Below are 72,089 nucleotides of genomic sequence, written 5' to 3' on the forward strand. Positions count from 1 at the left end.
AAATTAAAACCTACTACATGAATTAAAAATATATATATATTTTTGTATTTTAATAATTTTTTTAATCGCTCTGTTCATTAAAGAATCCTGTAAAAATTATTTAAATATGTGCAATTTTAGTATGGTTGTAGCTTGTTGGACTTGTAAAATGTGCATTTTACAATAATCCAGTAAAAGAAAAAAATACTGTATTACACTTATCATTGAGCATTATGGGAAATATAAAATGTCAATTTAAATGTCAATGTCAATAATTTTAGTAAGTTAAATAATTGAAAAAATGTGTATTTTAATAATAAAATGAATAAAAAGATATCATAATAGTAGTAATAAAAAACTTTAGTTATTAAAAAATTAATCAATTTTTTTAAAAGAAAATATGCTTTATGTATTTTAATATAATATATAATAATAATATAATTAATAATCATAAACATGTAACAATGCAATAAAAATAAAAATGGTAATAGTCCTGAAAATAGGCTTTATTTTATTAGGTTGTTGTGGCTTTCTTTTGAATTCATGAGATTCAGCTGTATGTGTTTATATGTGAAATCCACTGCTGTGTGTGTTACAGAGTTTTCGGCTTCCCCGTCCATTACACAGATGTGTCCAACATGAGTCGTCTCGCAAGGCAAAGGCTTCTGGGAAGGTCGTGGAGTGTTCCTGTGATTCGCCACCTCTTCGCTCCGCTGAAGGAATACTTTGCCTGTTACTGAAGCTCCGCCCACCACACAACGTGATGACGTCGTTACTAGGGTTGGGCCGATAGACGATGTCATCATCCATCACCGATGACTGACAGACATCACAATGTTGAGCCAGAATCGTGATTCACCCCCCCACCCACCTTCCCCTCTGCGTGCAGTCCATTTTTTGGGACCACGAAGACGGTCCGTGTATAACAGCGCAGGCACGAGGTGAATGTTGAGACAGAGCGAATCAAGTAGGTGACACTGCTCATCCGTCCTCGCTCATCAGCAGCTGAGCATACTATAAGAGCTGCGTGGACAGAACAGAACGTGGAAAGTGAAGTATACCTGAGCCTTTAGTGGTCAGCTGCTGCAGAGCATGCCAAAATGTGTGTGCCACCCCACTGAAGTCATCGTCCATCGCAATGTTTCACTGTAGACATCATCTGATGCCAATTTGCTAGACATCGCCCAACCCTAATCGTGACGTCCCTCCTCTTCCTTTCCTGATTAACCCAATAAGCTCCACCTTCTTGAGTTCTTCATTTTTGCTCATGGCCTGTGAACGGCTGGTGCTATCCTAATATTATTATTCAACCCACTAGACAGCCACACTTCAGATATTTATTTTAAAACGTAACTGGCTCCAGATTTTTGGGGATTTCAGAATTGTTTTTGTCATGTTCCAACTGTGACAACTCTTTCTCTCTCACAGAACTGACTAAGACTAAATGTGTGTGTGTGCAATTCCTCACTTTGCAAGTGTATGTTTGTCCGAGCATGAAAATATAGAGCACAAAGCGCTGGATGACAGGTGTGAAACAGAAGCAGACGCTCTCTGAGTACATAAAGCAGGCGAATCCCATCCCTCGAACCTAAAACGTGGTACGCCATGAACTAACCAGGTATGATATGGAAACAAGTCATTTTTCTGGTCTCAGTGAACCTGAAATGCTGTGGTGAAGAGCTAAAATCATGAAATCATAGTTCATGTACAAAGAATCTCAAAGAAAATATGTCTAGGTCATATTTTACTCTGATATAAAAGTGAAAAACAAATTATATAAAAGTGTAAAAAAAAGATAAAGATCCTAAAATGGGGAAAAAGGAAATTCATTCTTTGGATGAAATTTGGTTAAGAGTGTATTTTCATGAGACTGATTACGCTGTGCTACCCATTATTTCTACTATTATACAAATAGAAGTCAGGTTGGGATAAAGTGTCAGATTTACATGGCAGAAATGCAGTTCATCACTTATTGCTTTGTCATGTTGTGCCTGGTTAGTATACGTGTCTGTAACATCTACACAAACATCATTTTCACACATGAACACATATTTCCAGTGAGAGAGAAGATGTGCTTGAAGAATCAACTATACACTGTTTACAGCTTGTGCTCTTAATATGGTACTACTAAACTACTACAACTACTCACTCTCAACTAACTCCACTGTGGTGGTCTCTCAGTCTCCCTGTCTCTCTCTCAGCAATACACACACAGCACACAGTCCCATATGATGCCTTTCTGCTGGAGCCTATCGGGCACATATGAGAGAGCTGAGAGCTGTGTAACACACTCATACACCTGAAGAGGACAGTTCACCCAAAAATTACAATTCTGTCATCATTTACTTACCCTCAAGGCATTCCTAACCTGACTTTCCAGCTGCAGTTAATTTTGGTTGTCAGTTCACATTTTAATGCTTAATCCTGTTCTCTACATACACAGTTAAGTCATTAGCAACCAAATTAAGTCCTGAAAAATTCAGCCGAATTTACAAAAATTCTATGTAGGGTTGCCAGGTCTTGTAAAACAAAGCAAGCCTGGTCCATTTTTTTTTCAGCGGGTTTCCTTGCATTGTTGGCAACACTGCTACAGAACCAAACTCAACAACTAGTTGTTCATTAAGTATTTAAACCTGTGTATTTTCTTTATGTGTAATGCAAGAAATCACAGTGAACAAGGTACAATTGGAATCATTAATTTTGCCAGATCTTCCTAGAAAAAACAGCAAATAACAACATAATGAGCTTACATACAAATGCTTGTAAATGCTTGAGTTTAATTCAAATAGACAAACTATTACTTTGTAGTATTACTTTGATGAGGGGGAATAAGTGATGACGTAGGTGTCATTTTTGGGTGGACTACTTATTTGTGAAAGAAGTTTATTTTCTTAATAAGATCATGTTGCTTGCTGTCATCTCTGATGCAACACACACCGATCTTCAGCATGTAGAAATAGAATTGCTTGCATCCGATTTTGACAGATTTTTGCTCAACACTTCAGTCCAGCTCCACCACTCTTACTGTATTTTGGGTTTGTGTGTGTTCAGTCAGGTATCAGGGATGTTGTGTTGTTTTTATCCCCTGCATGTGTTTCTACTGTTGGTGCAGAAATTCAATGGTGCCGCATTTACTCCATGGTGCAGCTTCATGGTGCTTGGTTCTCTCTCTCACTCTCTCCTGGCTTGTGTTCTGCTTCCGGTTCAGCTCGGCTACGTTCACACCGCAGTTGCGTGATTATTGGTCCAGATCTGTTTTTTAATGATTTTGATGAAGCGTCATGTTATCATCTTCCTTTTGAGGCACTATCATATGTTGAAGTGAATCACGGAAACATGCAGTGGTTCATCCAGTTGTTAACATCACTACTGATCAAACATTTGGGATCAATACGATTTTTTTTTTTTTTAAAGATTAATATGTTTAATCAACAAGGATTAATTAAATTGATTAAATGTGACAACAAAGACATTTATAACGTTACATGAGATTTAAACAGTATTTCAAGTAAATGCTGGTCTTAATAAATAATGGAACTTTTTATTCATCAAATATTTCTTGGAGGATCATGTGACACTGAAGATTGGAGTAATGCTGGAAATTCAGCTGTGAATCACAGAAATAAATAACGTTTTATTCAAATAGAAAACAGCTATTAAAATTTTAACAATATTTCACATTATTGCTGTTTTTACTGTATGTTTGATAAAGTAAATGCAGCATTAGTAAGCATAAGAGACTTTTAAAATGATTGAAGAATTTGCCCGAACACAAACTTTTAATTGCGATGATTGATTTAACCTTGGTGTAAATTTGAATATTTTTTCAGTTCTATTCTAGACTGTGAGGAGATTGTAATATTTACATAAAATATGTAGATAAATGAAATGTATTCAAATGTCTTTATAGAAAAACTGCTGTCCTAAAGTCAGGGGGACCCCACTGAAAATCTGGGATACAAAGTGTATTTTGAAAATAAGCAGATTTATTTTTAGGATTTTGAAAAAAATTTTTTTACAAAATTAATTGAAAAATATTACTGATTCTGGATCAGGCTCTTGCGATGTGAACATGGCCTTTCTCTCTCATGCTGAACAGCGTACGAATCAGCCTACATGCTAATCTACAGGCTGACTGATATTGTGTTTCTGCCATTCTGGTTTTTGACAGTCTTGACATATTGAGTGCTCCTTCGCTCAGGATTCTGGGAAAGTGGCCCATCTGTGTGATGTCATAAAACTGGTCACATGGTGCTCCCAGAATCCAGAGTCCTCTTGTGGTGCAAGTGGAGAGTTCACACTTGGGTTACGTGCAAACTGGATTACTGTAAAACTCTACTGTGTGTGCTGTTTTCTAATCCTGTTTTGCATCTGAAATAAACAGGACTCTGGTGCTCACAGAGATGTGCTTCGAAAATCGAGGATTTTTGTACGAATTTGCTAATTCAGTTGGCCCTCGCTGGAGGGAAGAGATTATACAGATCACATTTCAACCGTGAAAGAAAACTTTTCTGGTTTCTCTCTAACCAAACTAGCACATTTGACTACTTCTTATTTGGGGGTTGCACATTTCTTCGAACTTTTGACTGATGTGTTGAAAGCTGGTCAACCAACTCATTACCTGAATAATGGTTTTATTTGCAGTTTAGATTCAGATCTAAATTGTTATATCACAGTCTATGTTGAAATATGCTTATGGCCCACAGTTTATAATAAACTTCTGCTAAGAAACTGAACTTAAAAGGAAACATCCTGCTATTTAGTCATTTGATTGGAATGTTGTTTGATAGTAATTCACTTTGGGCAAACATGATGCATTATACATTATCGTATTTCAGGTGATTTTTATCTAATTTCAGAATACAGTAAGTTTTGAGATCTCTCAGATCCATTTAACAAGTTTAAATGCAAAAAAAAAGGTCAGCGTATTATGTCTAGAAATTACTTTTTTGGTCAAAAATGAAAACACTCTCCAGAAACCTCTCAGACAAACATGCACTTCCAGGACCAGCATGATGTCTTTTTGAGTTTTTTAGACAAATCTACCCTAAACTCAATATTCTTTTAATGCTAACCCAATAATATCAGATATTTCATTTCGCTCCAGTATCATTTAGAGGCAGAACATTCGGCTGATGTTGAAAAGGAACATCTAAAATGCAGGATGTTCTCCTTTTAAGGTTGGCTTGGTAGAATCCGACTCCTTTAGCAGGATCTTCATGGCACTGTGCTGGGTCGAACCGCTCGTAGCCTTAGAGTCTGTTTGTGTTTGTTTGGTGAAGGCTGGTGAATCTCGTAATGCAGCGTGAGGTTTGATTGTTTTTAGTCGAGACTTCAGTGGTAAATTAATTGTACATTGATAAGTTTTTCCTCTTTTTTTAGAAATTTATTGCGTTTTGTGTGCTGGGTGTTTTTAAAAATCATTTAAAGTAATTCTGACGTGATTATTGGCTAGTGTATGATTATATGCATGGCTGTTATAATAAAGGGGATGGGTTGAAGGCGGGGCTGTGAGCTAGTGATGGGCGTGGCCAATTAATGCAATTACCAGAGAATTCTTTTCTATTTATTGGAGAAGATGATTGACTTGTGATCCGCTCAAGAGCCGACCAGTAACCTGTTGTCAGCTTTAAAGGAGGTGGGGTCTTGCGTGAGGTTATTTTATGAATAATATTGGGAATAAGAGAAGGTTGTTTCAAAAAGGTGCTATACAATTTATTCTTAAATGATAAACTAGAAAAGAATGAAATGAAAATATATCATTGAGAAGTGATTTGGTCTAGACAATGACTGTTTTTATGTTGTGTAGTCTTGAAAAAGCATATTATTCTACTCTTTTATGAATATATTAACAGAAGACATTTTAACTTTGTACTTGATGAAAATGTCGAAGTAAAAAAGACAAATACAAATGTACAGATTCATGTGTTTTAGCTTAGACATTACTGTAGTGGGTGCCTCTCAGTAAGAAACATTCATTCATACTGTATTCGCATGTTGCCTTCAGGTCCAACGGAACGATTATAGTTACGATTCGAGCACTAACCATTGAGAAACTCTGGGTTTTCTTTCATTTTTGGGTTTTGTGTCAGTTTGCCGCTCTAATTGGTCATAATTTGGTTTTCATTGCAATAGCTGACCGGCCGCATAATTTAGTTTGGTGTGAAAGCTAGCGAATCTGAAAATACTAAAGTCACCAGTTAATGGGGGGTGGGACTACATTTCCCATCAATCACTGCAGTAGTGTCAAAAAATGCACCTAATGCACCTCTTCTGCTCTTGATTTTCTGCTGAAACGCTTCTTGTGTTTGTCAGGAAGAGAAATATGAAATACATTTTATTCCAACCACTTTGCATCGACTTTCAAATTCATAAGTAGGAGCTTCCTCAGAGGACTTGAAGGCAGCATTACTGTACACTGTTACGTAACTGCTTGGAAGTGATGGCAAAACTACATTACCCAACATTCCTTTCCACAGACTCCCTCCATGTACTCTTGCTAAGATCAGACTGTAATGTTTTTTTATGATTGTCGTTGCCTCAATATTTATTGCCCTACAGCCTTGTCCATCTGATCAGTCCACAGGTCTCTCTCTTATACTTTTTCTTCATCCACTGTAACACATTTATCCTCACCCTCTCTCTCTCTCTCGGTGTGGCTGTAGTTCTGTTGTGTTTCGACGGTCTTTGGAGTGTTATAGTAGCAGTTCATCCTTCCATAATTCTCTCTGTACGCAGTGAAAGGAAAGATGGCCGAACACTGCGGCTCCTTTCCTGTGCACTTGTGCTGGGGAACACTTGAATTAAATGTACTGTTTTTGTGCTAAAATCACTCTTGTCGTGTCTCTCTTTTAAGGTGCGAGTGAAGATCATTAACATCAACTCAATTTTGATTGAATTTGGTCAGGGCTGTAACATTTACCTATTTTGGGTAGACAATGATTTGAAATGCTTTTCGTTAAGTTGATGATAAAATGGGATGTTCCCTTAATGTTCACATAACCAAGGATAAAAAACATATCTAAAATATATTAAAGACTGGATGTTTTGAAGATTCAAAGAATCATTGAGTTGAACTTGAAAATCTGAATCGTAAAGAAATAATTTTTTACACTTTGATGAACTGGAACAAGTGATTCTTTGGGGAGGGGGTTGCTTAAGTTCTTGCTGCATTGGGATATTACTATTTAGTGCGTTGGCAGAATTTCTTTGTTGTTAGTAAGTGCTGTTACCTGTTTTCTATCCTCAAGACTAGCGTTGCGTCTATAATCACATAGTATCGAGACATGTCACTTGTATAGTTTTGAAAGGGGAAAAATCCAATGCTCAATATGGTTGCTCTATCGAACGTTGGGAGGGGTCTGAGCATAGACAGTAAAAGAAATGGACACAGCGACCCCATTGGATTCAACGGAGAAAAAGTCGATTAGAAGCACGCCCTTCTTGGGGGTCGAGCGTACTGCACAGACTCAAACTGAGCTTGATGATGTAGAGGTCACGTGAGCAACCTGTCTGACAATTGTAAGTCTTCTAATCGCTCTTCCAAGAGAAATCTGAATCTTGCAGAGATGGCGAGCGTGAACAGGAGCAAATTTTGGTAAGTATTCTGATTAATTATCCCTCTTGACTTTATGCCTCCACCTCCCCCCGATTGCCTCATAGACAGTAAAAGATTGTCTGCGAGCTTCTCCTCCTGTCCATACGGTAATTTCTCTACTGTGCAACAGAAGCCCCTTTCACACTGCACGTCGGACCCACAATATTTCTGGAACATTGCCGGGTCGCCTTATGTGTGAAAGCAACCACGTCCCGGGATTGATTACCGCATTGAACCCGGGGCGGTAACATTGCGGGGTTCGACCCGGGACGAGCGCTGTGTGAACAAAAGCCAGATCTAATGCCGTGTCGAAGTGATGACTCTTTTAACCGGCTGTTTTGAAGGAAGATCAACGTTCGCGACAAAAACATATGTGCAAACTGTAATGAAGCAGAGATCAGTTAGTTCCGCGCTGACGCAGAGATCGTTTGCTTGCTTCAGTGAAAGTATAATGTGCCTAGCGTTGTCGACTCGTACATTACACGTCACGCGCTGATGTCACGTGTCTTTACGGGATCTTCAAGGGTTGTGTGTGAAAGCAAGCACATACTGTATACTAGGTCATCACTGGCAGTGTGAAAGTTCAAAATCTAGCGACCCAGAAACAATTGCAGGAACACTTTACCTGTGTATTTGCCGGAATGGCAGTGTGAAAGGGGCTAGAGAGTCGCCGGTTATGACGCAATCATTAGCCTATTTTTACAAAAACTGCTTCTACGGCGCCATAACGTAAGATACAAGGTAATGGAGCCTTTTACATTTTCGTGTTTCTTTAGAAATAATTAATGGACAAATGGAGTCTTTAAACGCCTCAGATGTAAAGTTATTCGCTGTCAAAGTGACACCAAAATGAATAGACAATGGCGGCGCCCAGGGGTGCTTAAAAAAAATATGAATCCCTGCCTCCTTGGGAAAAATGCAATGCTCAATATGGTCGTTCTATCGAACGGAGCCCCGTCTTCTGAGAAAATGAGCCAATCTTTAAAGTCAGCATGTCACTGAAGCTGCTATTGCGATTGAGAGTGAGGAGTCACGTGCCAATTTGGGTTGATTTGGGAGGGGTCTGAGCCGGTCTGCCATGACTGTATCGCTATCGGAGACGCTATCGGTTTCCAGGTGCAACGCCTTCAGAACTTCACAGAGGCGCGACTTAACATTTCAGAGCTCTTTAATTTTTGCGTATTTATTATTTTGGCGGGACAGAGACGGATCTACAAATACAAGAAAGAAAAAGAAGAAAGTAAAGCAATGCAAAAAGATAAGGCAGAAGAAAAGGGACCTTACAGGAACAAGCTCACATCAAGTGCAAAACAGCTGTATTTTTTTTATATTTAGGGAAGGTCTGCGAATTTTCATGGCAACATTCCGGCGTCTGCCTTTTGCTGAGTGTTGAACGTTGTCTTCTGTACTAAATAATTCACTTTAAAACACACAGTACTACCAAAACACATTCTACCTGTATTACCATAGTAACACTAACACACATAGCTTTACTTAATGATGACATCATAAACTTGGCCAGGTGCCACAGCAGATTCCGCCATAATCGCTGCTTGAGTTGCATATGTATGTGGGGGGCGCACCAGACTGTGTAAACATTCGGGGCTTAGCCCAAACCTAGGGGGTCCCGTGGCATACTCCCCAGGGAGATTTTTTTCCCATTTACGTCAGCTAAATACACTATTTTTCAGGATGTTTGAGATAATAGAATGCCTTAAAATGTATACACTATCTGGGAAAATTATGATAGTTACTCATAAAAAAATAAAAAAATATTCACCCATAGAGCTCACAACCTATTTGGCATTTAATTGTTCTCCAGCTGTAGTGAATCCAAATCTCTCTCCGGCCGGTGAGGTTTAATGTTAGTGTTCCTTTGAAAAATTTTGTTATATCCATAATGTTAAATTTAGCCGGTTAGCCAGGGAGCTCGCTATGACACCAGTGAAATAAAAAATCCCGCCAGCTCCTGATGACAATAACGAAGAAGAAGATTTATATTCTTCTTCGTTAGTTTTTATTGGCAGTTGGCAAACAAGCTGAGTGATGTTCGATACATTACCGTCCGCCACCACGCACGGTAATGGAGCTTTGTTTGCCGCTCCAGTCTGAAAGAAGTTTGAAGTTATTTTTTAAAAAAACTAAACGATTCGGGGCTTTTGACAAAACATAAAAAATATTTTACCTTAATAAAAAAAAATCGGTTCTCATTTTGGATTTTGGTGGTGAGTTGCCCTAAAGAAGAAACCGACCATGCATGCACGAGTGCCGATTTCGGACACCGATACAGTGTGAAAACCAAAAATGCCTATCATAACAATGTTATTATAACATACTATCTCACAACTGCCTCAAAATAATTCGCAGGCCTACTGTGGGAGGATAAACCGCGGAAATGTGGCGTGTCTTGAGTTTCGTTTCTCACGAACTCATTCCATAAATTGTCTGTGTTCCATATTCACGTCTGTCCGAGGATCACAGCCATCGTCAGAATGTGGATTCTGCTGCTTATTTTGATTATTTATTATATATATATATATATTATGAAACTTTATATCGTAGTATGGGCTACTGAAAATGGATTTGAAATATCCCTTCATATATTTACACGGCGCTGTCTAGGAAGTAAAAATGTAGGGTTAGAGGTATTTCTCACAAATTAAAAACTATTTCTGATTATTGTCATTTTTAGTTACTTTATTTCAAAATTGTGGCTTTTTTTCAAAGCTCTGATCGCAATCAATTAGTTTTCTTTTTTATTTTGTATACTCTTTAGAAACGAGAGAGCAGTAACGTTAGGCTATGTGTAAACTTTTAAAACATTAACATATGCGTGTTTCATATGCGATTCTTTCTCATTCGCAGGAAAATCTGTTGGCGAGTGTCGTTTGGTTCTTCATGTGTTGACCACAGCCGTGTGTCAGCTGAATCTGGTGCTGTTACACCTGCGTCGTGCTGGTCAACACTTGGCTACAGCTTGGCGTATTCATTTGACCAGTGATTGCATGAATGAAAATTTGTTATGGCATAGTTCTCAGCCCGAGTATATTTCTAATAGTAGTAGAAAAGCCATTGTTTATTTCCTGGAAGGAGTGTGTTTGCTCTGGGAGTCTCTCTCTCTGTTTCTAGCGGTCGTGTCGACTCTGTGTGTCGCTGTCAGACACGTCCTGCAGGCGGCGCTGTTTCTCATTGCGTCCACGGTGCGCTGGCCGCAGAAGATGCTGCTTTCTAAAGAGGATTTGGATGAATGGGAGAAAGAACAGAAGAAAGACAGAAAGGAATTACAGGAACAAAGAAAACAGGTGGACGAATACATAAACGCTGTTGAGTTCATCCCTTCACTTCACAAGACAAAAAGTGGTTGATTATTACTACCTCTGAAAACAGAACATAGTTGACAATTCCTTAAAGGAACAGTTCACCACAAAAAGTAGCTTCTGAAGCCACGTGAGCTTCACACACTGAGTTGAACTTGAGAAAATCATTCTGTTTTGTGAATTAATCAAATAGTTTTGTAATCTGGATCAACCAAATAATTGGGGAAAAAATCTTTATTTTTGAGAACTAATACTTGAAAAGTGCTATATATGATTGAACCATTCTGCTAATAATTTCCTTGCATGTGAATTAGTCACTGCATTAGACCACACTCTTTCTGAAACTGCACTTTTAAATGAACACAAAAAGTACTCTGCTGGTACTTATACCATGGCACTTTTTATTTTTTGTGTTAATGTACACTTATCTTAACATATCTGTGTTTATAAGAATTATGCCTGAAGGCTTTCTGTTCTCATCTTGTAAAACTATTATTTTCATGTTTCTTTAAATAAAGCAGTAATCAACATATTACAATATCATACAAAAATATATTTTTTGATAACATTTACGCAATTAGAAAATTATTTAAATAATCATATCTTTGTGATTTTTGCTGTTACCAGTACCATTAAAGGGTTAGTTCACCCAAAAATGAAAATTATGTCAATTAGTTCATAAAGTCGTAGTTTTTGCTATTTTTGGACCAAAATGTATTTTCGATGCTTCAACAAATTGTAACTGACCCTCTGATGTCACATGGACTACTTTGATGATGTTTTTCTTACCTTTCTGGACATGGACAGTATACCGTACATACATTTTCAATGGAGGGACTGAGAGCTCTCGGACTAAATCTTAAATATCTTAAACTGTGTTCTGAAGATAAACGGAGGTCTCACGGGTTTGGAACGACATGAGGGTGAGTTATTAATGACTTAATTTTTGGGTGAACTAACCCTTTAATATCTGTATGATTTTCACATAATCTATGAAATTAAATCATCTATACTGCAATAACAGTTGAAAATAAATTATGTTCTACATGTAGAGCAGCTACTGCAGGTTTTTTCTGTGTTTGACACTAAAAACTCATACAGTACCTATACATATTAGCAATTCTACAATAAAAGAATCAAGAGTTGCTGTTGTCCGATTCTTCTCATCACAGTCTGGCGTCTACACTGATCTGACGGGTCCATCCATTACCTGTAAAGAAGAAGAAAATGTACAGCACATTACTCTACACAATGGAGCATGAATACCCTTTAATTTGCAATAGAAAGCAGTAGATGAGAACAAGAAACAATTTATAATCTTACTCAGCATGTCCCATATTTTCTTCACTGCAGATTTATTGACTCTAAACTCATTCTGGTCATCACTGAAAAACAAAGACGTTATAATTATCTTAATTTCTGTGCTCTTAAATCCATTCCAGTTTCAAATGTTATATCTTAGATGTGTGTTGAAGCTGTTTACACTTTAGTTTTGGTCACAGCATCCATCCTGAGCAAAGCTGAGAGAACATTCTTCTGTAGGTCAGACGATAAACACTCATACGACTGAACTTCACCTGAAAGAGAGACATACTGACAATGATAATCTGTTTCTAACTGATTACATGAATCTGTTACATAATTCACAAGATTATTTCACAGATATTGCTGGAAATGACCCAGACCTGAAATAAGGAGCTTCATGATGAAACTGCGGCTGTTGGTTGAAAACGTCTTCTCTCTCAGTGTCTGTGAACTCTCTTCACACAGGTACCTAAACACCACCTAAACACACACAGCTTCATTTATATTAAAGGAGTAGTTTAGCCAAAAATGAACATTTCGAAAAATGTCAGGCCATCCAAGCTGTATGCAAATGTGTTTCTTCATGGGAACAGATTTGGAGAAATGCAGCATTACATCACTTGCTCACCAATGGATCTTGTGCAGTGAATGGGTGCCGTCAGAATGAGAGTCTAAACAGCTGATGAAAACATCACAATAATCCACAAGCAACCCACACCACTCCAGTCCATCAGTTAATGTCTTAAAAAAGAAGAGTCCACTACCCATAACATTGTTTTCTCCAGTGAAAAAAGTCGTCTTGTCTGAATCAGGAGAGAAATATGGACATGTCAAGCAATGTTTACGAGTGAAAACAGATCTGAACGAAAAGTGTTGGTGGATTTTGATGTGGGAGAACAACAGGGTATGTACATTTTCACTGGAGAACACATTAATATGGATTATGCAATCATATTTCGCTAAAAGCAAAGATTTTAAGTCAAAAATGCTTTAATAATAGATTTGTTTTTTATAAACATTACTGATGGACTGGAGTGATTGTGGATTATTATGATGTTTTCATCAGCTTAGACTCTCTTTCTGACGGCACCAATTCATTGCAGAAGATCCACTGGTGAACAAGTGATGCTGCATTTCTCCAAATCCGATAAAGAAGCAAAATCATCTACATCTTGGATGGCCTGAGGGTGAGAACATTTTCAGCAACTTCCATTATTGTGTGAATTATTCCTTTAATTCTGGTGCATTCAAACATTCACTGAAGATGGTGAACTGCCTGAACAATTGTGTAAACACCAACAATCACCTGGTAGCTCTCAATGAAGGGCTGCAGAATGGCTCTGAGGAAGATGATGGTTTCTTGGCCATTGTCTCTCACATGGATCTCTTCATCAGAGCGGCCGATTACACCAGACTCCTGTAGCAATGAACAGCCCTCCTCAAAGTCCTGGGGGGGAATGGATGTTTAGATGGATGTCATATGTTTAACAGCTTTATTTAAACAGTGTGACTCACCTGAACAGCTTGACCAGGAATTACAACAAACTCATTGGAAAAGAGCTCCAGCAGGAACGCAAAATTATGAAAGATATCATCTAGAAAGTAAACAACATAGTCACACTGGTTCAAATGTTTGACAATAATAATTAATTCACCCTCATGTCATTCCAAACCTGTTTGACTTCTTTCTTCTGCAAGAACAAAACTTAAGCACACTCTTTTTACATTTAAAGTGAATGGGGACTGAGGCTGTTGAGTAAAAAAAAAATGACACAAAAGTACCAAAAGAACAATAGCAAATATTATTTTTGTGCTTTATCCTAACTGCTCTTGAGTCGAACAACCGCTTTGTGTAAGGATCAAACAGACATTTAAGTAATTTATTCACTGAAAATTCTTCTGTTTCAAGTTTGACCATGCATATGCAACATGATTATTGTGCTTTAAAATCAATAAGACTTTCCATGTTTGAAAAATTACTTCTTTGAAATTCCTCAAAATATCCCACAAAAGAAAAAAATCAGCATCTGGGATATAGTTTGGGCCATATGAAACCCATTTAATTTTATTTCCCCAAAATAAAATATATTTTATCATATAGATCCATTTTATTATATTCCCCAAATTTTATTTCAGCTTTCTGGATTATGTTTTAATAGTTTATATACATTTTCATCATAAAAAAGAATGTTTAATTGAATTTACAGAACAGTTTGAATCTTTATGGTTTGTTTTTTTAATGATTTAATACAACTGTATTATAAAATTCTGCATTATACGATAAATTCCATTTTTGTCTCTGGATTCCAGGATTCTGTCCACATTGCAGATATTATAGGGCCCTACGTAGTTGACTTCCTGTTATACCACTCACCTGTCCTATGGCTTGCAGCTGTTGTCATAGCCACTGCCACCATAGCTGGTCTTGTGAATACATGTACTGCTTGATTCCTGTAGGAGGCGCACATGAGCACAGCAGCAGCTTGTCTGAACACGCCCTCCTCTTGAGTGACAGGCCCCGGCCCTTCCTCCTCCATTAAATAGACACGCCCCCTCTCACAGCGTATGACTGAGTGATGCAGGCTCAAGCTCGATGACATCACCTCAGAATCTGAAACATTCTCTTAAAATAAAAAAAGAGAACTTTTAAATGATAAACACTTTAAAAGTAGAGTTTTTTTTATTTTCTAATGAAAATATGAGTGGTGTCCCATGGAAAGCTCATGAATATTCTAAGGGGGGGGGGGGGGTGTAATATTGGGAAAATAGAGAAATAGTTTATTGATCAAGTTTTTTGTACTTTCTCTGGTATTTAAGTGCGTCAATCAGAAATAACTGCATTTACATGGTCCAAACACACCGTATAAATGCAAATGTGAGATATAATTTGGATTTTAAACATACTAATCCCATGCATTTTTTTTATGATCTTCAGTTTTGGCTAGTATTTTAACGTCTTGCCTTATAAAGGTCTATTGTAAGTACATCAGTACAAATAGGATTTTTTATATTCAAACGGACAAATATAAAACAAATACTTCCTATGCCAGCTGACAGCAAGCAAAAAAAGCAGTCTATATAAAACACTGAACCCACAAGCTGATTGTATTTTTATAGTACTGTGCAATGTGATCCCACTTTTACTTATAGAGCATCATCTTTCCACACGTCCTTACCGGGCCATCTGAGGTGAGCTCCACACCGCAGGGCAAGTCTCCTCAGCCACAGGGTTTTATGGGTCAGCAGGTCCAAATCAATGCCCTGGAGGTTCTGAAGGAGAACCACGGCCATCAGGTTCCAGGCACTCAGGACCACATTTCTCTCCTGCAAACGGACGATCATGTGGGCTAGACCAGATACAAACTCCTGCATCTCCTTACTGGGCTTCATAGGCAGGTCTCTGTTATAGAGACAGAAGCAAAACGAGTGTGCATACCATTACTTCAGCGGTATGGAGTATGTATACTTTGTGCAGTATGCGTCTGTTTGCATGGAATACCAAGATGCAAAAAACAAGCAAGATTTTTTTGCATCATGGTTTTTAACTTTCCCCACCACTGATGATATTTTCTATCATTTATTGCACAACACTTCTCCACTATTGACGAGTTATTCTGCCAATCCTTGTTTTCAAAAATCTAATTTTATCTGGCTATACAATATTTCATACAACAGAATAATGTGTCATGAAAGATTTGTGAATATGATCAAAAATGCTATTTAAAATAACAAACATGAAAAGAGTAAAAATCTATTTTGACTCATTATTTGATCAGGCTGGAAAAATCTTTGAAAAACAGCATAAACATAAAGCATAATAAAGCTTCAAAAACACTTACAAATTAAACAAATTTATAAGTTAAAATTTTGTTGTTTTTATTTAGTAATATTTAAATACATAAATACTTTAATACTTATATTGAACTATCTGATTCATAATTAATACCCTAGCTTTGCTGCAATTTCACCTAGTATTTTATTTTTAAATAGACAAGTGTGTGAGTGTTATTTTAATATCACAGAGATACTATTATAATTTGTATTCATATTTTCAATTAGTTTTAGTTTTCATTTTTATGTTTTCTGTTTTCATAGTTGTTTTTAAAGGGGACCTATTATGCAAAAACACTTTCATTAGTTGTTAAAAAAAACAGTTGTATGGCCGCAGAGTGTGCAAACAACCAGCCTATAAAGGTAAAAATCCACCCACTCATTCTTTTAGAATCCCAATAAATCATAAAGGTTCCAGATTTCCCCCCTTATTGACATCCATAGACCACTGAGGACACGGCAGTTAAATTTAATTTTCGAAGGAAATGTCCCAGAAAATAAACCCTGAAAAGTCCTATATGTTTTTGCCTATGATTTTACACCTGCCTCACAAACTAGGGTCAATTCAGCGCTTGGGTTGTGTAAAGCTTGCATCTGAAAGAGGGATCGACACCGATGCTTTGTGCACAAACGTCCAGACAAAGTAAGCATCATGCCTCATATTTTGTTTTCCAAAAGAGCTTCTTGGCACTCTGTAAGGCTAATGTTGCTAAAAGCTACCACTTGTTTTAATTGATGCTGCCTTCATGTGCTACCAGAATGATCGTAAATAGGAATGTGGTAGTTAAAAATTGCATATGGAAGGATATGTAAAGGCGACTTCTTAAATTTTTTGACCTCATATGTCGTTATTTTTATCATGCCATGCTCTCCGCTTTATACATAAAAGTGCATTTATTGCACAGTACAGTAAGATTGTGATATTGTCCTGTTTTGGCAGAGCATGAGCACTTGAACTTCCGCCTTCTTCTGAAAAGGGAGGCGGGAGCACCAGCTCATTTGCATTTAAAGTGACAAACACAAAAACGGCAAAAATGTTTTTGCTCATACCCTAAAAGTGAGCAATTAAAAATGATCTCTGGGGTATTTAACTTGTAAAAAGGGGCATAATAGGTCACCTTTGTTTTGCCATTTTTATTACTTTTACATTTTACATTTTAAAATGTTGATTTAGATTTTATTAAGTTTTGTTTCAGTTTTAGCAATTTTATTACATCCAGTTAAATTTCATACAAATGAGAAGAGTTGTCTAGGCAAGTAGTTGAAATAAAATATGCTTAAGTTTGTATATTTTATTTAAATTAAAATGTATTTCATTTCAAGTAATGAAAGTAATTTATATGTTTTTAGGTTTAGTTTAGTTTACTAACCCTAGAGTGTTTATTACCTGGGCACCAGATTATACTGTCCGAGGTTTATTTTTCCCTTCACCAGGTCTCTGACTGACACAGGGTTGCCAAAGAACACATGCATGCAGCCATAATTCTCCTTTAGCACAGTCCTGGCCTTCAGCAAAGCCTGCAGATGCACAGCAAGAGCTCAGAACCAAGTTCATTCCTGTATTTTGAAATGCATTATACTTTGACTCTCTTTGTGTTTTTCACAGACTGTACCCCTGTGGTCTCTTTTGGCTTAGGCACACCCAGCAGCTCATGAGCGAGAAGCGACTCCTCCAACACGCGCTCGTAACTGATGCTGATGGGCACCAGACTGATGTCAAACACCTCTCCTTTAAAAAAAGGCTCTAGGACCATATGCAGCATTCCTGTGAGGATCCAAACACAGCTTGAGAACATGTAGAACCCCGCATTTCCAGATCACCCTCTTAAACACAAGCTTACCTAGTTTTGGTGTGAGAGATTTCAGCGTTCTGCTCCGTAATCCTTCAATATAAAACTCTAATGGAGCATAACCTGTCTGTGGAAAAACAACTACTGTGAATGTCAACATTAATTATATTCTGGGGTCTAAAACATTTGCAGTACAATATACAACAGCTATTTCCAAATACGTATTCAGGAGTATTTACATAATGTGCACTGATTAATTGTACAAATCAGGACTAGGATCATGCAATATTGTTGATGCACCACTACAACTGAAATTAATATTCCACAAGTGTATTTATAATATACAGTATGAAAATTGATATTAATTTTGAGACTTGTTAAAAATTACATTCAACAGTGTAAAGTTTTAAGTTATAAAATATATAATATTAAATATATTCAATTAATAATGTATTTTTATGTTTAAAAGTGATACTAAATGCATTTCTAATTCTACTAAAAAAGTCTATTGCAAATACATGCTGAACTTTCTATTCATCAACGAATCTTGAAAACAATGTTTCAAGGTTTTCATAAAAATATGAAGCAGCACAACTGTTTTCAACATTGATAATAAGAATAAATCAGAATATAAGATTGATTTCTGAAGGATCATGTGACACTGAAGACTGCAGTAATGATGCTGAAAATGTAACTTTGATCACAGCAATAAGTTACATTTCAAATATAGTCAAATATTGCATTTTAAATTGTAATAATATTGCACAATATTAGTGTTTATCCTGTATTTGTTAACAAAAAATGCAGCCTTTGTAAGCATACCAGACATCTTTTAGTATACAGTGGTAGTGTACAGTAATTTCTAGAATAATAATTTCTAATAATAAAGTACAGACTATTTTCTCACCCGCACAATGGTTCTGACGTACTCAGACAGCACCGCCCAGTACAGCTTGTCTGAGCCAATGGCACGACGGATAAAGAACGCACCTGACCGCCGAAAGACCTCACCGAACAGCTTCATCCCCATCAGAGCTGTTAGAGAAATAAACATGGACAGATTCGGGAAGTTGTGATGAGAGAAATCATTTACTCCCACAGCTGGAATAAAGTTATTAAATCCACCTTTAATTATATGTTTGTGATTTAGTGGCTTTTCAAATATTTGTCGAATTGCCGCTCAATACTTGGTGCATCCTTAAAACTAAAAAGTACATTCAGAATATGACCTGACCACCTACAATTACATTCTAAATCAGTAGATACTTGCGAATTCCAGCTGCAATGACGGGGATAGAGAGGTCATAAGTGAACATGATGTAAGACAGAACAAGGAAGTCCATGTAGCTCCTGTGATTGGGCAACAGGATGACGGGATACTCCTGAATGGCTTGCTGGAGCTGAATGATGACAGAATTCAGTCAACCATTCCTTTTAAAAGAGAATACATTTTTAAAAGGACAGAAACTCTAACCCGTGTGAGTCCATCCTCATTGACGCGTATAGAGCTGAAGACGCTCTGAAAAACTTTGTTCATTGCGAAGCCCAGCAGACGAATGAATCCCAACTGAAGGTTTTGACTCATCTCATCCAGCAGGGCAGAGGCTTCCTGTAAAAGCACTTCACGTGGTTCGTCACTCTCAAGCGTGATCTGTGTGTGAGCGAGAAGCGGTGAGAAAAACCTTTTCTGTATGACATCTTCCTTTAATAACCATGGCTCTCTGTCTCTCACCTCCTGTATGATGTAGCTCAGGTTCTGTGATTCAAGCACCATCCTCTTGAGAGTGCTAGCTGAAATGGGCGTGGCTCCACGGTACGGCTGAGGGTTGAAGCTCCGGAAGGCGTAACCTAAGTCACTGCTCCGCCTCCTCTCATCCAGCATGTCAAAGAAGCCATCGGCTTCAGCTCCCAGCGAATCAGTGCTCTAATACACATGTTCAGTAAAGCCAAAATCTAGTAGTTCATGCATAAACAGTCTCAAACCAGCAAGCACAATATTTTGATTGCTTTTAAGTTTACATATCTTAACAACTAAAAATGCATATTAATAATTATATCTTATTTTTATGCAACCAAAATAAAACCTTGTGAAATTACGTGATTATGTCAAAGCGACAATATAACACTTTAATACATACGGGGTAACAATGGAACATAAAGGTCAAAGTTATGTTCCAGTAATGTTAATAGAACATTAATTTATGTTATCTGGTCTTTATTACACAGCGCTGTGGAACACTAGATTCTGATTGGTCAGTCGCAACATTCCTCGATTACAACAGGTAAAAGCTGATAACACAAGCTCATCCGCAGTGGTGGACGAAGTACATAAATGAAGTACTTGAGTAAAGGTACAGATCCGTATAATAAAATATTACTCCAGTAAAAGTACTCACAAAAGTACTTGATTTTTTATGTATTTATGTAAAACTATAGATATTTTAATGTTTATTTTGCACTTTTATGTAGGCTATTTTTTATCATTTAATTTTATATATATATATTATAATCCTACTATAATCCTAATCTTTTCCCCCCAAAAAAACAATAAGTAAATAATGAATATTATAAGGAAAATATCATTCGATTTTTATAATGATATTTTTCTTCTCAAACCTTGTCTGATGCCCCCAGAGGCCATCACTTCCCACTTTGATAATTAGTGTAGCTACCATTTTCTGATGTAATATATCTAGGTGGTTGAATAAAAATATTTGGATTTTATTTAAAAAAAAAAAAAAATAATTAAGGACTTCAATTTAGCACCAGCAAGCTCGTATAGATAGACAGTTATCATCAGCTAACAATTTTGACTTATTTTCAGCATGGTTATGAATAAAAATGTATATGGCTAGCCAGATACACAGTAACTTAGTCTATGTGTGCTTACAAACAATATAAAAACAGACGTCACATATTATGTCAGCCTTGATGGTTTAAAACAGAAATATTTCCAATATTGCAATTTAACAAACCCCGGAGGGAGGCCTACTTGCAAATTATATTTGTATTTGTCAACTTCTCAAAATCAGAAATAACAAATTTATCTTGTTTCTAATTATAATAAAAACTTTAACTATATAATAAATTCAGAAAGATGAATTATTATGAAAAAGCTCAAAACGAGTTTCTAAAGTTTACTGTTTATTTACCGTAACGTCTTTTTTCAATAAAGGAACAAAAAGTGGTAGAAAAGCGAAACAAAAAGTGAAACAAAACCTTTTTTCTCACCGTGTTCATACTGCAAAGGTACTTTAAATTAGTTAGTTTTTCTAAACACCAAAGCGGTGTAACGTTACACTTCAAAGCATTTTTCGTTTATTATAACATAAGTGTTTACAATGTATAAAAAAAGTTCAGGCGCGTCGCGTTGTGTCGCTCTACACTCTTCATTACTAATGCGCATACGTAAAAAACAAATAAATAAAAAAGACAACTAAACAACTGACAGATCATGTTCATACCAGTCGCTCCATGTCCCATACAGAAGCAGCAGGTGTTTTCTCCTGCTCTGAGGTGACTGACTGCGAACCTGCCGACACTCGGACCGATGCTCGTGCACCAATGAGCGCGCGCACCGCGGGAACGCCTCCCGTCGAGTGACCTGTTACCCCCAATGATCTCCAACTTTAAACAATGTGTCATAGATAATCACATTTAACAGAGTTGAATAAAATGCCAAATATTACAGTAAAAAAATGTTTTTATTAAAATTACAATTAATAAAATTATTGGACCATTGGTGAGCTTTAAAACTATTTCTTTTGGCAGAGCATAGATTACGTTTTAAGTCATTCTCAAATTATGGTGAAGAATTTTAGCACCTGTATCGACTGAAAAGTGATAAACATTTTCCACTATGTACAAATTAAATAACTGAAGCGTTAAATGAGAATGACAGTATATTTAATGTTATGTTTTATTGAAGAGCAAAAGTGATGCATTTCCAACTAAGATTCTGATCTACTGCTCTTTCACTGAAAGATTATAAAAAAAGAAATCAGAAACCTCCATCAATACACTCATATCATTCTTTAAAACTACTGACTGAAAATCAAAAAAAGGCACACACACACAAATAAACAACACTAGTTATATCATGGCATTATATCATAAATCATTAAAACCCACTGAAACCCTATTTAGGAATAAATGGAATAAACCCAAATAGGGAAATGATTATCAGTTCATAAGAAAATATGGCCGCATGTATTTCTTCAGTAACGTAAAGTGCAGGAATATCAGAATAAGGCAGTGATATGATAGAAGAACAGTTCCACTCATTCTTTAACAGTTCCACTCATTCTCTACTATAGGAGAGGAAGAATTGTATAAACTTGTTAAATCATCTAAACTTACAACATGTATGTTAGACCCTATACCATCTAAGCTCTTAAAAGAGGTGCTTCCAGAAGTCATAGGTCCTCTTCTGACTATTATTAATTCCTCATTGTTATTAGGACATGTCCCCAAAACCTTCAAACTGGCTGTTATTAAGCCTCTCATAAAAAAGCCACAACTTGACCCCAGAGAACTAGTTAATTATAGACCAATCTCGAATCTCCCTTTTCTGTCCAAGATACTAGAAAAGGTGGTATCCTCACAATTATATTGCTTCTTAGAGAAAAATGGTATATGTGAGGATTTCCAGTCAGGATTTAGACCGTATCATAGTACTGAAACTGCTCTCCTTAGAGTTACAAATGATCTGCTCTTATCATCTGATCGTGGGTGTATCTCTCTATTAGTTTTATTGGATCTTAGTGCTGCGTTTGACACAATTGACCACAACATTCTTTTGCATAGACTTGAACACTTTGTTGGCATCAGTGGAAGTGCATTAGCATGGTTTAAATCGTACTTATATGACCGCCATCAGTTCGTAGCAGTGAATGAAGATGTATCATATCGATCACAAGTACAGTATGGAGTACCTCAAGGCTCAGTTCTAGGGCCGCTACTCTTCACGCTTTATATGTTACCCTTGGGAGATATCATCAGGAAACATGGTGTTAGCTTTCACTGTTATGCTGATGATACGCAGCTCTATATTTCCTCGCAGCCCGGTGAAACAGACCAATTTGAAAAACTAATGGAATGCATAGTCGATATAAAAAATTGGATGACGAGTAATTTCTTACTGCTAAATTCAGAAAAAACAGAGGTGTTAATCATAGGGCCTAAAAACTCTGCTTGTAATAACCTAGAACACTGTCTAAGACTTGATGGTTGCTCTGTCAATTCTTCGTCATCAGTTAGGAACCTAGGTGTGCTACTTGATCGCAATCTTTCCTTAGAAAGCCACGTTTCTAGCATTTGTAAAACTGCATTTTTCCATCTCAAAAATATATCTAAATTACGGCCTATGCTCTCAATGTCAAATGCAGAAATGTTAATCCATGCATTTGACTTCAAGGTTAGACTACTGTAATGCTTTATTGGGTGGTTGTTCTGCACGCTTGGTAAACAAACTACAGCTAGTCCAAAATGCAGCAGCAAGAGTTCTTACTAGAACCAGGAAGTATGACCATATTAGCCCGGTCCTGTCCACACTGCACTGGCTCCCTATCAAACATCGTATAGATTTTAAAATATTGCTTATTACTTATAAAGCCCTGAATGGTTTAGCACCTCAGTATTTGAATGAGCTCCTTTTACATTATACTCCTCTACGTCCGCTACGTTCTCAAAACTCAGGCAATTTGATAATACCTAGAATATCAAAATCAACTGCGGGCGGCAGATCCTTTTCCTATTTGGCGCCTAAACTCTGGAATAACCTACCTAACATTGTTCGGGAGGCAGACACACTCTTGCAGTTTAAATCTAGATTAAAGACCCATCTCTTTAACCTGGCATACACATAACATACTAATATGCTTTTAATATCCAAATCCGTTAAAGGATTTTTAGGCTGCATTAATTAGGTAAACTGGAACCGGAACACTTCACATAACACCGTACTTTCTACATCATTAGAAGAATGGCATCTACGCTAATATTTGTCTGTTTCTCTCTTGTTCCGAGGTCACCGTGGCCACCAGATCCAGTCTGTGTCCAGATCAGAGGGTCACTGCAGTCACCCGGATCCAGTACGTATCCAGACCAGATGGTGGATCAGCACCTAGAAAGGACCTCTACATCTCTGAAAGACAGCGGAGACCAGGACAACTAGAGCCCAGATACAGATCCCCTGTAAAGACCTTGTCTCAGAGGAGCACCAGGACAAGACCACAGGAAACAGATGATTCTTCTGCACAATCTGACTTTGCTGCAGCCTGGAATTGAACTACTGGTTTCGTCTGGTCAGAGGAGAACTGGCCCCCCAACTGAGCCTGGTTTCTCCCAAGGTTTTTTTCTCCATTCTGTCACCGATGGAGTTTCGGTTCCTTGCCGCTGTCGCCTCTGGCTTGCTTAGTTGGGGTCACTTCATCTACAGCGATATCGTTGACTTGATTGCAAATTAAAACAGACACTATTTCAACTAAACAGAGATGACATCAATGAATTCAATGATGAACTGCCTTTAACTATCATTTTGCATTATTGAGACACTGTTTTCCAAATGAATGTTGTTCAGTGCTTTGGCGCAATGTATTTTGTTTAAAGCACTATATAAATAAAGGTGATTGATTGATTGAGAAGTAATACTTAGTACTCCAACAAAAATTTCCTTGAGAATGAATGAGTACATCTCTGAAAAATATATTTCTTGGTCATATTTTGCATAAAGAAAATGAATTATATTTATGCAAATGTAAACTTAATTTATGCTAATTGTAATAAAAATAACAAATAAATGTGTTTGATGGTCAATTTTTTTTTTAAATATTGAATCTGGGGTGAAATATGGCCTGGACATTTAAAATTATGTGAAATGTAACATTCAGTTTCAGGACTCTTTTGATAATTTATGGAAATCTATATCAACAAACTCACTGTCCTGATATGATGGATTGTTCTTGCAGTAAATTAATATATTAACAGATGCTTTTCACAACAAAAGCTTGTGATCGCCACAAGCAAAACTGAAAACTGAAAAATATATCCAAGATCTGAGCTAATTTTTACAAATCAACTAACAATATACTCTAAATCACAAGTGACATGTGAAGACTTCTTTGAAAGAAAGTGCAATTTTTTCTGAAGTCCAGATGCACACATGTTTATTATGTGTGATTTTCATATAATCGCACAGATTTAATTCTGTGTTCAGTTTATGCAAGCGTCTGTCCGTCCACACGTGATGTTGTGTGTGGATCAGCGCAGCTGTTCAGTGACTGGTGTTCACTATCTGTCCATCCAAGAGGGGGAGCTGTTCTCTCCAGAAGGTGAACTGGCTGAAGGTGTCACTGCAGGGGAAATCACAAGAACCTCTGCGCTTCAGGAGCGGGAAAACATGATCCACCACCTCACCTAGACGAACGTACCTGCACAGGTAAAGCACAGCTGACACACTCATTCATATCAAGTGTTTACGAACACACAATCAGTAGCAGTGGTAACTGCAAGAGTAACTAACTTAAAGTAGCAACACAACAGACTTGACTACATTTATCAGTAGCATGACGACAGTTCAGCTCTTTTCTAAACAATATAATCTTTTCAGGAATGCTAGTGGTTCAGTGAGTGCTACTTATGATATAACAGACTAGATAGATAGATAGATGTTAGGCTGTGTTTACACTTGTAGTATGGCACTTCCAAATATAGCTCTTGAGCGTACAGCCACCTCTCTGTGCGCCCAGAACATGTTTTTAGCGTACCAGTACTTTCATTTGGACATCTGCTTTAATAGAGGTTTTAATCATTTGCCTGCGCTGCCGCTTTTCACAACGCCCTTCACAATGCACGCTTCCTAATTCTTCCTAGTTCGGAGTATGGAGCGTGAATCATTTGAGTCAGTTCGGGAGTTCGGAGCGGGTTCGCGAATCATTTGAGTCAGTTTGGGGATCGCGAATCATTTGAGTCAGTTTGGGAGTTCGTAGCGGGTTCGCGAATCATTTGAGTCAGTTTGGGGATCGCGAATCATTTGAGTCAGTTTGGGAGTTCGGAGCGGGTTCGCGAATCATTTGAGTCAGTTTGGGGATCGCGAATCATTTGAGTCAGTTTGGGAGTTCGTAGCGGGTTCGCGAATCATTTGAGTCAGTTTGGGGATCGCGAATCATTTGAGTCAGTTTGGGAGTTCGGAGCGGGTTCGCGAATCATTTGAGTCAGTTTGGGGATCGCGAATCATTTGAGTCAGTTTGGGAGTTCGTAGCGGGTTCGCGAATCATTTGAGTCAATTTGGGGATCGCAAATCATCTGAATCAGTTCGGGAGTTCGGAGCGGCTTCGCGGATCATTTGAATCAATTCGAGAGTTCGTAGTGGGTTCACGAATCATTTGAGTTAATTTGGGGATCGCGAATCATTTGAATCAGTTCGGGAGTTTGAATGCAGTAGCTCTTTCTAAGGGTATTTTTTCAAAATCCTTTTGCACATTTAATTTATTTAGGTCGCCTGTTGACTGCTGTATATAAAACCCCTTCAATATAGTTGTTGTTACCTCAGGGGATGAGGGGAGTCATCAAAAAAAAAAAAAAAAAAAAAAACAGAAAATATATATATATATTTTGGCTATAATAGAGAACACCGGCACCTCTTTTGGGCCACTTAAAGCACTGGAACTAAACATTAAAATCATGTGTGTGCATTCTGGGCTAAATGCGTTCGCTGTATGTATGGTCATATGGTGGTATTTTTATTTAACAAATTTTATTTACAAAGAAAATGCACCAGAGTTTGATCTAATAGAACCAAATCTGTAAAATGTAAACAGGCTCCTAGTGAGAATTTTTTTCTGGAAACTTCATTTAAATGAACCATTTCAAAAACTGTGCCCCTGATTCATTAACTGTCTTCAGATTTTCTGGCAATGCAATTTGTGCAAGATTCTCTTTATTTACAATCAGACAGAAATCAGAATTGGATTAGTATTTCTCCAAAATAAAAGTTTGAGGGTTTAAAATGTTAAAAGGAATTAAAATGAAGAATCATTAGTACTATAACTTAATGCTATAATTTTCAAATATTCTTTTTTTTCTTTTATATTTTAAGTATTATATTTATGTCTTCATTTTTATAGTTATAGTATATACTAATGATAATAATTTCAAAATAAACTAAATATTTTGAAAATAAAAACAAAGAAGAATAGAAAAAACAAACATGTTTTCTTGCATGTCATACAAATATCACAAGAGAACAGTGAATTTGTGATTCAGTGTCATTAAATTATTTAAACATTAGCTTATATCTCAGGGTATTTCAAGTAAATATTTTATTTCTAAGGGGTTTGACTGAAAAATAAACATTTTGAGAGCCCCAATGCTTAGTATATAGTATATATTAAAAGCTTACTAACAAAATTAACAGCTAACAATTTTAATTCTTCTTTTTTTCAGAAAGGTAGCTTGTGTGTAGTTGAACTAGACATTATGAGTAGCTTGCAGCTGGACAAACTACAGTTTCAGAGGCGCTTCCCCAACACTGGTCACTCAGTAGTTCATACTCACGATGAGATGTTGGTCTTTGCATGTTCCTGGATCAGTTCTCCTTTAGGATTGACAGTGAAGATTCTGTTTAAGGGAACACCAACTTCCTTATAGGAAAACACATCCTACAGACGCAACAGACAGGGTGATTACAAAGCTACACATCGCACAGATCACCTCCAGGCATCTTTATTAGGCCAATATTCTACAGCATTTCTTGCAATCTCATCGTCTCTCTGGGTTCACTCACAGTGTTTCTGTTCCCAAACGCTGCGTAGAAGGGTTCAGTGTTTGGGAAGAACAGATTCTTAATGTCTGTCAAACACGCCACCTTAAACTTCTCCGGCCTCTTCTCGATTACCTCCCTGAAAAACAGAAAGAGATGGCGTGTATCTACTTGTTTTACTATATTTACACTTTATAACGTCAGTCAAAGTTGTTATGCATTAAATCCTTTATTTGGGTCCAAATACTAGGGTAACTTTAGAGTTTTTAACATAAAGAATAAAATCAATTCTGTATATCCATGCAGAACATATCTATAGAATCTCAAAAATAAATCATGTAACTCAAATTCTTTTAAATCAGTTTGTGCTATTTTATTTTGAATTGATTACATGAAAATGGAATCTGGGTTAATATAAAATCAATAGAAGGCCACAAGATGCCTTCAGATAAGTAGTGCTGTCAAACGATTAATGGCATCCAAAATAAAAAATGTATTTACATAATTTATTTGTGTGTACTGTGTATATTTATTATGTGTATATATAAATAAAAAACACATGCATTTAAATATTTAAGTAAAATGTTATGTTTAATTGATTAATCATTTGACTGCACTAATAGTTAATTAAATCTGTGTGTGTGAGTGCGCACTGCAAGTAGTAAATAAACATTTTACAAGAAACTTCTATTTCAGTCTTCCTGCTTCAAAAATTCACATTTAATTCAATGTGTCACTTGATATTTTCTTGTGATTATTTGTGAAATTTATTTGTAATTTATTTAGTATAAAGAAAATCCTACAGCTACAATCCTTTTTTTTTCTCAGCGTGTTTGTGTGAGAGTAATCACCTGTGCAGTGCTGATAGCAGGCTGCTGGGACTCAGTAAAACGGGTCCCTGGGGTAACATGGTTCCTCTCTCATTTACCCAGTGCAGGTAACCCCGCGTCATGTCAGCCATACCGATCGCCCTCGCCGAGCAATACAGAAACTTATAACCATTCCTATGAAACATACACAGGTGCATTTCACTCCTCATCCTACTGACCTATCAGAGAATCAGAGAAAGCGTGTGTGGCCTCTTACTGGCTGATGCTGTGATACAGACTTGCGATGCCCTGATGGGTCCAGTCTTTACCCAGCGTGGGCAGAATGTGCCCTAGCTTATCTGACCTGTGAAAGAAGATCAACAACGTTACACGAAAAGATAAATTATTGCTTAAGGTTACGATTATGTTTGCGATGATGTACCTGGTGATTGTGCCGTCGATGTCTGATATGATGATTTTATCATCCCAGTTCCACAGGTAGATGATTCCTTCACAGCGACACGTGCCCTGATACTGAGTCGTCACACTAAACACCGCATCATTAGGACCGTCCTTTAGCTGCAGACTGACCTACAGCAGACACACAATCAGAGACACTTCTCTCACAGGTAGTTTTGGAAACTCTGAATCATTCTAGTGAACTGGTGGACTACAAGCATCTTTTGCAGCTATATACACTGCCATTCAAAATTCTCTAATGTGTACCAAAGTTGCATTTATTTGATCAAAAATACAGTAATATTCTGAAATATTATTACCATTTCAAATAACTATTTTCTATTTGAATATATTTTAAAAAGTAATTTATTCCTGTGATGCAATGCTGAATTTTCAGCATCATTACTCCAGTCTTCAGTGTCACATAATCCTTCAGAAATCATTCTAATATACTGAATATTTGCTGTTCAAGAAACTATCTTAGTACTATCTTACTGTGACTGTTGAAAACAGTTGTGCTGCTTAGTATTTTTGTGCACACAAATTCAGGATTCTTTGATGAATATAAAACTAAAAAGACCAGAATTTATTTAAAATAGAAATCTTTAGTAATATTATAAATGTTTTTACTGTCACCAGTGCTTTAAGTGGCCCAAAAGAGGTGCCGGTACTCTATTATAGCCAAAAAATATTATTACTATTATTACTATATTGAAGGGGTTTTATATACAGCAGTCAACAGGTGACCTTAATAATAAATCCTTTTATTAGTTTGTGGATTTGCTTGAGCTAGAAAGAACTACTGAACATAAATAAAATGTGCAAAAGGATTTTGAAAAAATACCCTTAGAAAGAGCTACTGCATTCAAATTGACTCAAATTATTCGCGAAACCCGCTCTGAACTCCCGAACTGATTCAAATGATTCGCGATCCCGCTCCGAACTCCCGAACTGATTTAAATGATTCGCGATCCCCAAATTGACTCAATGATTCGCGAACCCGCTCCGAACATAGACAGTAAAAGAAATGGACACAGCGACCCCATTGGAACTCAATTGAGACAAGTGAAGACCATTTTTAGCATTTTTTAGCACTTCCGTTTCTGACGCGCAGACTCAAACAAAGCTTGACGACGTCAGCAACCTGTCTGACAGATGTAAATGTTCTAGTAGCTGTGCGTGCAAACTGCCATCGTTAATCTTGCAGAGATGGCGAGCTTGAGCGGGGAGTTCTTTGTCGTGAGTGAGCAGGAGTAAGTATTCTGATTAATTATTTTGTATAGTATTTTAAAATGTAACGCCAGTACGCCATATTAAGTTAATTGCCTGCGAGCTTCTCCTCCTGTCTGTACGGTAATGCGACAGAGAAAATAGTGGTTATGACGCAATCGTTAGCCTATTTTTTACAAAAACTGTTTATACAGGGCCATAATGTAACATAGAAGGTAATGGAGCCCTTTATACATTGTCGTGTATCTTTAGAAATAAATAATGGACAAACCGAGTCTTTAAACGCCTCAGATGTAAAGTTATTCGCTGTCAAAGGGACGCCAAAATGAATGGGAGTCAATGGGAATGCTAACGCAAGTGAAGTTCTGCTACAAGATGGCAGCCCCCACCCGACTTCAACTTCCGGTCGACTTCCTTGCCCCCTGGCTCCGAACTCCCGAACTGACTTAAATGATTCGCGATCCCGCTCCGAACTCCAAAACTTACTCAAATGATTCGCGATCCCCAAACTGACTCAAATGATTCGCGAACCCGCTACGAACTCCCGAACTGACTCAAATGATTCGCGAACCCTCTCTGAACTCCCGAACTGACTCAAATGATTCACGCTTCATACTCTAAACTAGGAAGAATTAGAAAGCGTGCATTGTGAAGGGCGTTCTGAAAAGCGGCAGCGCAGACAAAGGATTAAAACCTCTATTAAAACAGATGTCCAAATGAATGTACCAAACGCTAAAAGCACGTTCTGGGTGCAAGGAGAAGTGGCAGTATGCTCAAGAGCTATATTTGGAAGTGCCGGTATTTTTACAGTCTATGGTACCGGTGTGTACCGGCCCACTTAAAGCGCTGACTGTCACTTCTGATTTTGACTTTAATGCATCCTTGCCTCTTCTCGTACGTATTTTTGTACAATCTGAATCATTCTAGTGAGCTGGTTCATTTGAATGAGTCACTGATTCAAGTTCTGTATGGGATTCCAGAGCATTTGTTTTATAATTAAATATTTTGCTAAATATTACTTTTTGGTGCTTTAATTAAATTAGGTTTTACTAGTATTCAGTCTGGCATCAAATCTGTTCCAGGTTTATCTAATAAATTAAGATTAAGATCGTAAATGTTTCTTAATTAAATTCAATATTCTTACCAGTTGTTCTGAAGAGAGGCGAAGTGTTTTCTGATAGGACACGCCCCCTCCTGCAGGGGCGGGGTCTGTGTGAACAGGGACAGGGCTTTGTTTTGCAGTTAAGTCTTCATCGCTGGAGGAGGATTCGTCTTTCCGCCTGTAAACACATTTTTGATCAGGCAAATGAATGATTACAGACTGCAATAATTCAGATGACATTATTCTGTCAGATATGAACCTGTTCTTGATGGTCTCATCTCCTGCAGGACATGATGAACCGCCTGAGACTAAATCCTGCAAACACAAAGGACTCACCTATAGGGACTTCACATAAAGTCACAAACCCTTGAAACAAAGCCCATGGTGATGAGGTGTACATGTTTGAGTACCGGTTTAGAGCTGTTTGTTCTTCCTCGCCATGAAAACCACCATCTTCCTTGATTTCTGGGCATTTTCTCCTTCATAAGTCTCTCTATGGTGGCCTGTGAGGGACATGCGCACAGGCGTAATGCTCAACAACTGCTGGGCTCTCATGCAGGGAAAAGGATTGATAGAAACTAGTGCAACGAACTGAAGAAGTAAAGAAACGAGGTACGTGACAGAAGACAAACTCCAGCATAGAACACACATGACTGAGCCTTGCAAACTAAAACACACACACACACACACACACACACACAGGGAGGTGATACACAGGACAAGAAAACACATGGGAAAACTTTATCCCAGAGTCATCTTACATATGTGAAGATGTCAAACTACAAACGTCTTGTGTTATTTGATCAAAAACACAATATGAACAGTAAAATCATTAAATACTACAGTTTGTGTTTCCTATTTGAATATATTTTAAAGTGTAATTTATTCCTGTAATCAAAGTTGAATTTTCAGCATCATTACTACTGTCTTCAGTGTCACATGATTTTTTAGAAATCATTCTAATATGCTGATTTAGTGCTCAAGAAACATTTATTATTATTATCAATTTTGAGAACAGTTGTGCTACTTCATATATTTGTGTATAATATATTGACATTTTTTTTTAGATTATTCGATGAATAGAAAGTTAAATCAAAAGAGCATTTATTTGTAAATAGAAATCTTTTGTAACATTATTATAAATATCTTTACTGTGACTTTTGATCATTTTAAAGGGATACTCCACCATGTTTTCATATTAAACTATGTTTTTCCCTTACCTAAGACGAGTTGATACATACCTCTCTTGTCTCAGTGCGGTGACACTTTGAAAGCACTTAGCTTAGCCCATTCATTCAATATGGGCCAAGCAGAGAAGCTACCAAACACCTCCACGTTTTCCCTATTTAAATACAGTTACTCGCGTAGTGTAACTCGACCTAGGATGGTAACACAAAACAAAACGTTGCGCTTTTCTAAGCGTGTAAAATGGATAACTATATTGTATGGCGGAATACCATGGCAAGTGCTTGTAAGCACTTCGTCTTGGCGCAGTAATATCTTCACTCGTGAAAAATCCTCTCACCGTCCCATGCTCCCTCTAGTGAAGATATTACTGCGCCAAGACGAAGTTTTGTATAGTTAAATATGAAAACACGGTGGCGTATCCCTTTAATGCATCTTACCAAAATAAAAGTATTTGCTTTAAAAAAAAGAAATCTCACCGACCCCCAAAATGTGAGTGACTCGAATCAGTGAAATAAAATTAATATGAAAGCACTGATTTGTAAGTGTGTGTGTGTGTGTGTGTGTGTACCTTAGACAATGGTTTCTGGAAGGCTTGCATAGCCAACATAGTTTATACTTTTTAGCAAGTTTGCTCTAAATTCTTTACTGATGTACGAATAACTATAGCAATATTATTTCAAAATATTCACTTATTGGACTGAAGCAAAATCTTACTGATTTACATTACATACTATAAAAATGTAATCTTAATATTTGATCATGTAAGTATCAGCATCTGCACCAAGCATATTTTTCCTCAGTGGTGCTCAGAATATAGCCTAATTTATTTAATTTACTCCTCAAGTATGAGCTTCATATTCTTACGATATCATACTATGTAATCCATGAAAGCCTGATGTATCAAATATGATATTTCTACAAATATTTTGTCAGAAGGTTCAAGATACTCAAATAAACATGCCTCAAAAGCCTGATATATAAATTTGATAACCACATTTTACTATGATTTTTCAAAAAAATTATGTATGTATATTCAAGTTAACCTAAGTTGCTTCAGTAAGAGTTTGTCTTGAAATTCAATTCAATTTTCAATTCAAGTTTATTTGCATAGCGCTTTTTACAATACAAATCGATACAAAATCAAAAAGGACCTAGGACAGATCCTCATGGCACACCATATTTTACTGATAATAAATGAGATGACTCCCAATTTAAATAAACAAAATGGTAGCGATTGGACAGGTAGGATCTAAACCATCTTAGAGCCTGCCCTTGAATACCTGTATAGTTTTGTAATCGATCTATGAGTATGTCATGATTTATGGCGTCGAATGCAGCACTAAGATCGATTAAAACTAGAAATGAGATGCAGCCTTGATCTGATGCAAGAAGCAAGTCATTTGTAATTTTAACAAATGCAGTTTCTGTGCTATGGTGAGGCCTGAAACCTGACTGAAATTCTTCATACAGACCAAATATTAATGTTAATCTTAGATTTACCTCATAAAATAATTCAATTCTGAAAATGAGATTTTTCATACTATTATTTCCTTGTTCATGCTTTACAGAGTTAGGGCAGCTTTAAAGAGAGGTGACATTATGATAACACACCTTTTAGGGAAGTAAAGTGCCGCCACTTCTGGCTCCAGATCTTTTATATCATCCAAGTACACGCCATCAGAACCCAGATGCCGGCTTTTCTTATCTGCAAGAGAACACATGCATCACTATGAATTACATAATGCACAAAAACAAGCTGAATTTTTAACCAAAAAAACAATGCACAATAACCTTTTCTTTTAGAAGGGGAATCAGTCTTGTTTTGTGGGCGGGGTCCAGCCTTTGCTCCGCCCTCCTCAACCTCTGACATCACCCAAGCCGCTGGTGTCACATCCTGCTCTTTGGCTCTGTTTGATTGGCCATCAGAATCTAATGTCCGGTTTCTGTTATGGCCATGGGTTGCCATCTCAGGGATGACTCTGAAATGTGTGTTGTCAGAGACCGGGATTGACAGTGGACATGCAGGCATGACATCTGGTTTCGTTGACAGAAACGATGGCTGTAAATACATAATTTTGTTAGGGAGTAAGTATGAGTTTAATATATGAGGGGTATTTCGAATCACATGGATGTTATAGTTAATGTTAGATGGATTAATGTGTCAGTGAGTTGTTTTTTAGGATAACTCTGACCGTGGCAGCTTGCGGTAACTCCCCCCAGGACCACAACATTGCCGAATCCTCCAGCTGATCTTTACTAAGAAGCTCAGAGTCACTTTTAGGTGTGCACGGACGAGACACATTAGGACTGGAGAGAAAAAACAGGTTCCTTTATTGCACAAACTAGATATTTATATGCAAAACTCATTAATACTGTGCTAATAAAGCTAAAACAAATTGCAGGGAGAGCACTGACAGAAATTTTTTGGCAATATTTTAGCAGAAAAAGTGTTGAATAGTGGTGCGTGTGAGCAAGTCTGTGTATTTGTACACCACCTGTGAACAGGACTCCACTCTCCATCTGAACGAGCATGAATTGTGTTTTGTGTGTTTTCAGTGGATGAACCTCCATTCATCAGGTCTCTACACACATAGATACATAAGAAGATACCTATGTTGAGCAATATAGTTCAAAAATGTTTTTAAAAGAAGTCTTTTGTGCTCACCTAGGCTGCATTTATTTGATCAAAATACAATTTTAAATAACTGTTTTCTATATGAATATATTTTAAAATGTAATTTATGTGATCAAAGCTGAATTTTTAAGCATCATAACTCCAGTCGTCAGTGTCACATGATCTTTCAGAAATAATATTAGAGTCATTTATGACAAAACACTATCAGCTATTTTGATATGTATGTATTTGCTCTGAAATGGCTTAAACAGAGATCAGCTGACCTGTTCTGATCGGGCTCGTCGCTGTCATTGATGTCGATGTTGAACAGTTCTTCCTCTGAGAACTCCACACTCTTCTCCACCTTCACATCCTCCACTCTGCACTTCCTTCTCCTCTTCCTCCTCTTCTTCATCACTGCATTCTCGCGGCTGGAGCCCATCAGTAGCCCCCCGTCAGACGGAATGGGAGAAGTGGCCAGGTAAGATGGAATCACTTCCTGTAAGGAATCACAAAGGGAAAGTAAAAAAAAAAAGTGAACATGAGACTTACAGTTTGTACTATCATTAGACATTAGTACGACGTTTGTTTAGGCTCTAAATGGGGTCAGGTAATTTTATTGAGTAAATATAAAATGTGGTGTAGTAAGCTGCAGTGTTAAATTACAACAAAACTGAGGAAAATAAGACTCTGTGGGAATAAAAAGAGGATGTTCATTCACTCAGCTGATCTTAGCACCACAAAGTCTGATTCTTATAAACAAAACATCTTCTTTCTTTTCTTTTCTTTTCTCAAAGAATGTCAGATTCACAGAGGCCTCAATTTACTTCCTGTATTCCTTTCAATATGATCCCATTCAGAAAACGAATCTGTTTAAGTATACTATTCTGTTCCAAAATGCTGTTCTATGTTCTAACATCACTGTACTGTTCTAGAATATGGCACTGTTCTTTTTAGAATTTAAGAGCTTAGAATGTTTTGAAAACATTATAAATTCTAAAAGTATTACATTGTGTTCAGAATCTGTTTCAGAAAACTGGATCAAGATGACAGCAGGATCAGAGTAGGCTTTGAGCATTTGAAAATACTTCAGACTTCCATGCAGCTTTACATTTATTTAATCGAGATCTGTTATGTTTATATCCTTTACAGTTCAAATATCTTTGCGCTATGTCAATTCATAGGTCAGAGGTCACCAAACTTGAGCTTGCGTTCTCTGGTCTCCAGTGCTTAATATGAATAGAAGTGAATGGAGCACATTTTTAGTGTGACCAGAGTTTTGGAAAGGAAACTAGCATGAAAATTGGTCATAATGTGAGGGATTGCATGTTCTGCACCGGATCGGCTTCTGTCTCCTTGACAAAGAAAGCTTCTCCGTTCTCGCCCAGCTTCATGTGCAAATCCACAGGTTCCCCATTGATCTCAATGTCTACCTGATCGACAGAGAGAGAGAGAGAAGAGAAGTCAATACATTCTAGATCAACCGGATGTCATAGAGAGGTCAGAAGTCATATCACTCACCACTTTCTCTCGTGATCTCAGGACACCCATTTTTCCGAAGCGTACGTGAAATGGAGAGCAGATTAGAGCTCCATCTGGCTGCCGGACAACAATGACATCTATGCAGCCGGACAGAGTGGCAGGATTCAGACCTCTGTAGAGCTCCTTCACCTGCACAAACACCTGCCCCGCTAGCTGACCCACGTAATTCATGGTCTGAGACTAAATGGAGAACAGAGGAGAGACGTCATTTATGGAGTATGGTCAGTATGAACTCTATGGAACATTTTTGGAGTAATTTAGCAGTCCATCACTTGCTCACCAATGTGAATGGGTGCCGTCAGAATGACACTTGTATTTTGGCAATGGTTTGAACTTTTGACGTTTCTTAACGATGGATTTGTTCATTTCAAACACTCAGCTTTTCACTTTTTGAGACATTAACTGATGGACTGGAGCGGTGTGGATTGGTTGTGGATTACTGTGATGTTTTCATCAGCTGTTTGGACTCTCATTCTGACGGCACCCATTCACTGCAGAGCATCCATTGGTAAGAAAATTATGTAATGCTAAATTTCTCCAAATCTTTTCCTATGAAGAAACAAACTCATCTATGTGCATCTCGGATGGCCTGAGGGTGAGGAAATTGTCATTTTGGGGTGATCTATTGCTTTCAGAGAGAACAGCATATCATAGAAACTAGAAAGTGGATGTTTTTGACAAGAAAAAGCACACAACCAACCAAAACATCCTAGCAGCCACATAACAAAACTCTTAAAGGCACTCGCTACACTTCAGCTTTGTGGTTGCAACTTTTGTATGGGCATCACTTACAATTCCTACAGAAAATCTCGCTATTTTTTCAATTACATTTGGTAAATTAGCCAATAGTGGTGCAGAAATTACACACTTTGCTTTGAAATAATCGAGTATATTAAGCATTGTATAATGAAGGACATTAAATTCTAATTCATAACAACGGCAAATTAATTATTGATTTTCTGTCATAATCTCTAGCGAAGGTCATGACAGTATATCAGACTACAAGCAGGAATTCTGTCACGTTACTTCTACACTTGATCAAACAGACATGATGCTTTTATCAAATACTGTCTGGGCAATATGAAACATTCAGTCCTCAGCTGAAGGTTAATGATCTGACCATAACATACATGTTTATAGACTCTATTTAAGACCACCCGTCTGTCAAACACCTCAGGATCAGATTTCAGAATCTGTCCTGTACTTACATACACAATGTCAATGTGCTCATGTGATATTATCACTGCTGTACACCTCCTAGTGTCATATTCCTCCATAAGTTAATAATGTCAGCCCCAGACATGCTAACTGAGTTAAGAGAACAGATGAATCCAGAAATATCCAGAGAGGAGGGCTACGAAGCCATCGGTTTCTTATTGAAGCATTAAGCTTTAAGTGGAGTCAATGCAAAAATGACAGAGAAAGAGACAATCTGTCAGAATATATTTGAGTTATTTGTATTCAGTAATTAAAATGTAATCGTTAACAACATAAAATTATATTATAACTATATTATTTTAAAATTAGCATAATAATATTAAGCGTACATAATAATATAAAATTATAATATAATATGCATTAATTAATAATTATAATATATAATCTGATATATAAAAGTATAATTTATAATATTTTTTATTATTTATTTATATTAATTTCTTATTTCATATTAATAAATAAATTATAAAATGTTATATTGTAGCATACTAATTTTTTTTTTCGACATTAAATAATCGGATACTTAGAAAAAGACTAAAAGATTAAGGACAGATATGAACACTTATGATATGAACAGGACAAAATATCAGCTTTGAAAGTGACTCATCAACAGCTGTCATTATATGAGTTATGCAATCAGAATAAATACGAAAACATTTTTTACACATGTCATTTAAGAATATCAACAACACAATTTCATTTCACATCCCAAACCATCATCAATAGCTTGCTGTAGTGGTTTATACTAACGTTAGGTAGATGTATGTTCGTAAATAAAGTCTCTCTCACCTCTAGCTTCGCTCAGCTAATGGTGTTGAGGAGTGAAGGACAAACAGAAATATTCATACATTCATACTCTCGCTGTCATATTTTGCGTCTCGTCAGCGGACGATGTGACGTCACGTACACCAAAAAAAAAAAAAACATCAAAGAAATTAGCCGCTCTTGCGGGTACCCGCTGCTGAGTGAAAGCTGTGAATTGATTCTGCTGTCCAATCAGCGCACAGCTTTCATGACACATAGTTGCGGCTGTGAGACGACTGTGCTGACCAATCAGCGCGCAGTTCTCATCGTCCCGAGTGGCTCTAGTAAGGTGATCCTCTTGTCCAATCAGTGAGCCGCTTTCACTGACGTTCAGTGTCTGCTGTTTTTAACATTTTACATGTAGAAAGTTTAAATGCATAGGCAAGTTGAAATACATAAATATTATAAGCTTCATAAAATGTAAAGTAATGGGAAACATAAGGGCAGTTAATAAAATGACTTTCAAATCAACAAAAAGACACTGATAATATAAACAATAAACCAAATAAATAAAAACCTACAATATTAAGGTTTTTTTTTTGTCTTACATTTTAATTATGCAGTTAAATAAAATAATAAGAAAAAATACTGAATGAAAAAGTCATTGGAAAATAAGTAGGTTGTTGTTTATAAAATATTTTTATTTAGATTCTGAAATTTGAAATTGTTTGTTTAAAACCTTATTTCGGATATTAAGCTTAAGCAAATTGTAAAAGATGATGAAGAAGTGATGGGAAAGTGATGGGCCAGATAAAAGGCTTTCAGACAACAAAAAGATGGATAATATTGGTAATGTAAAAAATAAACCTAATACATAAAAACAATAAAAATATATAATAAACCTAACTGATGGAGATAAATAGATAGCTAAGTGGATTAATGAAGAAGGTGTTTGTTTATCTATTTATTATCGGCTTTTAATTTGAAAGCAAACTGTATTTTCGTCGCCGGATGCGTGTCTTTTATTTCTCTTAGTCCGTTTCCGGCGCGGCGGTGGTGTTGTCGTTGAAGCGCTATGGTATTTCGGCGCGGCCTCGATCTTTTCCCGTGAGTTTTTGTGTCGTTCTGCGGGTTTCATGTTCCGCGCAGCCGAGATCAAGAGCTTCGGTAAAGCGGGAACCGGCTGGTATGTGTCTCATGTGTTATCCCGTCTGTTTATTCAGAGCTGATTATTATTTGATGTGTGGATATCCGACCCGATCATACTCGCGATAAACTACCGTTACCGTTGTATTATCATGTAAGTTAGATTTTAATATTTTACTACGGTTTTCTTTAAAACCAAATAGCACAATACATGATTATGATAATAATACATTACCACAACTAACGTTTTCATGGCAATACCATCACTGGACCTTTACTTTTATTTACTCCGGTGTATTATTCAAAGACAGCGCTTGAAACCATCGGTCAACTGATTATCCAGATTAATTATAAACCAATAAATACTATTATTAACGTTACCAAGATTATGTATGGACACTGCCATTGAGAAGGTCAAATCATGGTAATATCATCTGATATCATCACCACAATCTGTGGGGACCTTAAATCCTGAGAATTGCATTTATATATCGAGTTTATAAATTCCCTGTTATGTACAACTCGTAAATAACAGAGAAAACTGTTATTTCTGGGCATTTAATTTAATTGTATTAATTTAAAAATGTACTTTAAATATTGGAATAGCAGTAGTGTAACAATTAACTAAATATGAAATAATAGAAAAGACTTTTATCTATTATTGTAGAATAATATAAAAAAAATATAGAAATTAACAAACCAAATATTTTTTTTAAATCATGATTTTTATAAGCAAAATTGATATTTTCTTTAGCTCTAAAAATATTTCATTTACAGGAAATGACCCTATTGGTACAATCTCTATAAAATTATATTTAATAATCCTACTCATAAATAAATGTATGTATGTTTTCTCATTTGCTCTAATTTCGAATTTCATTAATTCTGATCAGACATTTTCGGGTGGATCTTGGACAAGCTGGTCAATGACCTGATGTTGGTCCTTAAAATTAATAAAGTAAATTAATTGATAATAACAGAACAATTCTGCAAATCAAAGTATTAAAATAAATAAAAGAGAAATGATAGAAATCAGTAAACCATTATGTGACATGGCAATTAATTAGAAAAAATCATGGATATTTTTTTAAGCAGATATACGATATGTTTCTGTTTATATGTTTAGTTCTAAAATGTTTAATTGACTAGTAATTGCCCTGTTAGTACAACCTCTATTAAATTATATTATAAAATTCTATATTCAGTCATTATGAACAAATTCTTTTTTTTTTTTTTTTACCTTATCTCACTCATTCTTATCTGTCCCGTTAATGATGCATAAATTAATATAAATTATTGCATAACTGATACAAAAAAATCTTAAAAATAAATAATAGATAAATCATTAAATTTAACAAAAATTAATAATAGATAATTAATAAATCATTATGTGGCAATTGTTACATGGCAATTTTTGGCTTTTTTTTTTTGTCTTGATTGTACATGACTAGAATTTGCTCTGATAGTACAATCTCTATACATTTATAAGCAAAACATTTTCTTTCTCATTTGCTCTTTCATTTTCTTTTTCACCTCATTCCTCTCATTCTGATCAGGCACTTTCGGCGGACGATGGACGAGCTGGTCCATGACCTGGTGTCGGCTCTGGAGGAGAGTTCAGAACAAGCCCGTGGAGGGTTTGGAGACGGTGGAGATCATGCCCTGGCCGTCGGGTGCCTGCTGAAGCGCCAGGCCCGCAAGCGTCGTGGCCGTAAACGCCGATCTGATAACCCTCACCTGCCGTGGGACACCTGCCACCTGAGTGAAGGCTCTGAGTCCAGCGTAGAGGAGCAGAAAGACTACCGTTCATCCACGGCAGCAGGGGGCGCTAACACACGCGACAACAACAGTGACTCAGATGAACAGCTGGGTGCGAAGCGGCGTACACCACTCACTGCTGACTCCGGCAGGGGGAAGAGACCGCTGTGGCTGGACGACTTGAGCGGAGCGGATGTTTTGGGAACGCGCAGTTTGCGAAGGCGTCGGAAAGTCAAGCGCATGGCTGTGGACCCGCCACTAGATGTCGCCACCATGCTGGCTCCGCCTTCCAGAGCGACAACGGTGGGCGGCAGCAGGGAGACAGGGTTTAGTCCGGAGGCCAAAGGGAGTGACGCAAACAAAAACAGGGTGAAGAAAAGGAAGTTTATGGTGCAGAGACTCACACAGGACACGGCAGACGAAGGAGTGGTGGTGGAGAGCGAAGAGGCAGGACAAGCGACCAAAGAGAAGATGGACTTTGAGGAGCAGAAAGGCTCAGATGAGGAGATGAGTGACAGGTGGTTAGTGTTCTTCTCTCCTGTCTAGCCCCTCCTCTTCCCATTACTCTCTCCTTCAGAACAAGAGATTTCAAAATGCAAAAAAAAAAAGGAAAATAGGAAATTCTGTTTTGTATTAATAACTTTTTTTATGGCGATGTTCTTTTCATGACAGTTGTTTTACACCCAACCTATTTATCTAATTACCGTAATGCACAAATGCACAAAAATGCATAATGCCAAAATAAAACATGAAAAGCACAATGACAAATTATTTAGTATTTACTTAAATGGTCATGTACTTTAAATTATATTATGGTCATGTTTTAATCCCTTAAATTATGCTGATTTTAATTAAAAAACTAATATAAAAAATATTTTTCTTTAATACTTGAAATGAGTGAAATATAACAATACTAAAAATATTTTTATAGTATTGTAATAAATTTAAATATAAATAAAAGTAATATTCTTGAAAATTTAAATCAGTACTACAGTAAAATATTAGTTACAATTTATTTTCATAATTTTTTTAATATATTTGTAGTATTTTAATTAATTAGAATCACCACTGAGAGATTTACAAAAAAAAAAAAAAAAGTATTTAGATGCATTACAATGATAAAAATTTGAGGGAAAATGTGCTGAAGTGTTATGAAAAGAGTGATAATGTTAAAAGTCTTAATATTCCTAAAAGAAGAGCATTTTGTTTGTTCAAAAATGTTTGTTTTTTTCTTTTGTGACCTGGACATGTTTTGTGAAATTCCTTTTTAGTTCCCACTTATTCACTTTTATTTCACACTGAAGGCTTAAAACGCTGTGTAATGTGTGTTGTTACAGCGAGACGAGCAGCGTGAGTAACAGCAGTGATGGGGGTCTGTACACAAACGACGAGGGAAGACAAGGTGTGTGTACTCCTATATTTCAGAATCAGTATGTGTCATGTATAGAATGAGCAGCTGGTGTTTGAGAGTTGTGTGTGTGTTTCAGGTGACGATGAGCAGAGTGATTGGTTCTATGAGGGCGAGCCGGGCGGAGCTTGTGGAATCGCGGGTGTGGTGCCGTGGTGGGAGAGAGACTCTACTGAACTGGACCTCAATGACCCCGTGTTCAACAGCATCCTGACCGGAGCGTTCCCGTTAATGTCACAGGGAGCTCAAAGAGGTGAGCGTTCACACACGACCTCCACCAGAGGACAGAGCTCTACAAACCACTGTGAAGGAAACAAAGACCACCATAAACCTTCATCTCACTCTCTAAAAAAAAAATTAAGTTTGATAGTTTAACATTTAGAAATTATGAAATTAAGACCGTATTATTAGTAATGTAGTTTTACTTAATTTTTCAGAGTTTTTATTATTTTTCTTTAAAAAAATTTTTTACGATAATATTTTTTCTCATTTGGTTTCTATTTAGTAACATGCATATTTTTATTTATAATTATTATTATTATTATTATTATTAATTAAAAAAATATGTTACAGAATGATTCTTAAATAATCTAATATTTTTTTAACAGAAACTACAGTATACAGTACAGTATTTCTTATTTTTTAATTAGTAACTTTTATTTTTTATTATTCAACTATTAATGATTGTTATTATTATTATAAAATACAAATATAAACGTTACAAAATTTTCCTTTAATACTAAATTGTTCTGTTTTAGTGAAATATCACAATAGTAAATGTCTTATTTTGCTTTTAAGTAACTTTTATATTTTTTATATTTACTTCTATTATTACTACTACAAATAGTAATAATTATTATCATCATCATTATTATGAAATAGAAATATGAAAGTTACTTTAATGTTGATTTTTATTTTTATTTTATAGTGAAATAGTATTGATTCTTATATTGCTTTTCTTAAGTAACATTTTATTTAATTATTATAAAAATGTACTTATATAGAATAAGTAAATTTAAGTCTTTAATCCTTAATTGTTTATTTTACAGTGAAATAAAATAATATTATAATATATTTATTTATATTTGTTATTTGTTATTCAGTAATACTGCTAATAATAATAATTATCATTATAGTGCTATTATCATGATTATTATTATTAATATTATTATTATTATTGCTGAATAAAAGTATAAAAGTTGGCACATTTTTCTTTTTTATTTACAGTGAAATGTTACAATAGTATGTCTTAATTTGTTCTTACTTGCTTAATTCTATATATTTATTTAGTAAAAATTTTAAAAATCACTTTGCATTCACAGTTTTTATTAGGAAAAATTGAAATGCAATTTTTTTTTCCTGGTAAAGGTGTCCATGTACTAAGGAGGTTTATTACACCTGGAGAAATGTTTTCCTGTTATTTGGATCATGTGTGTTAATAGTTAGTGACTGGTTTTTGACAAACTGCTGTTTTTTCAGGGTTTCAAGTGCGGCTCGCGAGACAGGCCTGTCTTCAGCAATCACAGGTAGGAGCACTTTTCTAAAATATGAACTCATTTTTTTATATATATGTGTATGTGATTTTTTTTTATAATTCACTTTCCCAACAGGGAACCTCTCAAGGAATTTCTGATAGATTGCCCAGATTATCCCAGGATCCTCATGAGTAAGTCCTGATTGGTGCAGATCAACATAGCGATTGGCTCTGTGAGCATTAGTTTTAAGTTTTTGATGCCTGACTTATTCATTTGTTATGAAGTATATGATTTTTTTTATGCATTCAATCTTTTATATATATATATATATATATATATATATAATTATAAAAGTTTCAAATCTATAAAGTACTAAATTTGCTGTTTTATCTAAATAAAATAGATATCACCACATAACTTAACATCAGGCTTATTTTGAGTTTGTTTGTCCTTGGCAGGTCGTGGTTCAGCTCTGGGACCAGAAGAGACCAAGTGAGATGCCTATGCTTTATTTATGGCGTGTTTCAGGCCTGTATGCGTGTATTAAATCATCACGTATGTGTCTAACATGTTTGTGTATGTGCAGTTGATTTGGGATGCTCGCAGCGACAGAAGCCACAGGAAAAGCTGCTCTTTAAAGACTGCCAGCAGGTAATAATATATAAGAATCAGATAAGAATATTTATGACATTCAGAACAGAAAGAACTAGGGCAGGGATTGTTAAGTTATGTTTTATATTCTGCGCATGTGCGAAGAGCACCATTTTGGGGGTTAGCGCGGGTTTTTTGTAGTGCAGTTCAGTCTTGTATACGGAGCTGATGGAGTTGAATGTGTTTGAGCAGTAAAGAGTGTTATTGCTAAATACAGTTGTGGTTATTGAATCAACATTGGTAGCAGAGGATGGCTGCTGCTGGAAATTACAAAAATCCCCCGCCGTTTGACGAGAAGACGGCGTACGAAAGTTGGAAAAATGAGGTTGAAATTTGGAGACGTGTCACCGACTTGGACAAAAAGAAACAAGCTTTGGCAGTTACCCTGTCACTAACGGGCAGAGCAAGGGAGAGTGCACTGGAAATTTCCGCTGAGGATTTAAATGCAGACACTGGAATGCAAACACTTATAACGAAATTGGACTCTGTGTTTTTAAAAGAAGAAAAAGATCGACAATATGAGGCGTACACGGAGTTCGACCGGATCACAAGAGAAAGCGGCGTTTCTATGGTGGAATACATCGTCGAGTTCGAACATCGATACAACAGGCTACGTAAGTTCAAAATGGAGCTCCCAGATGCCGTGCTAGCCTTCAAGCTACTAGATACTGCCGGACTTACCGTTAAAGATAAACAGTTAGCGCTTACAGCTTGCCCCAGCGTTTCTTTCGTTGATATGAAATCAGCCTTGAAAAGAATTTTTGGAGATAACGTTGCTTCACCACTAGAGGGCGACAGTGCACTGCAGAGCGCAGATAGTGACACTGCCTATTACACGAGATACTCAGGTAAACGGGGAAATAAGTCAAACACCACACAACAACCCCAAACCGTGGCTCAAGGCACAAACCCCATTGATAAATATGGGAGAAGAACAAAATGTGCAATTTGCCAAAGCACTTATCACTGGGCAAAGGACTGTCCAAACAAAAAAGAACATGTAAGATTGACAAAAGATGAAGGACTTAAAGATAATGTTGAAGAATGCAACATCACTTTGTTTTCAAATGAATCCTTGTCTAACACAGAAATCTTCATGGTGGAGGCTTTAGGATCAGCTGTGATTGACACAGCTTGTACAAGAACAGTGTGTGGAGAAAAATGGCTTGATGATTATACAAGTGGGCTGCCACAGAGTGAGTTACTGAAAATAGATGACAAACAAAGTTCAAGACCTTTCAGATTTGGTGATGGCAAAGTTATTCACTCCACAAGGAAAGTCACCATTCCAGTTAAAATAGGACATACCAAGTGCAAAATAGAGACAGAAGTTGTTCCTGCAGATATACCAATGCTCTTAAGCAAGGCTTCATTGAAAAGAGCAAGTGCAGTTCTTGACATTGCAAATGACAAAGCAACCATGTTTAAACAACCTGTTAAGCTTGAACTGACATCTTCAGGACATTATTGTGTGAACTTAAGAGATGACAGTCATCTGGGTGAAAAGGAGACAAGTGAGAGCAAAACACAAAATGAAAATGAAATTCTTGCTGTGACAGAAAACATGACAACAAAAGAAAAGGAGAGAGTACTGTTGAAACTACACAGACAATTTGGACATGCTTCAGCTGATAGACTGCAAAAATTATTGGCCTGCTCAGGTAATCATGATGATGAAAGCAACACAATCCTCAAGAACATTGTTAAAAACTGTGATACATGTATCAGATACAGCAAGCCAAAACATAAGCCTGTAGTGGGTTTGCCTATGGCATCAGCCTATAATGAGACTGTGGCTGTGGACTTACATGAGCTTGAGCCAGGAGTATGGTATTTGCACGCTATTGACCACTTCACACGCTTCAGTACAGGGAGTATTGTCACCACAAAGAATCCAAAAGAGATAGTGAAGCACTTTATTCACTGCTGGATAAGTGTTCATGGTCCTCCATGCAGACTGTTTAGTGATAACGGAGGTGAATTTAACAATGATGAAATGAAGGACATGGCTGAAAAGTTTAACATTGAAGTTAAAACAACTGCAGCATACAGTCCATGGAGCAATGGCTTATTAGAAAGGCACAATCAGACCCTCACTGAAATTTTGCTGAAAGTGAAGAGGGACAACAACTGTGACTGGAAGACAGCTCTAGATTGGGCATTAATGGCAAAAAACTCTCTGCACAATGTCCATGGTTATAGTCCCTACCAGTTGGTGTTTGGGCAGAACCCAAATCTACCTTCAGTCCTCACTGATAAGCCCCCTGCTATGGAAACAAGTAAGAGTACTTGGATAGCTAAACAAATCACAACACTACATGCAATGAGAAAAGCATTCACAGAAGCTGAATGCTCAGAGAGAATCAGAAGAGCGCTTCGTAAGCAACTGCGGCCCATTCATGACAAATATGAAACGGGGGACAAAGTGTATTATAAGCGAGTAGATTGTAATGAGTGGAAAGGTCCAGGTGTGGTAATAGGCCAAGACGGTGTGGTGGTATTTGTCAGGCACGGCGGAACCTATGTTAGGGTGCATCAGTCTAGACTAAGAAAGGTGGATGATCCGCAAACAAAACTGGAGAAGACAGAAAGAGAACAAATGAAAACATATGAAAATCCTACAGTAACGCCAGCAGCAGATCTCAGTGACACTGAAAGTGAAAATGAGGAAGTGACACCAGAAAATGATGGACCTACTAATGCTGAAGATAACAGTGAACCTCATACATCAATGCTGCCAGGAGGAGATAATCTGGATCAATCCCAGATAACACAAACACACTCATCCATGAGCTGTGAAGGCCTAAGACTAAAAATTGGCCAAACGGTGAAATACATCGACAATCAAAGTGGACAAACCCACACTGGGAAAATCCTCAGCCGAGCAGGAAAGGCTACTGGAAAGCACAAGAACTGGTATAATTTGCAGTACAGTGAGCCTGAGGAAATTGCTGGGACAACTGGATCAGTTGATCTTGGACAGATGGACAGTGTTCAGGTGATTCCATTTGAACATTCTAAGCTGAGCACTGACTACAATGAGGATGATATAATGATAGTACATGATGATCTCTTCATTGCTGCAAAAAATACAGAACTCAACACCTGGAAGAGAAATGACGTCTTTGAAGAAGTGAAAGATGAAGGGCAGAAGTGCATCTCCACGAGATGGGTGTGCACACTAAAAGAAACAACTGCTGGAGTTCTGCCTAAAGCTAGACTTGTTGCGAGAGGCTTTGAAGAAACAAACACTCAAGACCTTCCCAAAGACTCACCTACTTGTAGTTCAGAGTCTCTAAAAATGATCATGGCAGTCATATGTCAGAAAAAATGGCATCTAAACTCCATGGACATTAAAGCAGCCTTTTTACAAGGTAAAGAGTTAACCAGGGACATTTACATTCGGCCACCAAAAGAAGCGCAGAGCAAAGAAATTATATGGAAGTTAAAAAAATGTGTTTATGGCTTAACAGATGCTTCTTTATTCTGGTATAATAGGGTGAAAGACACAATGCAACAACTGGGTGCTACAGTGTCAAAGGTAGATCCAGCTGTATTTTACTGGCTGGATGATTCCTGCAAAGTGATGGGAATTCTTGCATCTCACGTGGATGACTTTATTTGGGGTGGTACAGATGCATTCTCCACAGATATCATTCCTCAGTTGAAAGATGCCTTTCAAGTTGGACGGGAAGAGCATGACAGTTTCAACTATATTGGAATAGAAGTACACTCTCTGGAGAATGAAATACATGTACAACAAGGAACGTACATAAAAAATCTGCAACCCATTCCATTGGACTCTACCAGAGCAACACAACGTGAAGCTTCACTGACAGACATTGAGATGGACATGCTGAAATCAAAGATTGGACAAATATTGTGGGTTGCCAGGCAAAGCAGACCGGACATAATGTGTGACATATCCATTTTGGCATCTAACACAAAACATGCTACTGTTCAGACCCTGCATTGTGCAAATAAACTCATCAGAAAACTAAAATCAGAAGAGGTCACCTTGAGGTTCCAGTACCTAGGGAAAGACAGTTCTATTAAGTTAGTGGTGTACAGTGATTCCTCGATGGGAAACCTTTCAGATGGCGGGACACAGGGTGGACATTTCATCATTCTTATGGGAGAAAATGGAAAATTCTCACCTATATCCTGGCAGTCAAAACGCATCAGGAGGGTTGTACGGAGTACCTTAGCAGGAGAGACTTTGGCACTTGCAGATGGGATTGACAGTGCTGTTTTCCTTGCTACACTCTACTCAGAGATTACCACTGGTGACTGCTCATGCAAAAACTTACCCATTGTGTGTATAACAGACAATCATTCCCTTCTCGATGCTCTCAAATCTACAAAATCTGTCACCGAAAAGAGACTGCGCCTAGAAATCAGCAGTATGAAGGAGCTCATACACTCTGGAACTGTTCAGCAGATCTTGTGGTCAGCCACCAAAGAGCAGCTAGCTAACTGCTTAACAAAAAAAGGAGCATCAGCACTTGGCCTTTTGAAAGCTCTGAGCACAGGCGTTTGCCAACTTAAAGACTAAAATCATCTAACAATGATTTTCTTATGTTTTGTCAATGTTTAGTCATTCAAACTAAATCTCTGTTAACTAGTTTTGCATAAAAGAAAAAAAGGGGAGATTGTTAAGTTATGTTTTATATTCTGCGCATGTGCGAAGAGCACCATTTTGGGGGTTAGCGCGGGTTTTTTGTAGTGCAGTTCAGTCTTGTATACGGAGCTGATGGAGTTGAATGTGTTTGAGCAGTAAAGAGTGTTATTGCTAAATACAGTTGTGGTTATTGAATCAACAGGGATAAACGATTATTTTTTAAACGATTAATCTAGCGATTTTTTTTTTTTTTTGATGCATCGATTAATGTAACAATTAATTTTTTCAGACCGATTCGATTTCGATTATCTCCCCAACATTGCAATATATGTTTATTGCTCTTAAAATTACACAATAAAAGACTGACTAAGAATGCATTACTTTGCACTTGTATAGAGATAGCATTCAATAAAACCTTGAAGCATTGAAAACACATGAAACAAGCTTACTGAACACACAGGGCCTAGCTTACTGAAAAAAGATATTCTTTCAGATGGTCACCCAAAATACTTGTTTAGAGCAATTGAAAGAGTACAGTAACCAATGTAAACTTGAGGTCTTTAAGCTAATACAGAGAGTGCTTTTCCAAAAAATAAATAAATAATAATAAACAGTGGGAGCCAGCAGCCTGTCATGGAGAAAAAAAAAATCTCAGAATGCTCCACGTGAAACTTTGACGTTCCGCCCTTTTTCTATCGTGTTTAATGATTTTGGTTAATATGCACGAGGGAGGGAGAGAGAGAGAGCGAGCGAGCGAGCAAGACAGCGCTCGTGTAGTTTGAGTGCGCGAGCGCGCGTGAAACTTTGGTGTTTCGCCCTTTTTCTATCGTGTTTAATGATTTTGATTAATATGCACAAGGGAGAGAGAGAGAGCAAGAAGCGCTCGTGTTGTTTGAAGACTGTGAGTGTGCGAGCAGCCGGGGCTCTCTCTCGTACTGTGTGTAATTGAAAAAAATACGTAATTTTAGCATATTTACCCAAGTAGTAACTATCCTGAACTCTTGCTTTCTCTCTGTAGACAAACAAGTGGTCATCTTGGCTCCTTGTGTACTGGAGATATAAAGAGACGACGGAAAGCTGCGCCTGTGGCAGCCCCATCATCCTCAGGTAACACACACTCATTTACCATCACAGCTGTTGGGTGATCTGAAATGTTTCTGGATAGTAAATGTGGATGATTCCCTCTTGATTCGAACTCAAACACTTCATGGAAACATGTGACCCGTGTGTCATCAGGAAGAGGCAGAGGCTTGTTGGTGGTCATGTGATGAGATTGGCAACTGAGCGGGCAGATCAGTGTTGATCTCATTTCCTCATTAAAGAACATCATTTCCTGCCGTGATCTCTGTGACGCAGAACACACTGCTGCAGCCCTCAGGGGTCAGAGGTCACAGAGCTGAGATTACCAATTTCTCAGAAACTCTTTAGAGTTTGTGAGGAGCAGGAACTGTGACATGTAACATCAGGATTATTTGAAACCCATCTGAGGAAAGCGCTCTCCACTTAAGTTATGAGATTTTCAATGCAACCAAGTCCAGAAACACTGATTTAAATGCTAACACTTTAAAGTACGGTTAAATTGTGAAAAAATGGATAACGTTTTGGTTACACATTATTTTACAGTGTTCATTATGTATTTACATAAATGGTTGTTGTGCCATTCTGGTTAACTACATAATGCTTTGTGTTGTTTTTTAAAGATAATGAAAATTACAAATAGGTCTTGTTATTGGTCTAAGTGTTAATTATTGTAACATGTTATATATGTAACATAAACACTGTAAAATCAACTGTCACCCCCCTGAAAAAAAATTAGTGTGGAAACAAAGTATACTCAGAAATTAATAGTAAATTTCACAAATATTTATAAAGAATCCGCAAGGAACACATTTCATTTATTGTGAAACTGTGTTTGTGTGTGTATAATTTACTACAATAAACTTCAAAAAATCATTCCAGGGCATTTTAGTTGTTAAATATGTTTGTTCTTAACATATTAACACATTTTAAATTTAAACAGCCTGAAATGCTAAAATTTAAACATTAACATTAACCAAGATTAATAAGTCTCGTATTGTTAATTATGAGTGCTTTTTAGTTATTGCATTAACTTAGATTAATGTATAGAACCTTATTGTAAAGTGTAACAGTTTGCATTAATTCAAAAACAATATAAAGTAAAAAATGTTTTGAATTAACAAAAAAAAAAAAAAAAAAAAGATTTTTTATAAAATCCTCAGAAGTAAAGCTTCCACTATGGAAAACAATATTTTTAAGATGTAGATGTGCGAAATTGTAATAGAAAGTCACATTACAAAAAAAGAGTTTAAAGATCTTATGTAAGGACTCTTTCAACACATTAAGTGCATTAGAGACCAGTGAGCTTTACCGTTTAATGCAGATGATCTCTCTCTCTCTCAGGTGTGGTGGGTGAGGGTGCTGCTCCTCTCCCGGAGTCAAACTTGGGGAACCGTATGCTGCAGAGTATGGGTTGGACCCCGGGGTCGGGCCTGGGCCCTGACGGCAGAGGCATCACGGAGCCCGTTCGTGCGTCTCAGAGGCCAAAGGGAGCCGGACTGGGCTTCAACTGAGCTCGAGCTGAGAACAGAGAGAGGAACTCGCGCAAAGACGGTGCCCTGGGCCCTTTCTCTCTGTTAACCACAGCCAGCCAGCAGAGGACAGCACTGAGGTGACATGGATATGGGGAAAGATGATGGACAGAATGAAACGAAATGGAACACCTGGACTGGCCCAGATGAGGACTGACTGTAGAGCTGCCTCACTGCCCACATACACACACACACACACACACACACACACACACACACCGATTCATTTCAACACAACCATTAAAGCAAACAAACTAACTTGCATAAAAAAAAACATTCACCAAAAATTTATCATTACAGTCTAGAATTTCCCTTTTGTAATTATTTATTTTTTCTGACTGTACAATAAGAATTTCATGGGAAAATATTTAACTTCAAGATTCATAGGGGAAAAAATAATTAATTATATTTTGCATAACAAAACTGAAGCCTGTTTGTAAGACCATTAAGATTTTATGACATTATTTTCATGTTAATTAAGCACACTTCCCTCAACATTCGTGTTACTGTAATGCAAAACTTTCGATTTTTGTTACAAAGAGAATAAATTCTATTCAGTACAATAGTGGCCATCTTTATTTTTTCACATTGCAACAACAGTAATTAAAAAAAAATAAATGCACTTAATTTTCATTAAAAAAAATTATACAAAAAACAGGCTTCATTTTCTTTATGCAAAATATGATTTATTTTATTATTTTGATGTAGATTTTTCACTCCGTAATTCAACATCCTGCAGAAATATTTCAGTGAGCCTGTTGGTGGTTATCAGTGATGTTAATTACAATCCGACACTCAGTGAATACCAGCAAATATTAGCTCAATATTTGTAGTAGTATTCTCATTTTTTTCAAAATAATTAGAAAATATTTTCACCTCAAAAAACAATGTGTTTTAAGCAGATTAGATCAGTCCAAATGATCATCTGTCTCGTGTATTTCTTTTTTTATACTTGTATATCTTATGTCGCTGATAATATTTTAGTCTTTTTTTTTTTGGTAATTGGAATTTTAATTTTTCAATTAACTTAAACATTTTTTTTTAGTTTCTGGATCCTGTTTTTTGACGTTTGTGCAAATATCATGCACTAATACGGATTGTCAATACCTGAGCCAATCACACACTCATTAAAACCTGCATGTATGAAATGCTGAAAAGATGTAGACTGAAGCAAGCGACCGCTGCTCTTTTATGAGAGTCAACTCACGCGTGTTTTAATGATGAAATATGAGGGTTTGGGGTCCATTCTGTGTATTTCCAGCATGCATGATTCGAAATTCAATGAAATGCACGTGTATCTCAGAGTTTGAGTAATGAATAGGATTAATTGACTGAATTGGCTTAGCTGAGATGGAATTAACTGTTCAAGGCGGCGACACACTTACTTCTGACGACTGTCATTTCTGGTTGTCACGAGGTGAAGATTACACCATTGTTGGGTAAACGCTTCAATCCTAGATGATTGGAGATGCTATTATCTCGGCAGAACGTTTAGGAATCTGGTCGATGAGACAGGAAAAGTCTTTGAGCCGAATGTGACATCACTTCCTCTCTGGTGTTTGAGCAGAGCTGTACTTCCCTTTCAGGAACACATTGTATTTTACCATGTTTGCACTCAGAATGAACAGTTTCCAAGTGGTTGTTGAAATGAATGTGGAGCATGTCAGGTTTGTCTGTTCCTATGATTTGTACAACATGCCAAACTCACAAACATGCCACATTTGTTTACTTCTGTTTTTTTGTCGTTCTTGCCATTTTACATATTAGTAACGGGGATGATCTGGTCTCGACGTGTGTCTTCTGAAGTCAAAGTGATGTTTTGTTCATATACTGTAGATCAGTATTAAAGCGTTCTCTGCACAAGGCTCAATCTTTGAATCTTTCCCATGATCCTCCATCAGATTACATTACATAGCACAGTTCTTATAGTTGACTAAAAACATACCGTGAACTGAAATATATATTTTTTATTTCAGCTAGTTACCAGGGAAACATCTCTCATTTTTCATTTAGTTTAACTTGATGTACTAAAATAACTAAAGTTAAAATAAAATGAATAAAACAATATAGACAAATAAAACAGGCAAAAACAATATAAGTTACTAATACTAAAGTGGCAACAGAAAATATAAGAATTATATGCATAAGATTATATGCGTAATTATAAGTCTTCGTTCCATTGTTAGTTAGTTCCCTCCAAAATTCCTGTCATTATTTTAATAGAAAGAGCAGCTCAGACAGTCTGTTAAAAATGTCTTCGTTGTCAGTCCTGTGGGTTTACTATGGGTTGGAGAAAACTCAATTATCATGTTGATTGTTTTCTGGTAATTATTTCATATTCCGTGTGTGTTTGTTGTGATGACGGATCAATACTCATATACTCTCATCAGTCCGGCTGATCTCCAGAGTAATTCTAACTGTGCAATCTAGCAGAAAATTATACCAGCAGACTCGACGGCTTTCTGTTCTGCTTAACAGCTGAGATTTATTCAAAGCATCCAGAGTCGGTGTGAACAACGGAATCCTGATCAGTTCTGAAATAGAATGCAGTCAGTGCTACAACTTGAAAAATAATAGGAAAAAAAACTTAGAACATAGAAGTGGCATAATTTACTGCAGAAAGTGTCCAAAAGACCAAAACCCTTCATGGGTGTCCATTTTTTTTTATTTATTAATAGTTTTGTATAGTATTGTATACACTTAATAATTTGAACTGTTGAATAGAAATGAGAATGACATGTTTAAAGATACCTGCTTTTATCTGATGTTAATGTTTAAGGTAAAGTAGTTCTAATAGTTATGTCTCTAAAAAAAACATTATAGTTGTTATAAAAACCTTTTCCCTAATTTCATGTTCCCGGTCAAAAAGTTTCAGAAATTGCTCATAAATCTCTTACTATTACTATATTATAACCAAATCTTGGTTTCAAACTTTTTGTCAACTTGTTTTCTATCAATAAGTACAGGTTTTATGGATCATATTGTAACATATTTTTACTCAAAAACTGAATTGCATAAACTGATCATCATTAAGGCTTATGATCAAAGAGTTGAATCAATCACAACTCATTTTAAAAAAACACTCAATCCAGTATTTGGTGGTAATGGAGCATAATAATATTTTTTATAAGCCGGTCATTATCACAATAAAAAAACAAAACAGCAATATTAACTTTAATCCAGTATGATAACACTGAATAGCATTTTCAGGAAAACGAAAGTCTTCTCCAGATCAAACTGTGACCAGAACTCAACACGAGGGTTAAACAGCCATGTCTACACCTGTCTCTGTCTCACAGACGTGCGTGAGACAAGCGAGATGACAATGGTCACAGTCACAGGAAATCCAGCATGTAATCCTGCTCGGCTCATCACTTTGAGACCTGAGTTACGTAAGGCTCAGTTCACAGGTGATGGCTGTCACAGATACTCACATATCCACACAAATTCATTATAACAATTGTGGTAGAACAGGAATATGAGAGGACTGAATTGTGACCTAAAATACAGTACATTTACTAACCACATGATGACTGTCACACAAAACCAGAAAGCACTTCTTGATCTCTTGCATTGTAGTCTGATTTTATACAGAGTGAGTAAAGTCGGACGGGTGATTTCAAGTTGATCTTAAACCAGGATTTGCCAGGTTAGTGGCATCGAATTTATGAAAGATACTCTGTTTAGTTTGAGGCACTTCTTCATAGCAGTTAGTAGCAGAATTGTATCTTATTTAGAATCATACACATTTTCTACTAATTATATGTAAGTAAAGCTTTATTTACACTTCTTTTGTTCTCACAAACACGCAGCTTTTCGGTTCACAAGATATTAACTGATGGACTGGAGTGGTGTGGGTTGCTTGTGGATTATTGTGATGTTTTTATCAGCTGTTCGGACGCTCATTCTGACGGCACCCATTCAGATCCATTGGTGATGCAATGCTAAATTTCTCCAAATCTGTTCCAATGAAGAAACAAACTCATCTACACTGTTGATGGCCTGAAGGTGAGTCGATTTTCAGCAAAAACATATTTTTGGGTGAACTGTTCCTTTAAGACGCATGATTTGGATACCTAACCGATGTTGCTCTAAATAAACTGTTGTGCTCTAATGCAGCATCCAGGACTGCTATACCGCTTCTAAAATGTTTTATAAGACACCAGCAGTGAGATATTTGCTCTTTGTGAAATATTTCACCCGATGTTATGAACTGATATGTGTAATGCAGCGGTCAGACCTGTCCGTCTGATCTGGGTGTAGTTGAGATCAGGAGGGATGAGGAGGATGTTTAATGAGGAGCGTTTCCTGCTGTGAAGACTGCAGTGACAATGATGATGGTGAGAGAGTTGCAGGATCGAGTAAATGCCAGACTTAGACACTGAAAGCGTTGAGATCTCCCTTTGTTTTTCAGCTCAGTATATGTTTGCTCTTGGCACATGAGTGCACAGAGGCTTTTCTGGCTAATACCACTGAAAACACTGTCTGTTTACCTCCTGCATAATGGAGGCTTTCTCATTTCAAACACAAAGTTGCACTTGATCTCACATAAACACCTTATTGTTTCTTGAAAGTTTGGTGAGCATTAATTGCATGTGCAGGAGATGATCAGACATTTCTTGCTTTAAATTCAATTTTGAAGACAAGAATTGCAATAACGTTTATAGTGGAAATCTTTGTGTACCCTTCATTACTGTGTGTTTATACTTTTATGGAAGTTATATCACAGTAGTGCCATGGTTTTAATGAAAGAGCAATGTAAGTACAATGTAAATACCATGTTATATTAATATAAAATATGCGTAGTGTTTATCAAAGTACCATGGTATTAGCATCTAATACCGTCATTGTACTGTTTCTAAGCCTGTATAACGGGTTTGGAAGCTGGTTAGAAAATAATACTCTGTCTACACTGAGAGACGCGTTACAATTTCAGTACTGCCGTTAAAATGCATGCACTATAACCAGTTGTATTATAGACATGGTTTTATTTTTGTCGTGCTCCTTGCGTTTAGAAATACTCTTTGTCAGTTGTTTTCGCGTTTTTTTCTCATTTCATTCTCAAACTGGAGCGCCATCATCTTCTGTCAGCCTCACCTGCGCGAGGTTTATGAATATTCAGTAGAGCGCGCTCCCATTGGTCGATTTTCTGCTGACCTCTTCATTAAGGCGGGGCCAATGCGAAACGTCTATTTAATATTCATAAGCAGCGCTGCTGGGGTTTTAGCGGTCGTGCTGCAGTAGCAGAAACGCAGTGAATAGAAACAGAAGAGCGTTATTACAATAAAACATTAAAGACGAAAGAAAGTGAGAGGTTTTGTGTGAGAGAGTTTCCTCAGGTTTTGGTTTCATTCTCAGCTGTCTAATGGATCTAGTGCAGTTTTATCACCCGGAATCTTTTTCCTTCCCTTCTGAACAGAACAAGTAAGTAACTTTTATTGATTTATATGAGCATAATTAGGCTTTTACTGTTGTATTGTACTTTATTTGGTTTGCTGGAACTTTGTTATATACTCTGTGTGTGTGTGTGTGTGTGTGTATATTTACAGGATCAAATAGGAAAAAAATCTCAAAAAGGCTATAATGTTCTTATAATGACATGTGACTTATACTGTTCATGAGTAAATTATACATGATATTTGATTTATTCTATTGGGATAATCAGAGGATGTGATCGAGAGTAAAACCGTATGTACATGTGCTTATGAAAGTACATTTTTAAAAGTTTTTTTTTAATTGATCCCTAGATAGATAGATGTTCAGTTAGAATTTGACTATAAAAAATAAAATAGTAAACATATTTTTCTATAAATCAGAAATTGTTATCAATAATAAATATTTTAGATGCACATTCCACTAGCAAAACTGTCCATCATCAGACTAAGATCACTAAGATTAAAGTTTCCAGTCAGAGCTAAAATAATACAAGTGAACCTGTTAAACTCCCACAAAGAGTTTTTACACTTCAGTATTCGAGTTCTTTAAAGCACCATAACAGTCCTCAAGATTTCATGCTTTAAAGGACCAGAAACCAATATGTTGATCAGAAGAACATGTACTGTACCATCAACTATTGACCAACGTTGTTCTGAACAGATAAAATGATTACTGTGGACTTTAAGGAAGAATTCTAGTGATTTCTAGTGAAATTATGGAAGTGAGGCAGAGTTATTTTAATTAGTACAATTTCATGCAGCATTCACCGAACATTTCACAGCAATAGGATTTGAGATGTGTGATGGAGTCACAGGTAATTCCTCTGGATCCCAGACAAAAACCCTGATGGGTTTTAGGATCACATGACTGGCCGCTGTGTGTGTGTGTGTGTGTGTGTGTGTGTGTGTGTGTGTGTGTGTGTGTGTGAGAGAGAGAGAGAGATGGAGTGATAAAACAGGTGTGTTCAGGTGCTGTGTGTGCTGTAAACATTTTGTCTGACTTGGTGGGAATTATAGTTGTGCTGATAAAAAGAAAACCACTAATTTGCTGTTCTGTCAGATTGGAGATCATTTCAGGGTTTCATGCACTGTAAAACAAATCCTGGTAAATTTACAGTAAAAATAGTCTTTCCGTGAACCGTGGCTAATGAAAAAATACAAACATTATAAACATAAACAACCATGTGTACAGCATGACCAGCACAAGGACAATCACCATCAGGGTGACACATGTGATGTTAAAATAATACTTTTATTGCTATTAGTTTTAACATTAAACAAACCTACAGTACTGTTCAGAAGCTTGGGGTTGGTAGGATTTTTTTATGATTTTCTCTTCTGCTCACCACGGCTGTATTTGTTTGTTCAAAAGTTACAATGTGAAATATAAGAATTTAACTGTTTTCTGTTTTATATATATTTTAAAAAGTAATTTATTCCTGTGATCAAAGCTATATTTTCAGCATCATTACTCCAGTATTCAGTGTCACATGATCCTTCAGAAATCATTATAATATGATGATTTGCATTGCATATTAATATCAATGATGAAAACAGTTGCGCTGCTTCATATTTTTGTGGAAACCCTTGATGAATAGAAAGTTTAAAAGAACAGCATGTATTTGAAATAAAACGCTTTTGTTTCATTTTAAAATCAGTTTAATGTGAAAAAAATCGAACCCCTCTTTTGAACGGTAAAGACTTAAAATGTACATATAAATAAAATGACTTATTACTATATATATATATATATATATATATATATATATATATGTACTAATTATGACATAATAATGTAAACAATGTAAAATATTTTTTGTTCGAAATAAAATAATTTTCTATAAAAATTTTATTTTTCTTTCATATGGATTTGACTATAAATTAATGCACTTGGTACGGTAAAATTACATGTATTGTTTTTTAACCTGTTTTTATCATTTATACAGCTAGAAATGTAAAGTTTTTATATTTTCATCATTTTTATTTCCTTAGTTAACATGTTTTTAATGTAGCATTTAACCTCTTTCTTTTAAACTATCTAACATTTACAGTCTGTATAATCAAATTTTAATGTAATATTAAGATAATGCAGGCATGCATTTGTCTTAATTCTCATTATTCTCTTCATTTGCAAAGCTTTCTGGAAATGATGTCAATCGACGGTCACTGTCCTGCCAACATCAAGACCGAACCTTCGAGCCCTTCTTCCCTGTCGGACAGTCTGACCCAGCACAGTCCCGGAGCGTCGTCGGAGACTGGGAGCAGCTACAGTTCAGTGACTAAAGGACACCCGACAGGTCTGGGCTCTCCCGCTTCATACCCCGCGGCTGAGGTGGATCTCAGGCCTCCCGGCGCCCCCTGCAGGCTCCTGGAGGAGACACAAGTGAAGGGTGGATATGGGCTGAGCTCGGGCCCCAAACGCTTGTGTCTGGTGTGTGGAGACGTTGCGTCTGGTTTTCACTATGGAGTGGCTTCATGCGAGGCCTGCAAAGCGTTCTTCAAACGCACCATTCAAGGTCAGAATGTCATCCTGATGTCTGTTTAGTAGCATTGATACACTTGTTTTTGCTAATATTTTGAATTAGAGTCTACATTTTTATTTTTGGTTAAAGTTTTTTTGTTTTTCTTGTGGTTAAAGTTATTTTGTGTGTGTGTTTTTGGCATTTTTTTTATTATTTCGTGTGTGTGTTTAGTTTTTAGTTTATTTAGTTTTAGTTAAGTACCTCAAGTTAAACTAATAAAAAAAAATGCTTCCTTGTCATCTAGCTGAAATAAAATCAGTTTGTATTCTTTTAGATTTTGTTTTATTTCAATTAATGATTATTTTATTTCATGTAATGAACATGTTTTATGGCTTTAGTTTTAGTGAATGATGAAAACGCTGTATTAAATATATTTAATACATAGTAAGTGAAACTCTCTTCTGGTTCATTTCCATCTTGATCATTTCCATCTTGAGCACGTGAACACATTGCTCAGTATCCAGTGTGATGTCCTTTGTTTATATTCTACACATTTTGACAAATATAGTGGGTGATTCGGGTGTTTAAAATTCAATTTCATTTAATTAAATTGATCAAAAGTCACAATAAAGACTTATTTTTCAAATAAATGCTGTTCTTTTTAACTTTATAGACATCAGAGAACCCTGAAAAATGCATCATGGTTTCCACAAAAATATGAATAATATGAAGCAACACAACTAAAATATTCAAAAGGTGTTCACAACATTGATAATAATCATAAATGTTTCTTGAGCAGCAAATCTGCATATTAGAATGATTTCTGAAGATCATGTGACACTGAAGACTCAATAACATTTTACGGGAATCAATTACATTTGGAAATATATTGTAATAATATTTCACAATATTACTGTTTTTACTGTATTTTTTATGAAATAAATGCAGCTCGTCTAGTTAGTTGCACCGAGGGAAAGTGTGTCTGTGCGTGTTTAGTACACAGTTGTTGCTAGATGAATATTTTGATGATGATGGTGGTGTATATGTCTCTGTCAGGTAATATCGAGTACAGTTGTTCGGTCAGCAGAGACTGTGAGATCACGAAGAGGAGGAGAAAGTCCTGTCAGGCCTGCCGCTTCACCAAGTGTCTGTCCGTGGGAATGCTGCGTGAAGGTGAGAGCGTGTGTTAATGAATCTCTTAAAAACAGTCATATTTCACTACAGAATCCAGAGAAAATGAAGCCTGTGTTACTTGATTGTTTTTATAATGTTGTTTATATGTTTAAAGTGCTAATGTAATGAGTGTAATTGTCATATACATTTTTTTTGCATTTTATTTTTGCTGTGTTCTTGACAGTTCTTGTGAGATTCGCTACATGCAGTGCAATAAGTAACATGAATGGCACTCTATGCATGTTCTTTTGATTTGTTTTGCAATGAAAGTGTCTGAGATTAAACACACACATACATATCATGGGCTTCTGGAATATGCAGGTGTACTCAAGTGCTTTCATAAACACAACCATAAAAATAATAATTATATGCAGTCAGCAAATTGGCAAAGGGTGTTATACTAGCGCAGGTGTGGAGTCGCATTATTGCTGGCCTGATTTTATTTCAGTGCACCTGCTTTTTTAAAACGCTGCCCAAAATGTAGAAAATACTGTTTTCTGTTTTCTGTTTTCTGTTTTCATGCAGCTTTTCATTTCAGTCATCATCCCAGAATCTATGTGATGTTTTTTATTGTGTGTGACTCAGGTGTGCGTTTGGACCGGGTTCGAGGAGGACGGCAGAAATATAAGAGGAGAATCGACTCTGATTCCAGCGTCTACTTCAGTGTCCAGGAACCTCACAGAAAACAAGGTAAGAACCACACTGCATCTCAGCCGTACACATCTGCATCGCAGTGCACGTGTTTACCATATGTCCACTTTTTTTCCATCAGCATTTCTAAACTGCCTAAAATGTCTGGGTTTTGTCTTGGTTTTACTATAAAGTGCAACAGTCGGGATTCCAGAAGTTTACATGCAATTCCTTTTCTCTTAGCAATAACTTCTAAACCTTTAAAGACAGACCTGCTACTTGAACTCAGAGCTTGTTAATCGATGATAAATGCTTTTGTTGAAGCCATCAAGCCATCTTTTTGCATTGTTTCAACTTACAGTATTTATTAAATAATTTAGTTTAACAGCAGAATCCCTGGTGAAAAACTACATTACCCATGATGCTGTAGAGAAAATTGCAGCTCCGCCCACTCCCATGATGCACTGGAAATGACATAATCGAATGCAAATTTTGCAATAAACTTAAGATATTGTTTTTATACATACAACCAGTAACTATAAAAATATAGTTTTTATTTCTCCATCATTTTTAATTCAATTTTGTCATTTGCAATGGCTTATGGGATTGTAGTTCTTTCCCTTATTAAACCGGTTAAGCACAGTCTTGAACCTTCGCCTTTTTGTCCAATTTTCAAATGCTTTTTTGCTTCAAATAAAAGTTTGTAAAAAAAAAAAAAAAAAAAAGCGGCCGGGCATCAGTGTACTCTCTTCATTCTTGCTGAAGGTAATGACTGAAAAATAGTAAGTGCGTAGGCAGTGTTCATAATCAGCCAATTAGGCAGGATCAAGTAATAAAACTAGATAATGTATGCAATGTCATGCATGTCATCAGGAAAGCAAAGCCATTACCTGGATATTTTAGGCAATTTAGAAATCCCATAGGGGGAAAAGAGGATATATGATCACCATATCAGTGCTAATATTCTGTGTTTCTTTCCTTTAGCATCCTGCAGCGCTCAGGAGGAGAATAAGGTGGTGACCCTGCTGTTGGGGGCGGAGCCAGAGAAGGTATGTGCCATGCCTGACCCCGCCCTCCCCGACAGTGACATCAAAGCCCTGACGACCCTGTGTGACCTCGCCGACAGAGAGCTTGTGCTGAACATCAGCTGGGCCAAACACATACCAGGTACTAACAGACCAAAGAGACTTTAACCACACACACACATATGTATTATCTACCTTTTGTTTTGGATACACAGAGATAAAGTGCTGTTAATTCGGATGTGCTTCTGTGTATCCTAACAACACACACATTCTGTGGCACACTGGAAAGTCAAATGCATTAGATGCTTTCGGAGGAATTCAGTCATCAGCCCTTTCAGCAGCTCTAAACACATTCACACACACATTTATGTTATCTTTGAGTCTTTTGTTGGTATTAAAGCTAGTATGTAAATATATATTCTACAGACCAATTTTAACATTTGCTTTATTTATGAATCATTTATCCAAGGATCTCTTCTGTCCTCATTCTTGGAGGTTTTGTCAGATTTTGCTCACTTTTACAACTATATCTCAGTATCTTGGTACACACACACACACACACACACACACACACATATACACAGAGAACTGGCCAAAACCTGTTTTTGTGTTGATACTGACCTCTATAGTAATGCTTACAAAACAAACCACAAAACCAGGTGTGTGTGTCTCTTTAACACGTGACTGTTTGTATGCCATAGTTTTGTGCTCTGGATTACAGTATTTGCTAAATAAATTCACATTTGAGTGAATAAGTACGAGGTCATACAACACACTTCTGTTGTTTCTTAATAAAAGTTTAATAATACTGGCTACACAAATAATGATATGAAATGCAAATATCTATTTTTTAATCCATATTTTTGTTTCATTTTCAAGTAAATAAATCTAGACATTCTTAAAGATTTTCTCTTTAAGATTTTAAGATAAACAATTACAGTTGTTAGATTCAATAATTTGATATCTGTATATATTTGAACATTTTTTATTTTATATTAATCTTTCTTTTTACTGAACAACAAAACATTTTATTTAAAAAACATACATCTACATATATATACACACACATACAGTACAGACCAAAAGTTTGGACACACCTTCTCATTCAAAGAGTTTTCTTTATTTTCATGACTAAGAAAATTGTAGATTCACACTGAAGGCATCAAAACTATGAATTAACACATGGAATTATATATGGAATTATATACATGACAAAAAAGTGTGAAACAACTGAAAATATGTCATATTGTAGGTTCTTCAAAGTAGCCACCTTTTGCTTTGATTACTGCTTTGCACACTCTTGGCATTCTCTTGATGAGCTTCAAGAGGTAGTCACCTGAAATGGTCTTCAACAGTCTTGAAGGAGTTCCCCGAGAGATGCTTAGCACTTGTTGGCCCTTTTGCCTTCTGTCTGCGGTCCAGCTCACCCCTAAACCATCTCGATTGGGTTCAGGTCCGGTGACTGTGGAGGCCAGGTCATCTGGCACAGCTCCCCATCACTCTCCTTCTTGCTCAAATAGCCCTTGATGCCTTCAGTGTGACTCTACAATAGTCAATAGTCATGAAAATAAAGAAAACTCTTTGAATGAGAAGGTGTGTCCAAACTTTTGGTCTGTACTGTATATATACACACAGTGGGTACGGAAAGTATTCGGTATTTTTCACTCTGTTAAACTGCACCCATTTACTAAAATCATTTAAGTTCATTTTTTTTCTCATTAATGTTTACACAGCACCCCATATTGATAGAAAAACACAGAATTGTTGACATTTTTGCACATTTACTAAAAAAGAAAAACTGAAATATCACATGGTCTTAAGTATTCAGACCCTTTGCTCAGTGTTTAGTAGAAGCACCCTTTTGATCTAATACAGCCATGAGTCTTTTTGGGAAAGATGCAACAAGATTTTCACACCTGGATTTGGGGATCCTCTGCCATTCCTCCTTGAAGATCCTCTGCAGTTCTGTCAGGTTGGATGGTAAACGTTGGTGGACAGCCATTTTCAGGTCTCTCCAGAGATGCTCAGTTGGGTTTAAGTCAGGGCTCTGGCTGGGCCATTCAAGAACAGTCACAGAGTTGTTGTGAAGACACTCCTTCGTTATTTTAGCTGTGTGCTTAGGGTCATTGTCTTGTTGGAAGGTGAACCTTTCGGCCCAGTCTGAGGTCCTGAGCACTCTGGAGAAAGTTTTTGTCCAGGATATCACTGTACTTGGAGGCATTCATCTTTCCCTCGATTGCAACCAGTTGTCCTGTCCCTGCAGCCGAAAAACACCCCCACAGCATGATGTTTCACTGTTGGGACTGTATTGGACAGGTGACGAGCAGTGCCTGGTTTTCTCCACACATACCGATTAGTATTAAGGCCAAAAAGTTATATCTTGGTCTCATCAGACCAGAGAATCCTTCAGGTGTTTTTTAACAAACTCCATGTGGGCTTTCGTGTGTCTTGCACTGAGGAGAGGCTTCCATCTAAGGATTTAAGGATTATGGACCATTTAGGACCATTTAAGGATTATGGAGGCCACTGTGCTCTCAGGAACCTTAAGTGCAGCAGAATTTATTTTGTAACCTTGGCCAGATCTGTGCCTTGCCACAATTTTGTCTCAGCTCTTCAGGCAGTTCTTTGACCTCATGATTCTCATTTGCTCTGATGTGCACTATATAAGCTGTAAGGTCTTCTATAGACAGGTGTGTGGCTTTCCTAATCAAATCCAATCAGTATAATCGAACACAGCTGGACTCAAATGAAGGTGTAGAACCATCTCAAGGATGATCAGAAGAAATGGACAGCACCGGAGTTAAATAAATGAGTGTCACAGCAAAGGGTCTGAATATTTAGGACCATGTAATATTTCAGTTTTTCATTTTTAATAAATCTCCAAAAATGTCAACAATTCTGTGTTTTTCTGTCAATATGGGGTGCTGTGTGTACATTGAGGAAAGAAAATTATATGATTTTAGCAAATGGCTGCAATATAATAGTGAAAAATTTAAGGTGGTCTGAATACTTTCCGTACCCACTGTGTATATATATATATGTAGCTCTCTTCTGTGAACAGTTTTGTCCTCAAAGTTTAACTAAAGTGCATGTGTATGTGTCTAGATCAACCATATGTCATGATGACCAAATGTGAGAAACAATGGGAAAAAATCCTGAATTTTTTTACCTTTTGGGGATTTTTTTTAATCCCTATGAGGAAAACATCTTATAAATCATACAAAATTTTCTTTTTTTTATGTAAAAATTCATTAAAAAAAATAAATAAATAAATATATATATATATATATATATATATATATATATATATATATATATATATATATATATACATATATATATATATACATACATATATATATATATACATACATATATATATATATATATATATATATATATATATATATATATACATATATATATATATATATATATATATATATACATATATATATATATATACATATATGTATATATATATGTATATATATATATATACATATATGTATATATATACATATATGTATATATATATGTATATATATATATATATGTATATATATATATATATATATATATGTATATATATATATATATATATGTATATGTATATATATATATATATATGTATATATATATATATATGTATATATATATATATATATGTGTATATATATGTATATATATATATGTATATATATATATATATATATATATATATATATATATATATATATATATATATATATATATATATCTTTGACTATACAGTTTATACAGTATAAAAATCATTATGTCTATGGAAAGTCCCCACAAATCATGAAAACCCAACATGTGTGTGTTTGTGTATGTGTGTTTTACATACACAGGAGCAGTTGGTTATGTTCATGTCAGAAGTGTGTGACAGCAGCATTGTCTTTTCCTCGGCGTCTGAAGCAGGACATATAATAGAAGAGGACATTGCTGATTTAAATGGCTCTGGGGTTGCTTTATTTGTGTTGTTTGAGTGTCACGAGGGCCCTTTGATTCCGTTAACACGTTTCACAGACGTCGATACGGCCGCGTCCCCGGAGCTCGGCATGAACGGCAGCGCTGTCTCATTCAGCCCGCGATCGATCAGCGCTGAGATCCAATCAGCTAATGAACGTCTCTCAGGAGGAGAGCGAGCGAGAGATACAAGTCATTACAGCCCCTGATAAACATCAGTGATGGGTGAAATCAAATCAAAGCTCCTCTCCTCCTTCACCACGCCAAACTAATCACTGGCATTTTAATTAAGTGTGAGAGAACGTGAATGAGAGAGATTCGTCCGTCATTGACGCTGTTCTTCAGGAACAAGCCTCTGTCTCACACACACACACACACACACACACACACACACACAGAAACTGTCTTTCCTAACAGAGGTTACAGTCCAGTGTGAAATTAGCTTTAAAATTAGGTGGGTTTTATCTGTCAGATTCAAGGGTCATTTCCAATTGTCTATTTCAATATCTCAGAGGGAGTTTTTAAGCTGATCAGTTGAATTTTAGACATTTGAGTGATTTTTTTTTTACAAATATAGTTAAGTGATTAATTAGATTATTTTTACTTTAGCTGGTTAGTATTTAAATTATTTGGTTATTTGGCTGAGTTACTGCTCTGACAGCTTGCTTTAATTATATTATGTACAGTATTAGTTTAGTATATTTATATATTTAGGTAATTTTTATTTATTTAACTATTATCTGATTATTTATTTAGGTGTTTTGTATTGCTCGTTTAGCTCATTATTTGATTATTTAATAAAGTGATTAGTTATTTAGCTGATTATTTACTTACATGATGATTTGTTTATTTAGTTGTTTGGGGAAACAGTTGTTTATTTACTTGTTTAGTAGATTAATTAGTTATTTAGGTGATGGGTTGTTTTAGTTCTTTTGCTGAATATTTACTTAGGTGGAGATTATTGATGATTTATTTCCCAGACTTGTTTAGATATTTAGGCGCTTTTATTATTTCTTGACCCAGTTATTTAGAAAAGTAGCTTATTTAGTTCAGTGTTGTTTTTTTGAAACACACAGATCTCTGATCAGTCACTCCGTCACTCTTGCAGGTTTCTCCAGCCTCGGTCTGTCCGATCAGATGAGTCTCCTGCAGAGCGCGTGGATGGAGATCCTAATCCTGCGTGTTGCTTTCCGCTCGCTGCTCTGTGAGGACAAGCTGGTGTTTGCAGAGGATTACATCATGGATGCTGAACAGGCCGAATCAGCCGGTCTTCTGGAGCTCCACAAAGCCATATTACAGCTGGTGCGCAGGTACAGATCCATGAGGCTGGAGAGAGAAGAGTTCGTCACTCTGAAAGCCATCGCTCTCGCCAACTCAGGTAAAGATACAGGTACTTCCATAAAACATTTCTGCAAGGATTATTTAAAGAAATAGCTCACTTAAAAAGGAAACTTTGCTTAAAATCCACTCACCCCCAGGCTACCCAACATGTAGATAAGTTTGTATCCTTATAGAAATGTAGCATTCCATCACTTGTTCACCGATGGATCCTCTGCAGTGAATGGGTGCCATCAGAATAAGAGTCCAAACAGCTGATTAAAACATAACAATAATCCACACAACTCCAGTCCATCAATTAATGTCTTAAAGTGAAAAGCTTCCAGTTTGTAAGAAGCAAATCCACCACTGGACTCTCATTCTGACGGCACCCATTCACTGCAGAGGATCCATCGGTGAGCAAGTGATGCAATGCTAAATTTCTCGAAATCTGTTCCAATGCAGAAAAAAACTCTTGGATGGCCTGAGGGTGAGGACATTTTTCTTTTTGGGTGCAAAAATGGCTAATATCAACCTTAACACATTACTCACAGTCAATATTTTTGACCTGAATGACCAGATGTTTTGATTCCCTCTCTCAGACTCGATGCATATAGAGGATGTGGAGGCGGTTCAGGGTCTGCAGGACTCTCTCCATGAAGCTCTTCTTGATTACGAGTGTGTCCATCACAGCGAAGACCCTCGACGGACGGGCAAACTCATCATGACTCTTCCACTCCTCCGCCAGACCTCCACCAAAGCAGTACGGCACTTCTGCAGCATCAAGCAGGACGGACGCGTCCCCATGCACAAACTCTTCCTGGAACTTCTGGACGCCAATGTCTGATCCTTAACCTGATTGGACCGTCAAACAGAGGTGACGCCCCTCGTGCACACGATTGGATGAAAGATTATTCACAAATCCAGGGGAAACAACAGGCACTTGCCAGGACATATAACAATAATACAGGATATACTCGGACAAATACAGTTTCATATAGTCGAGGATGATACGATAACTTAAAATGAAGTATCAAATATACACTGCCGTTTAAAGGTTTGGGTTTTTTAATGAAATGAATGAGTCTATTCATCAAGGATGGATTAAATTGATCAAAACTGCAAGTAAAGATATTTATAATGCTGAGATTTCAATTTCAAATGAATGCAGTTCTTTTAAACTTTCTATTCATCAAAGAATCCACAACACATGTGATCCTTTCCACAAAAATATTGCCTGTTTTCAACATCCTTGAGCAGCAAAATCACTATATTAGTATGATTTTTGAAGGGTCATGTGACACAGAAGAATGGAGTAATGATGCTAAAAATTCAGCTTTGATCACAGGAATAAATTACACTTTAACATATATTAAAATAGAACACCGTTATTTTAAATTGTAATAATATTTCACAATATTACTGATTTTGCTGTATTTTTTATCAAGCAAATGCAGCCTTGGTTGAGTATTAAAGTGTTTTCTCCAAACAAATTACCAAGCCCAAACGTTTAAACGGCGGTGTATCAGTGAGTGCTGGATGTGAATATCATTCAATTATTGGAGAAACGACATCTCAAATTGAAGGCATTCCTTGTTTGCATTTTTACTTATTTAAATTATTCAAGTTATTATTTTTATTCAGTTTTAAAATAGCTTTATCATATTAGGGAGCATCATCCTTGCCAAATAATCGTAGTCAGTAATTGCTCTCCTTACACAGATATGAAGTAAAAAGCTGTTAAACAACATCTACTACAGAACTGAAGCTAAATGGCTCAGAGATGCAGTCTAAACAGAAATATAAAGTATAAATGAACAGCATTTAAGTGTCCAAACATCAAATAGAGATGTACCAAAGCACTTTTACTGAGTGACTTGATAGTATAGCATAATAGATACTGTACTAATACTGATCAATAGATCTGTACACAGCTGCACAACCAAAGCTGATTGCAACCTTTATTTATTCCTTTTTTACAGTGTTTTACTATGAACATTTCAGCACGCAAAATTGGAAGGTTCTTGCTCAGTCCGTATCAGAAAGGAAAAGCCAGAGCAATATCTGTTTTTTTTTTTAGCCAGTCACAGAGATCTTCTGAAGCAATAACTCAATGTTTCTGAGCTGCTGAAACACGGTTTTACTGAATTTGTCTTTGAATTGAATCCAACTCAAAGAAAACGTTCACCCAGAAAGAGAAATTCAGTCATTCTCTCATTCAATACTGAGGCATTTCATACATGTTGTGATGATCAAATACAAATATGTTTACCATGATAACACTGCAAGATACGAGTGTTTAAATGAGTTAGTAGAGCTACAGAGAAAAGTGTCTGTAAATATGAATAACGGAGCAGACTGATCTCTTCTGTGTGTGATAGACACATTCTCTGGTGACGTTCCTTCAGTCTCTGAGGAATTCTGTTATTCGCGGTTCTGTGTTTTTCTGCTTGTAAAGGTTTGTGGATGTTGTACAATGCTCTCAATTTTGTCTCATTATCTGTTTGATCATATGCAATAACTTTTTTAAATAAATAAATGCCATTACATTGTGAGATCTGTGTTTTTCATCTGTGATTTTTTTTTCTGCAGGAATTAAAACACTTTTCTGTTTGGAGAGCAAACACCGGTCAGGGTTATGTATATAATACACAAAACTGATTATTCTGGTTATGAGCTGCATGCTTCACATTAATTTGTGTTCAAACACAAAAATATCAGATTATTTATTTCTGGATTATGCAAGTCTGATTGTTTACTTGTAAAAAAAAAAAAAAACAGCATGAAAAATAAAAATGAAGTGTCCATTTGACTTCAAACACTGAGATTAGTAAATACTTATGTATTACAGTTTTTGTTCGATTGCTAAACGACAGTGAGCACAACTTGAGCTACATGTGCAAAACTCTAACTACAATCTGCACTAGCAACAGTCACCTGAGCTAAACAGTTCACATCATCTGCAAAACTCCTTCCAAGCAACACAACTCTTAACACATGGCTCAAAACAGGCTCAGTGCAGCCAAACACTACACACAACCCTCACTGAGATAACACACACTGTCACTCAGAACACACTGAGAGGAAAAACACTAGCAGCAAACACCAATACAGAAAATAGTCACTTTTCATCTTTACAGTTTGAACTATTTCAGTGACTTCATACAAAGTCATATTTTCTTCAAAGAAAGGAGTGACATTCTTTCACATGATTTATTTACATTTTTAGAACATAACAATTCTTTAAGATAAATGAAAATTAGCAGTTTGCTTCAATAGTAATTTACGGAATTACAGTAATGAGAAAAAAAGGTAGAAACTAAAAGTATATACTGTAATTGGAACAAATAGTTTTCAGGGCAAATCCTGAAATTGCAATCAGCAGTGTTTGAAATCTCTTCTGTTTTGAATGTGTGCTTCACAGTTTTGACATCAGTGTGTTAGCATTTGAACAAAGTGCTGTAAATCCACAGTGTTGTGCAGGTTGAGGTTAAAGTCGTGGGATACGTGTGTAGAGTTTTGAAAACCGTGTTCAAGCAATGAAAAACGAACTAGAGTTTGGTCCACATGAACTGCTTCAGTGCAGACTGCAGTTAGAGTTTTGCACATGTGACTCCAGTTGTGCTCACTGTCGTTTAGCAATCGAACAAAAACTGTATTAGTGACAGTGATTTTGCTATGGTTGCTATAGGGTGTGAATTAGGTGGTTGCTGGAGTCTGTAGAGCCCTCTCAAGTTCCTCTTTCAATGTTTGTCTCTGAGAAAGAGAGATCATTGGTATGGCTATGAATAATCAAGCTAATCGATGCAGATAAATTAGCAGGCTGTCAGACGCTCCACCTGCATCATTTCACAGGCCGTCAGGAGCCATCAACACATTAGTGTCTCTGCTTTGAGAGACGCCA

General features: G+C 36.6%; 5 protein-coding genes across 8 annotated transcripts in view; 3 read left to right on the forward strand and 2 right to left on the reverse strand.

Moving 5' to 3' along the window:
• Window positions 1–3,478, forward strand: part of LOC113075306 (DNA (cytosine-5)-methyltransferase 3A-like) — a 13,629-nt gene extending 10,151 nt beyond the window's left edge. Inside the window, 1 exon segment of the mRNA XM_026248001.1 lies at window positions 578–3,478. Coding sequence (XP_026103786.1) covers window positions 578–719 — 142 coding nt within the window. The 3' untranslated portion in view covers window positions 720–3,478.
• Window positions 3,479–10,316: 6,838 nt separating this feature from the next.
• On the reverse strand, window positions 10,317–21,427 carry LOC113075307 (dihydroxyacetone phosphate acyltransferase-like). Of its 3 annotated transcripts, XR_003280913.1 has the most exons (17): window positions 21,284–21,400; window positions 19,552–19,743; window positions 19,294–19,470; window positions 19,090–19,219; window positions 18,727–18,854; window positions 17,871–17,946; window positions 17,643–17,794; window positions 17,417–17,547; window positions 15,375–15,598; window positions 14,573–14,821; window positions 13,714–13,793; window positions 13,505–13,645; window positions 12,579–12,678; window positions 12,377–12,470; window positions 12,217–12,278; window positions 11,998–12,103; window positions 10,317–10,804 (listed from the first exon to the last, which is right to left on the reverse strand). XR_003280913.1 is itself a non-coding variant. In XM_026248003.1 (16 exons), exons 1-16 carry the CDS (start codon window positions 21,293–21,295, stop codon window positions 12,060–12,062), a joined length of 1,992 nt encoding a protein of 663 aa, XP_026103788.1. In that variant the 5' UTR covers window positions 21,296–21,427; the 3' UTR covers window positions 11,767–12,059. The 3 variants fall into 3 exon arrangements, 2 of the variants coding, with proteins under 2 accessions (XP_026103788.1, XP_026103787.1); XM_026248003.1 differs by lacking the exon at window positions 10,317–10,804 and having other exon boundaries at window positions 11,767–12,103; window positions 21,284–21,427; XM_026248002.1 differs by lacking the exons at window positions 10,317–10,804; window positions 21,284–21,400 and having other exon boundaries at window positions 11,767–12,103; window positions 19,086–19,219.
• A 3,186-nt stretch (window positions 21,428–24,613) lies between these two features.
• On the reverse strand, window positions 24,614–38,672 carry LOC113075312 (phosphatidate phosphatase LPIN1). The gene is made up of 18 exons (XM_026248008.1): window positions 38,531–38,672; window positions 36,503–36,703; window positions 36,319–36,414; window positions 35,266–35,480; window positions 34,863–34,949; window positions 34,560–34,674; window positions 34,159–34,426; window positions 33,979–34,072; window positions 32,936–32,972; window positions 31,590–31,682; window positions 31,439–31,494; window positions 31,222–31,357; window positions 28,831–28,979; window positions 28,666–28,752; window positions 28,431–28,583; window positions 27,604–27,718; window positions 27,375–27,478; window positions 24,614–25,249 (listed from the first exon to the last, which is right to left on the reverse strand). The coding sequence occupies exons 2-18, from the start codon at window positions 36,692–36,694 to the stop codon at window positions 25,093–25,095; spliced, it is 2,154 nt and encodes a 717-aa protein (XP_026103793.1). The 5' UTR covers window positions 36,695–36,703; window positions 38,531–38,672; the 3' UTR covers window positions 24,614–25,092.
• An 838-nt stretch (window positions 38,673–39,510) lies between these two features.
• LOC113075308 (G patch domain-containing protein 2-like) lies at window positions 39,511–54,018 on the forward strand. Of its 2 annotated transcripts, none has more exons than XM_026248005.1 (10): window positions 39,511–39,671; window positions 41,188–41,907; window positions 42,727–42,791; window positions 42,877–43,050; window positions 44,277–44,323; window positions 44,408–44,463; window positions 44,731–44,764; window positions 44,859–44,923; window positions 50,563–50,651; window positions 51,966–54,018. In XM_026248005.1, the coding sequence occupies exons 1-10, from the start codon at window positions 39,622–39,624 to the stop codon at window positions 52,133–52,135; spliced, it is 1,470 nt and encodes a 489-aa protein (XP_026103790.1). In that variant the 5' UTR covers window positions 39,511–39,621; the 3' UTR covers window positions 52,136–54,018. The 2 variants fall into 2 exon arrangements, with proteins under 2 accessions (XP_026103790.1, XP_026103789.1); XM_026248004.1 differs by having other exon boundaries at window positions 39,515–39,671; window positions 41,188–41,910.
• A 3,368-nt stretch (window positions 54,019–57,386) lies between these two features.
• On the forward strand, window positions 57,387–70,711 carry LOC113075309 (estrogen-related receptor gamma-like). The gene is made up of 7 exons (XM_026248006.1): window positions 57,387–57,577; window positions 59,725–60,104; window positions 61,107–61,223; window positions 61,809–61,913; window positions 62,838–63,020; window positions 67,977–68,246; window positions 68,788–70,711. Exons 1-7 carry the CDS (start codon window positions 57,519–57,521, stop codon window positions 69,030–69,032), a joined length of 1,359 nt encoding a protein of 452 aa, XP_026103791.1. The 5' UTR covers window positions 57,387–57,518; the 3' UTR covers window positions 69,033–70,711.
• Window positions 70,712–72,089: the final 1,378 nt, after the last annotated feature.

This window comes from Carassius auratus, unplaced genomic scaffold (assembly GCF_003368295.1).
Source record: "Carassius auratus strain Wakin unplaced genomic scaffold, ASM336829v1 scaf_tig00016696, whole genome shotgun sequence".
In the NCBI taxonomy this organism is placed as follows: domain Eukaryota; kingdom Metazoa; phylum Chordata; class Actinopteri; order Cypriniformes; family Cyprinidae; genus Carassius; species Carassius auratus.

Bases quoted from the DNA above. Each gene is read 5' to 3' on its own strand.
- LOC113075309 (XM_026248006.1), top strand. From the start codon at position 57,519: ATGGATCTAGTGCAGTTTTATCACCCGGAATCTTTTTCCTTCCCTTCT. The intron at 61,224-61,808 runs GTGAGAGCGTGT...TGTGTGACTCAG, and splicing joins CGTGGGAATGCTGCGTGAAG to GTGTGCGTTTGGACCGGGTT. The intron at 63,021-67,976 runs GTACTAACAGAC...TCACTCTTGCAG, and splicing joins CTGGGCCAAACACATACCAG to GTTTCTCCAGCCTCGGTCTG.
- LOC113075307 (XM_026248003.1), bottom strand. The intron at 19,471-19,551 runs GTGAGAGACAGA...GCTCACACACAG, and splicing joins TGAGCTACATCATACAGGAG to ATCACGCTTGAGAGTGACGA. The intron at 14,822-15,374 runs GTAAGGACGTGT...TTTTATTTTAAG, and splicing joins AGCTCACCTCAGATGGCCCG to AGAATGTTTCAGATTCTGAG.
- LOC113075308 (XM_026248004.1), top strand. From the start codon at position 39,622: ATGTTCCGCGCAGCCGAGATCAAGAGCTTCGGTAAAGCGGGAACCGGC. The intron at 39,672-41,187 runs GTATGTGTCTCA...CATTCTGATCAG, and splicing joins GGTAAAGCGGGAACCGGCTG to GCACTTTCGGCGGACGATGG. The intron at 44,464-44,730 runs GTAAGTCCTGAT...TGTCCTTGGCAG, and splicing joins TTATCCCAGGATCCTCATGA to GTCGTGGTTCAGCTCTGGGA.
- LOC113075312 (XM_026248008.1), bottom strand. From the start codon at position 36,694: ATGAATTACGTGGGTCAGCTAGCGGGGCAGGTGTTTGTGCAGGTGAAG. The intron at 31,358-31,438 runs GTTCATATCTGA...ATGTGTTTACAG, and splicing joins GATGAGACCATCAAGAACAG to GCGGAAAGACGAATCCTCCT. The intron at 28,980-31,221 runs GTAAGAATATTG...TGTCTGCTGTAG, and splicing joins GCCTCTCTTCAGAACAACTG to GTCAGTCTGCAGCTAAAGGA.